This window comes from Podarcis erhardii (assembly GCF_964252035.2).
Source record: "Podarcis erhardii genome assembly, chromosome: 8".
NCBI classification, from domain to species: domain Eukaryota; kingdom Metazoa; phylum Chordata; class Lepidosauria; order Squamata; family Lacertidae; genus Podarcis; species Podarcis erhardii.
The window spans coordinates 46,917,525-46,978,472 of record NC_138499.1 but is presented as its reverse complement, the minus strand read 5'-3'; the positions used below and the strand labels follow the sequence as shown (position 1 = coordinate 46,978,472).

Below are 60,948 nucleotides of genomic sequence, written 5' to 3'. Positions count from 1 at the left end.
TGCCAAGAATGTGCTCTTGTCAAGGCAGGGGTCCGGAGCTGGTCAGCAATAACTCACATGGTGTCAGTAAAGTTAATTATTTACCCAAAAAAAGAAAACAGATCAGGCCTAAAGAGCACAGCAGCTCTTCCTAGTCGGTCTTGTCGCAATGAGGACTGAAGGTCCACTGCACTTTAAGGCTCCTCCTCCCCTGGGTCCCTGCTTAGCAACCTGAGGCACCTTCATTTTGTCCCTCTTTGTTCTGCCCTCTTCATTCCCCTTCATGTTCTGGGAAGGCAAGGGGTGACATAACTGGGCTCCTGAGCCCCACAGGGGTGTCGCAGAAAGAATGCAGTTGGTCACGGGAGCCATCAACCGCAAAAGCATGAAAAACCTTGAGGGAACAAAAAGCACAATGACTATGAGCCAAGAAAAAAAAAGGCAAGAAAATGGTAAAATCTATAAAAGTGTTTTGCTCTGATAAACAAATTTATTCATTTATAATAACAACATTTATATGCTATTACATAAACAGATTTCTCTGGGCAACATAATAAAAATGTTACAATCCAATACAGAGTGTGCTGTGTTTCATAGTAACTTACGCTTTTTTGTAAAAAGTAAAAGTAAAGGACCCCTGACAGTTAAGTGCCAATCAGAAGGTTGGTGGTTCGAATCCCCACAATGGGATGAGCTTCCGTTGCTCGGACCCTTCTTTGTAGCTCATTACAGTGGTACCTCAGGTTACATACGCTTCAGGTTACAGACTCTGCTAACCCAGAAATAGTGCTTCAGGTTAAGAACTTTGTTTCAGGATGAGAACAGAAATTGTGCTCCGGCGGCGTGGCAGCAGCAAGAGGCCCCATTAGCTAAAGTGGTGCTTCAGGTTAAGAACAGTTTCAGGTTAAATACGGACCTCCGGAACGAATTAAGTGCTTAACCTGAGGTACCACTGTATAAATGTTCAGTGTACATCTCGTCTTGCTGTACAACCCTGCTCCTGTCACATGATATCTCATCTTCAGCCATCCACCCCACCTACTCAGTGTCAGAAGCTAAGCCCCCAGTTGGTACATGGAATGCACCTGCAAAGCAAAAGAAAATTCCATCATGTATAGAATGACAAAGCAAATCAAAAGTTGAGACCAGCACATTTGAATAATGGCTAGCTGTAATAGGCTTGGGATGGAATGCTAGGAAGGCACCATGAAGCAATAAGGAAAAACAACAAAGGCACCATTAAAAGGAAATTGTTAGCTAGGTAATCAGAATGAAAATGGAAGCTGTACATGTGTTGCACGAAGGGTGCTGTTACGTATCAGGAAATGTATTGTATGCACACAGCTGGGAAAGCTACCATACACTGACGCAGCTTTGTATCCAGTTATTCTTTAAAGAGGCAGAAGGGGTATAACAATAGAGTTCCCTAATTAATACTCAGGACACATTGCATCGGGCTTCCTCAGGGAATCAGTGAAGCCCAAGACCTGAAAGAAAACAATGGGGGTTGCCACCTGCAGTTTTCTCACTCTAAAACAATCCCCCCCACCCCTGCTGCCCCAACTTTAGATGGCTAGTATCTGCCATCTATTGGGTGGAATTTGAATTGTACTTGTTTTTTGTTTTCAGTGGTAAGGGAAAAGTAATGAATTTGGTTTGACAGTTTCTAAGGCTGCCAGCTGGTGCGACACATACAATCAAAAGCTTGTGGACTTTAGTACAAAAAAGGCATATATGTCATAATAAAAGGTTGCTTTTTGCACCAACAGATTTCTCTGGGCAACATAATAAAAATGTTACAATCCAATCCGGAGTGTGCTGTGTTTCATAGTAACTTACCCTTTTTTGTAAAAAGTAAAAGTAAAGGACCCCTGACAGTTAAGTGCCGATCAGAAGGTCGGTGGTTCAAATCCCCACGACGGGATGAGCTGCCGTTGCTCGGACCCTTCTTTGTAGCTCATTACAGTGGTACCTCAGGTTACATACGCTTCAGGTTACATACGCTTCAGGTTACAGACTCCGCTAACCCGCTAGTCCTCTGGAAGTTATCACCAGGCTATTATTAGTAAGGATATCCGCAAGGATGACATCTTTCAATGCAATTCCAGTGGATGAAATAGTAAAATCTCCAAAGCTTTTTTTTTTTAAAAAAAAACACACACAAGTTAATGAACACATTATTATTTGTAAGGCATGCCTGTAATACCAGGTTTCTTGAGGTTATATATTTTTGTCTTAATAAAAACTTTGCTGGCACCAAGTACTTTGCCCATACAGTATCATTTTCCCGATACGTTCAGGCTGTAATCCTGGACAGAGTTTTGTGTACCAAGAACCCATAAATTTTATGGAACTAGCATCTGTCTCTATTAAGCACATAAGAGTGGTGTGTAATAGTCTTGTTTTAGAGCCATCATCTTTAAATGACTTTTACTACTATCAAGACATTTGGACATTTTTGCTACTATCAAAAAACAGTTGGACGCTTTGGATGAAAGATCTTGGTCGCGTTCGGTGTGATGAGATGATACCGGTTAAAAGGGGCAGCAGTGTTATGGGGATCCTGGCATCTATAGTCCTCATGGACAGCAGCTGAAAATCTATACGGGTGTACTTAACAATCCTAAACACTTTTCAATTCAGACAAGATCCCCGTTTACCTTTTTGGAAAGTTTTCAAGGGAAAGCGGAAACAGAAAACGCCTTTAGAAAACGCAGTACACGTCTCGGCTCCCTAGGTGGCGCTGAGAAGCCTCTCCTCTTTGTTCCGTGAGGGGCCATTCCCTCCCCCGGCAGCTAAAATGGCAGAACCGGGGCATGCGCAGGAGGGCACGTCGCCCTTCCTCCATTCGCCAGGCCGTGGTGGCGCTGCCGCCATGGTGCCCGGATGGATCAGCTGAAGCGCCGGGTTCGCCCCTGCATTTGGAACCTGTAGGGAGCGGCGCGAGCGCCTTCCGCGAGGGGAGAGACCATCGCGAGGAGGAAAAGGGGGGTGCCAGCCTGCCAGTAAAGCTGCAGGCGTCGCGCTCCGCTGGCGGAGGCCGCGTCCGACCCCACCCCTTTCCAGTGAGAGAGACCGGCCGGCCCGGCTCTGGCTCTGGCTCGCCGCCTTTGTTGCCCCCCGGCGTCGAAGTGGACGCCGCCTTCGGGCCCTCCTCCCACGTCCCTGTTTTCCGTTACTGGCCTCAACGGCCCGTGAGGCCGCGGTCGGGGGAAAGCGCTGAGGCAGGATGAGCAACTCGAGGAATAACCGCGTGATGGTGGAGGGCGTCGGGGCCCGGGTCGTGAGGGGGCCTGACTGGAAGTGGGGGAAGCAGGACGGCGGCGAGGGCCACGTGGGCACCGTGCGCAGCTTCGAGAGCCCCGAGGAGGTGGTCGTGGTGTGGGACAACGGCACGGCCGCCAACTACCGCTGCTCGGGAGCCTACGACCTGCGCATCCTCGACAGCGCGCCCACCGGTGAGGGGGAGGCAGGGGCCGAGCGGGGAGTGTGGGGCGGGGGTCGCTTCCCAGCGAGGCTCGAAGGAGAGAGAGAGGGGGCTTATTGTTCTTTGTGGAGGAATGTCGCTTCGCCCTGCCCGTGGCTGGCGTCGCGTCGTCGGGGCGCCGGCTTGGATAGTCGGTAGACATCCAGGCGGCCCTCTGGTGCCTGCGATGGGCTTGTCCGCCCTCGGGCTCCTCACTGTGATGGAAACTCTGTTTCCTACAACACCCCCCCCCAAAAAAGCTGTGACTCGGGGGAAAACGGACGGGTGGGGATGCCACGCAGCGCAGAAGGGGCGACAAGCGCGACCCTGGGCTCGTTCTGCTAGGAAGTCAGCTTCATTGACTGCAGGTGGGCTTGCTCACAGACCAGAATGCGTAGAACTATTGCTTCTGTTGAGCATAGGCCCTTGGTATAAGTTTTTATTTATTGAATGCACAAAAAAAAATTATATTTATAAAACTGCAATAAGCACAGTGGGGACGACTGTCTTCTTGAAAATGGGGACCTACAAATCTAACCTTGTCGTTCGTTGTTGAAAGGAAGTCATCATTTCCTTGCAACTTTTTCCCAGTTGGTGGTGTTAGGTCTGGGATTTTATAGGGCGATCCTTGGCTGCTTTCATCAAAAGAGCCACCCCTGGGTCTTTAGGGGTGCTTACTTCTTCTAAGTAAGCGTGCGCTGGATTGTAGCCTTTGACTGTGATAACTTTGAAAGGAGTTCTTTGAAAGTGAATGCAGCTGTGTTGAGCATCTTCCTTCTAGCAGTAAACTTGCAAATGAATGTTAATGGCAGATGTCCCTATTTTGACAGATACAAATTGGTTTTTAGTGCCTGTGGTATAATCGACATTTCAAAAATGCTAACAAACTACATTCCTCTCAGTAAATAGTAACATGCAAAACCAGGTGGTTTGTACATTTTCCTGCTCAATTTTTTTATTAAAATACTCTTAGCCTTTTTTCTCAGATTATGCATATTAACTAATAATGGAGCCCAATTCTATGTATATTTACTCTGAAGCCCCTATTGAACATAATGTGACTCCCAAGTAAATGTGCATAAGAGTGTAGTCTTTGTTATAGGGCATTCTACACTTGATGCATAACATGCAAAGTGTAAAGGGCATGCATATGTGTATATTCATATTGCTTTGGGGGATTTTCAGTGCTGATTACAAACATCACCTAACATTTTATCAGTACTGTCACACTTGCCCATTAGGCAAGAAGTTGGGCAGAAAATAAAGTTTGTGCCTTGTGAGGGACAGATACTTTTCCATTGCTATATTTTTCTGTGAAAAGGTTAGCTAAAAGTTTTTTAAATTAATTTAATTGGTAGTGTAATAAATGGATACTAAAATGGTATCAGACAAACTGGGCAGTTTCAGAATTGTAAATATACATGACAGTTGCTTTTTGGACATGCTAAAATGAGTATGTTTAGCATCCTTAGTAGTTTCATAAGTTTTTCTTAACACTTAAAGCAGTCCAAGGGAAGTCATTGCTGTTGAATTATATCTTTAAAATATGTGCAAGTATTTTAATAGAGTTTTGAATAGTTTGAAAATTACATTTACAGTGGAATGTATACTTAGAAGTAAGCTTGCTAAGTTTGGTGGGACTTACTCTTGGATACGTTTTGGGATTGCAGCTGAGGCCCAGGGATCCAAGATGGCCCCTGTATCTGACCAACACTCCCACACCTGTTGTCAGCCTTGATCTGCAACCTCCCTGGATGTTTTTGCCTGGCTGGAATGTACCTTTGGCCTGTGATAAATGTTTGGGGCTGCGATGTGTTCGGGGTATATAGAGAGAACTGATTTTTGTGTGGCTGGAATGTAACTTCTTGTACAAATGTAAGACATCAGTTGCTTTTGTCCACCTTTGTTTCTGGTCCTGCCCATCACAGGTGCATGTCCCCTAGAAGGTTTGCTATGAGGTAATATGATCCTTGAGCTGAAGACATTTTCCCACCCTTGCTATACATACTTATCTGAGAGTACTTAATGCAGGCTTCCTTAGACTCGGCCCTCCAGATGTTTTGAGACTACAGGTCCCATCATCCCTGACCACTGGTCCTGCTAGCTAGGGATCATGGGAGTTGTAGGCCAAAAACATCAGGAGGGCCGAGTTTGAGGAAGCCTGACTTAATGCATACTTACCTGATCTCAGTGAGGTTTACTTCTGAGTAGACATGCTTGGGACTGCATTGTTAAAATGCTTTGTCCCTTTCCTTTCAAATAAGTTCATTTCTAGTGATTAAAAACTTTCTGATATATTGAGATACCACATTTAGATAATATATTACTGTCTCCATTGTATTGTAGAGTAGCTAACGTGGTGAGTGGTTTAATGCTATCTACATCTGAGAACATCTGAGTATTGGAGCCTTCAGTGATCAGCTGTGATGCTTTTTCAGCGTTCTCAGTTACATGGAGCAGTGGTGGGGAAACCTTGGCTGTTTAGCAAGCTGTTTTGTGTATGCATATGCTGTTGATGCATGTGCTCTTGTATATTGCATATGCTTGCATGTATGCATTTCAAAATACTGTTCTAACTCTATTCCTTTCCACAGGAATTAAACATGATGGAACAATGTGTGATACGTGTCGCCAACAACCAATAATTGGTATTCGATGGAAATGTGCAGAATGCACCAATTATGACTTATGCACTGTGTGTTATCATGGGGATAAACATCACCTTAGACATCGCTTTTACAGAATAACCACACCAGGAAGTGAAAGGTATGTTTTAAATGCTCATTTTCATTAAAATGCCTAATTATGAGACTGTGTTGGATATAGAAGGGTCTTGTCACCACCTCAGATAATGAGATGTCCAATGTATTGAAATTTAAGACATGTTAAAATTTATTTTTATTTAATTTCTATCCCATACATTCTTGCAAAGGAGCTCCTGGTTTTAATCAAAACAGTTCCTTTTGATTCTTGAAAATTAAAGATTTGCTATTGAACAACTAGTTTTTAATCTGATATTTCTTGTAACTTACCATTTGATATTAAATTTTAGGGTGTTGCTGGAGTCTCGCCGTAAATCAAAGAAAATCACTGCAAGAGGAATCTTCACAGGTGCCAGGGTGGTACGAGGAGTTGATTGGCAATGGGAAGATCAGGATGGCGGCAATGGACGTCGAGGCAAAGTAAGAGTTCAGAATATGACAACTCCCTTGTCGTGCATAGTTCAATATCTGGTTAGGTTTTTAATACAGGCCACAAAATGATTCTTCAGAATTGGTGGACCTGTTGCATTGATGCACCTGTGGGCATTTACAGATTCAAATGTATTCTTGGTGTCTGGGGGATTTTTCTGCTGAGGTATTTGACAATCTTGCTGAGGCCCTCATCCCCCTCTGGAAGAGGGGCTGTCAATACATTTTACAGGTCAAGATGCTAGTATCTGTACCAACTTGGATCTCATCATAGTAGCAGAGCCAAATATGGATATAGTGAGTGTACCATCTAGTCATGTTATAGTGATTACTTTTCTACTGTTACATGTCTAGATGATACACTAGGTGCACTGAGGACATGGACAGTCTACGTATGTATTCTTGTATTCTTGATCCCGGTCCCTCATAGTTAAGTAGAGCCTGCCCATGGACTACCTGTACCACAGAAGTGACTTATGCTTCTCTAAGAGAAATGTGGTAAATGAAGACCTATTGAGACCCTTTGTGGGGGGGGAGGGAGGGAGGGACTGACTGACCCTTAACTACCATCCAGTTTCTAACTTGCCTTTAAACTTGCTATTGAAATGTTTGGTGGTTTCTCCAATTAGTACTGAATAATGCCAATTGCTTGAATCCATTGTAATATGTTTTTTGGCCTGGTGCCAAGAAAATATCTTTATTGTCCTTTGAGGGATAGATTTGGGTGTCTGGTATGTGTGTACCTACTGATTCTCCTGGATCAGCCTTGGTATTGTGTCTGGTTTGGCTTGCTGATTTGGAGCTGAGGACACTTGTGTTGCAGCCACTCCAGTCCTTTCTGGAAGGTTGATGCCAGAAGGCAGTGCTGGGGGAAGGCTGCTCTGCCCCATGGTTTTGGTGAGTAGAGTACTACAGGGTTCCTTTTTGTCCCTCAAGCTTTTTAACATCTCTAGGAAGCCATTGGGTAAGATCATCCAGAGGTTTGACCTGAAGTGCTGCTAATGCCAGTAGCAGCTCTGCTTATACATTTCTACCAGATAATTCCAGGGAGGTGGTAGACACCCCAAGCCATTGTTAGGCAATACTGGAATAGATGGGGGCAAACAAATGGAAGCATAATCAAGACAAGGTAGAGGTACTGTTAGTGGGGAATTCTATTGAACAGGATAGAATTATGCTCCCTCTGACAGACCCAAGTTTTCAGCTTTTGGATTCTGGATCTGATGCTAACCCTAGATGCTCAGGTCATGTTAGTAGTCAGGAGTGTCTGCTAGTGGTTTTGGATGACTCTCCAGTTGCAACCTTAAATGGAAAAACCAGCCTACATCAGCAGCGGTAACACTCAGATTGGATTAATGCAATATCCTTTAAATCAGGTTGCCATTAACGACAACCAGAAGCTTTATTTGGTTCAACATGTCGCTGCTAAGATGATGATAGGAGCAAGACCATTTAACACTATCTTACGCCAGTTACACTGGTTACCATTTTGTTTCAAGGTTCAATTTAAGGTGCTGGCTTTTACTTTTTTCCTAACTGTGAAATGGTCTGGGACCTAGTTATTTAAGGCCCATTTATGCTCATATGTACGGGACGTGGGTAGTGCTGTGGTCTAAACCACAGAGCCTGGGGCTTGCCAATCAGAAGGTCGGCAGTTCGAATCCCCGCAACGGGGTGAGCTCCCGTTGCTCGGTCCCTGCTCCTGCCAACCTAGCAGTTCGAAAGCACGTCAAAGTGCAAGTAGATAAATTGGTACTGCTCTGGCGGGAAGGTAAATGGCATTTCTGTGCACTGCTCTGGTTCGCCAGTAGCGGCTTAGTCATGCTGGCCACATAACCCGGAAGCTGTACGCCGGCCCCCTCGGCCAATAAAGTGAGATGAGCGCCGCAACCCCATAGTTGTCTGCGACTGGACCTAACGGTCAGGGGCCCCTTTACCTTTTATGCTTATATGAACCTCTCCAACTGGATTTGGGATCTTCATTCTAGACTCTGACCTTTCACTAAATCAGACCTATTTGAGTACAGAAACTGCCTTTTTTGTAGTGGCACCCAGATACATAATTTAGAACTGTACACTGGCTCACGCTGAATCCCAGACCAATTTGGATTGACCTGGCATTTAGCTAGAGTAGGTTGAAGCAGTCCCATGTTTGATTGTGCTTGCCCAGAGCATCCAGGGCCCATCCAAAGGGGGTGGGGGAGTCAAGGGGTTGAAGGAGATGCATACATCACCTACTCCCCATGATTGCATGTTTAATTAGTGTTTTAAACCCTGATTAAAGTCAGCAAGTCTCTTGATTTAGCTCTGGTCTAGATGTGTGCTGGATTGAGGCTGCTTTGAAGTGCCAGATTGGGCCCTGAATGGGATCCGGGTATGTGTGCATGGGGTGTACACATTCTTAATGAAATTCTCTTTGTGTTAAAGCCTTTCCTAAATAAAATCATGCTTATCTTGATATGCTAGGTTTTTAAGACAAATTAAGCTGTTTTATGTTTTGCTATGTTGTGAATTTATTGGTTGTCCAGTGTTTTTATATTTTGTGTAAACTTACTTCACTAATGTTTAAATTGAAGGAAAGCTCCACTTTTGTTACTTGGTTAAAAACATAAAATGGAGGTTTGTCTGTTTTCTTGTGTCTAAGGAAAGACATGGTACTTATAGCTGATTTTAGTTTGAAAATTAAGACTCTTCCTCTAAATGTGTGTAAATATTGAGGCATAACTTGGCTTGCTGCTTTGCTGATATGCAAGCATTCAGTCACCAACAGAGACCCTCCTGTGTGTTCCAAAATTTTCTAAGAGCAGAGAAGAGGGCTTTGGGGGGTCAGTGCCCAGGCTTTGGAACTCCTTTCCCAGAGAGAGAGCCGCCTTGGCCATTCCCTGATGCCGTGTGAAGAGCTTCCTTTTTGAAAACCTTTGGCTGTTAAGGGGTTTATCTTTCCATTTTTTGGTGCTGCCTTAATGTATTTTTAAATAATGATGTTGTAGTTTTTTTGGGGTTTTCATATTTTTATTTATATATTATAACTTTGTTTCTTGGCTGTCTTGAACTTTTTCAACAGGTAGCACATAAATGTCTTAAATTAGGACGCGGTAACCTTTGGCCTTCCATTCCTATCAGCCCTAGCAAGCACATCCTATGGTCAGAGATGGTGGGAGTTGTTGTTCAGCAACATCTGGGAAGTCAAACGTGCTGCACAACTGTTTTAAGCAAATGATTAATAAATGGAAGCATTCTTATCTATATGTTGTGGATAAAGATTATTTACTTTTTTGGCAACATACTCCCATTCCTCTTCTTTACTTTGCTAGGTCACTGAAATCCAAGACTGGAGTGCATCAAGTCCACACAGTGCAGCATATGTTTTATGGGACAATGGCGCTAAAAACCTTTACAGAGTTGGCTTTGAGGGCATGGTAAGGAGTAAAGCAATACAAAGAGTAAAATTGCTTCATGGGGGAACAGTAAAAATGCCTTGCACTGTGCTATTATCTTCTTTTGTTATATCCTTCTGTCAGTTTGCATGCTATTAGCCACTTCATTGTTCCTACAGCTGTAGGGACAACTCATGCATATGCATAAGTCTGGTCTCAGTTCATTAAACATGCAAACTACTTACAACTTATGAGCTAGCTTCTATTCCAATCAGAGGCATTTAGTTTTGTAAATAAGATACTTATTTACAACAAAATAAATGAGAAAATTGCTAAAAAGAGTTTAGTTCCCTAATATAATGTTAATTTATTTACATCCTAGGCTGTAGTAAACATTTGGATAGTTTCATAGTATTTTAGTGCTCTTTGAAGTTTGACTAATTTCAAGTTTTAGAAGTGAACTTCCCATGTGATTCCAATAATACTACAGAATCTTTGGCAAAACTGGGACAGTTTTTACTTTTCTCCAGTTTGACACAATGCTATGTAGCAAACTGAGAAATACTATGTTTCAGCAGAATAAAGTAATGTGTTAAATGGGACTCATTAAACATGACCATACCTGCTATAATAGTATTTCAAATGTATTTCTTCACATTAGTGAAGTCATTATTCCCTTTTTTAAAATCTCAGTTTACTGTTACTGCGCTTAGTAGTCTTAGTACTTTACACAAATATTGTCTAATCAAACTTCACCCCTCCTTTTCTATTTGGAAACAGTGATTTACTAATTTTCAGTTGTCCCTTACTTGCGATTTATTTTGTATGCAGGAAAAGTTTCCTTTATGCCAGTGCCAAAATTTTGTAACTAATGTGTAACTATGATTATACTTTTATTCCTTATGTGTTGGCTGTTGTATTTAAATTCACCTTTCTCCTAAATTCTGAAGGAAATAGTTTTATTTTGAAACAATTGTTTCTGAATAGAAAGTATCATTTGAGTCTAGAATCCTCTTTTGGAAGGTTTTTTTTTTTGCTTCCTTCCTATTTAAGCAAAGACATGTCTAGCTATTGGAAGCAGCTCAGTCATTTGTTTTTCATGTACATGCTTTGATTCTTTCTGATCACACTGAATTGGTGAGAGGAGTGAAAAAAAGAGCAGTGCATTTCAATGAATCCTTAGAAATATAGGGTCAGATTATAGCAAGCATATTTGTAACATCGCAGCGTGCTGTGAATAAATGCATATGTGTTTTGCCTTGCACTTGAGGTATTTTTTAAATAAATGTTCTGGTTCTGAGGTAATCTGTTAGCAGCCTTTCATTTTTTAGGATCATTCTGGTGTGCGTTCATATAACTTGGTGGATGACATATTCTTTTCATCATGCAATCTGCCAGTACCTCAAGTTTAGTACTTGGGACCTTTTTTTCTCAAGTAAGAAAGAGAAAGATTTTTGAACAGCACATGGCTGGCCTATACACCACCTGTTCCTTTGTTTACTCCTCTAGTTCCAGATGATACAGATTAGAAGACTCTTCCTGTTCGCTTCACACTTTAGTGTACATGTGTTGAATGACCTTTACCCAATGGGAATTGCTTCAGAGATAGCACCAGATGGCTGCTATTTGGATTAGGAATAGTGAAAGCAAGAGTTAGGGAAGAAGAAACATACTAGAATTTGCTGCTATCTATGGTATATTCAGTAGTGATTACTTTTTAAAATAAGTTGCTTATGTATCCTGTAAAGGATAAAATAGCACCCAGAATACTTCAGTGTGCTTGTTCAAAATTCTAGAAACCATAAATTTTGGTAAAACTATTTAACTACTGTGCATAGAGAGTTTATTTTCACTTTTAAAAATACAAGTTAAGCTTTTGCAGACTATTTTGGGAAACTTTAATACAACATGGTACTATTAGACTGGTGAAACAAAGGATGATAGTGTTGGACAAAGCCTTCTGTGAGTTGACTCTGATTGAGAGGGTGCATGACATGAACAGGATTATTGATGAAAGCATTAATTTATTTTCATATATTTTATTCATAAAATATATCAGTGGTTTACAACAATACTACATAAAACCAAACAAAAATGCCATATAAAATTTAAAATTACATCCAAATCAACAGGACTAGCATTTCCCTTTATAGTGCTCTTGAATTAGCACTTGAAACAGTATCTGTCACAAAGCACAGTCATCTATTTTTCAAATTTCCATAGGCCACAGAAGGAAGGATATAACGTAAGGAACATTAGGGGGAAGCATGTTGCAAAAATGGTCTAGATACTCTATTACTACTGTGATACAAATTCTGGCTCAGTATTTAAGTATTCAGATACTTAAAGCTAAAGATCTGTGTCTCTGTCTCTGCATTTGTTTTATTTTAGTCAGACCTTAAATGTGTTCAGGATGCGAAAGGAGGGTCCTTCTACAGAGACCACTGCCCTGTGCTTGGTGAGTTAAATGTAACATAATTTGAATTTTGCTCTGTGATTATTTTGACCTAAGTCTTTGTGTTGTATCCAATACTGGAGCTCCAGTGATGCAGTGGAATTCTGTGCGTGCAATGGAATGTCTCCTCTAGCTTCCCACAAATCATCAGAAACAGTTATAAAGGGTTGAGTGGACCCCCTTCCACAGATTTAGAGTTGGGATTGGGGTGAGGAGGAGAAACAGAAATCCCATTGTACCAGTGGAACCCTGCTGGTGCAGCATTCGATACAACCCTGTGTGTGTGCATAACCTAGTAGGGAATTGACTCAAGGTAAAAATACTTTTTTGTCTAGTATTTATCATAGTTAACAATTCCTAGCTGTATGCTACTTCTGTTAGCTGTACAGTGGTGCCTCGCAAGACGAAAATAATTCGTTCCGCGAGTCGCTTCGTCTTGCGATTTTTTCGTCTTGCGGAGCGCGGATTCCCCGGGTATTAACAGTTTTACGAAAAAGAAAGCAAACTTGCAAGACGTTTTCGTCTTGCGAAGCAAGCCCATAGGGAAATTCGTCTTGCGAAGCACCTCGAAAAACGGAAAACCCTTTTGTCTAGTGAGTTTTTTGTCTTGTGAGGCATATGTCTTGCAGGACACCACTGTAATGGTGATACTATTATCTATATTGCTTAGTGAGTTGATTTCTACATACATTTCACCGCTTGCTGGTTACACTACCTCTTCTCCTTGCCCTGCTCCTTCCCAAATCTCCTCTGCAGGGTTGTGAGGAAGCTCCCAGATTTACTGGGTGCACAAGAAAGAGAAGGGGAGGAAATTCTGCTCTGCCAAGGTTAAATCATTGCACTACCAGAATGAGAGCTTTAGCACTGCAACGGATCCAGTTGGTAGTTTTGTTATTTGTGAGAGTGAATGAGGATTCCTAAACATTACCTTGTCTTTTTAAAATTCTAACTTTAGGTGAACAAAACGGTAACCGAAATCCTGGTGGACTGCAGATCGGTGATCTAGTAAACATTGATCTGGACTTGGAGATTGTTCAGTCTTTACAGCATGGCCACGGAGGATGGACTGATGGAATGTTTGAAACTTTAACTACTACTGGCACAGTTTGTGGCATAGATGAAGATCATGACATTGTTGTTCAGTATCCAAGTGGCAATAGGTACATTCTGCCTTTATTTCTTGTCTGGGATACTTAATGGGAGTCAGCCTTGGGAGTCAGTTATCAAATTGAATTAGCATGTGGGGCCAGTAATTTATTACAGAAATGTGACTACATTAATCCTTTTCATTTTACTTTAAACATTTGAGGGATACTCTTAAACTACTAGATACAACCATGGAGACATATTGGATTCTTGCAAAATCAACCAGTTGTAGACTGGCAGATGTGGGTTAAGATTGGTTAGTAATGTAGCTATACAGTTAATATAAACACTAAACACTTCATCATAATGTTTCATGGCCATTGATACTTTTCAGGTGGACTTTTAACCCTGCTGTTCTCACCAAAGCCAACGTTGTCCGAAGTGGAGATGCTGCTCAAGGTGCTGAAGGCGGTACCTCACAATTTCAAGTGGGTGATCTTGTCCAAGTTTGTTATGACCTAGAAAGAATTAAGCTGCTTCAAAGAGGACATGGCGAATGGGCTGAAGCAATGCTTCCTGTAAGTTTAAGCTAAGTTTGGTTTCTTCTAAATGAGGAACTGTTCAATGCTGAAGGGAAACCTTTCATTTTTGTGCTAATAGTATGGTGCAAAAACCCTTATACATTCTTGCTGTGGCAGTTGGGCAGAAATCTGTGCACCAGTACAGATGTTGGCTCATGTATACAATTGGCTGGTGTCAATTGTGCCATTGTATTAGTGTCAGGATGCTGGTGTCCACTCATGTCTTGTGGTGCTGGTATGGGAATTCCTAGTATAATGCTATAATTCTGTCTCTTAATGCTTGGAAATAGAAGAATTTGATAGTGAAATGTTAGTTTTGATACCTCATTAAATCAACATGTGAAGAAGACGTGTCATTTCCCTCTTTCTGGACAATTGTTCTAGTTGTTCTTTTACAACCACAGCTTATCCCAGAACATAATTAATTTCTGTTAACAACACCTTCAATGAGATTTTACGGATATTTGTGATACCCTTTGAAATAAAAGTGTGGCAGGTCTTTTTCCTATGGAAATTGAGACCACCATCCCCATATAATTAGCCCAGTGGAAGGAGAATACAGTATGTGTCTTTTGCTGGATGTATTTTCAAGCTATTTACTTACATTTGCCATTGTGATGCCAGTAAGGGACAAGTTGGTGGAAAAGCATGTCCTTTTTTTAGAGGAGCACTGACAGTTGTCATTCTCATTCTCTGGCCTCTCCCCATTTATCAAGTTTATGCTAAGGATTAGATAACTATACAATGCTGTAACAATTGATTTTCTTAGAAATTATTAATTTTCTGGCTCTAAGGTATTTGAAACAAAAAATTCCAACAGTAGGCGCTTGAATAGCTATAATGGTCTGGAAGATGTAGGACTACATAAGTAACACCTGGAATTATTGGAAAATAACATGTCTTTCTGAACAACTTCATAACAGAAATTAACTAGATTTTAATTTAATGATTATTCTGCACATTTCTAGCTTTCATCTTTGCCTATTGTTACGATTCAAGCAATAGTGGTGCCTTTTCCCACATGGTACTATCAAAGTTTTGGACTATAACTCCCATCAGCCGCAAACAGCATGGCCAGTAGTCAGGGATGATGGGAATTGTAGGGGGGGGGTTGTTTTTGTTTTAAAAACTCAGTTTCAATTAATTTCATGAGTCTACTACCCTAAGTTAGTCATGTTCATTAATTTCAGTGCATCTACTCTGAGTTGGGCTTGCATTAGATACAACTCATAGTCCAAACCTTCTGGAAGACAGTAGACTGGGGGAGGCTAGGGTATATTCAGCTTGATTGAAAATATAGTGTGGGATGTGACAATCTGTACTTACAAAGCTGTAACATAATAAATGTGTTTGACTGTCTTGTCTTCAATGTAGACTTTAGGTAAAGTTGGAAGGGTCCAGCAGATCTATTCAGATAGTGACTTAAAAGTAGAGGTTTGTGGAACTTCTTGGACATACAATCCAGCTGCTGTGTCAAAGGTAGCATCAGCAGGCTCCGCTATAAGCAATGCATCTGGGGGTAAGTTAGAAAGTTAGTGTCTACCCGATGTGAAATTATGAAAGGTGTGTTATCTAAGAGAAAAATATTTAGTGAAAGTACTACATTAACTTTCAGGGAAATAAAATTTTCTTAATGTAAAACAGTATTCTGTTTCCAGAGGAGAGTGGAAGGATAATTGGGTGCTTTTACTTTATACATGAATTGATTTTAGAAGATACTTTTGTTGTATGGTGTTCTAAATTGCTTCAGAAGAATAAAAAAGCAGGTTGTGGATATAAATAACATGCCTCCTTAGAAAAAGCCCTATTGAAGTCAGTGGGGTTTACTTCCAGGTAATCATTTGTAGGACTGCAACCTTACTAGGTCAGATGCACCTAAAATGTTCCATCAGTAGTAAGCACTAGACAGTCCACAAGATGGTGCAAGAAAGCTTGTAGGCAGTTTCAGTGGAAGTAGTTCCTTGCATGTTCTCAGTCAGGCTAATTGAAGGCCAATAAACTGAAATTTAATCTTGGTAAGACAAATTCTGTGGGTGAACCACTGGCAGCTCAGACAAGTCAGGTGCCATTTCATGTCTCAGCTGCGCTCAGCTATACACCTATTTCTAAACTCTCACAGTCTGCTCAACTTTAGGTTCCTTTAGAACCTTCCTTTTCTTTTCTTTGGGGAGTAGAAGTGAATGCTGTCCATAGAAAAGAATAGAGAAATCCATAATTTTAGAGTTAAGTGGGAGGAAACATACTGTGCTGCTGTCCAGCCACACCTAAAGGTAGGAGCCAAAGACAGAATTCTCTGCCTTTGCCATTCATTCTGAACACTCAATGAAATGAGTGTTTTCTTATCTCTATTTCCTCAACATTCTGTAAGTCATGGAATTTCACAGGGCTATATGTGTTTTTAAATGTACAGTCCTATAGTTCTGTATGCCATATGAATACCCTCAATATATAGAAGTGCTGCTGTATTGTTTGCTGGCCATGTTTTACTTCCAAATGGATAGGCACTTGACCCACCCATGTTCACTACTAGAGGGAATGATTCTTAATATTTAAGTTATGTAGTGGTGGATCTGTTTTTGCCGCTATTTTTTCTGGAGCAATTTGCAACATTTTAAGTAGATAATTTGTTTGGTTTACGTGTTTTTGAGTTATAAATACACAGAAGCTCATTCAAGTGCAACACAACATTCAGATATTGTGATTTGTATTAAAATAAATTGTTACAATATTCACAGAGCGCTTGTCCCAGTTATTGAAGAAACTGTTTGAAACTCAAGAGTCTGGGGATCTTAATGAAGAGCTGGTTAAAGCAGCTGCTAATGGAGATGTAGCCAAAGTGGAAGATTTGCTTAAGAGACCAGATGTGGATGTGAGTACTTTTATGTTTTAACTGTTAATGCAAAAAGATACTTCCAATTCCTTTCTAGGTTTTTCTTTTTTAAATGGCACTTCTCAATGGTCAGAACAAAGATAGGCCTTTCTTTCATGATCTTTGCAGCTAGAGCTATAATGGCATTGAGTGAAAGGAAGAAGTTTAATTGTACAGTGCTTAAAAGGGAAAATCAGTCCAACTCTGGTGTTCTTCAGCTTGTTGCTTTCATTAGTTACCTGTACACTGTATTGTTGTCAAAAGCTTTTTTATATTGTTTCAACTCACCCAGAAGAGGAAGTTTTATCCTGAAATATTTGTTATAATTATCCCTTCAAGTAGCTAGGATTTGGGTGGAATGCCCTGGTTCATCCAAGAGAAGAAATAGGGAATTATGACATGTAGCCTTCACCTGATTGTATTGCTTTGGATTTCCCTGTATCTTGGGATCTACAGATACACATTTAAAATGTCTTGAAAAAGTAGTTGTATTGGTACTGTTTTAATAGATAATAATTTGTCAGAATTTGATTCGAGCTAGCCAAATGACTTTAAGGATGATCATTGACACCCAATTCCATAATCCTTTGGAATTTTTAAAATTTTAATTTAAATCTTAAATTCTTTAGTAGATTTAAAGGTCTTTATAGTGCATTACTTTAGCTAAGCTGGTAAGTGAAAGAGATACTGGAATTTGAAGAGACAATTCATCAAATGACAGGTATTAAAATGTGTTCAATACATTTTTTGTAAAGTATGCTAGATTATTTACCTGTCATTCAATATTGAATTTGTTCTCTAGATAGTTTGGTGCAGTTCTTGAGCATATGTACATATAATAAATGTATGCTGTATTTGTAAGCTGCCTTGACTTGATTTGTCATGTATTTCCAGGTGAATGGGCAGTGTGCAGGACACACAGCTATGCAAGCTGCTAGTCAGAATGGGCATGTTGATATTTTGAAATTGCTTCTGAAGCAGAATGTGGATGTAGAAGCTGAGGTATTTAAATCTTTAATTTGTCAACTAAATGCTACTAATAGAAGTCACTTAGTGTTACATAATGATTTTAAACTTTCAGATCAGTCATTTATAAATGTTTCTGGCTAAGGAATATTTTTACTTTTTATGACTCCTTCTTTTATTGCAATCTGTTTAATTTGATTGTTTCCAGTCTTTTTAAGCAAAAACACCATAGCCTTGAGGCATCTTAAAAGACTAACAGACATATTAATTAAACTTTTGTGGACTACTATCCACTTCATCTGATGTATTCAGTATTATCCTGAGTTGCAGGTATGTACATATATGTCTGTACCTTGAGGAGAGGATTGTAAACAGTGAGGTCAGAAGGAAATGAAATGCAGAAAAATACAAATTGTGATAATTACATAGTTTAACAGTGGCCATTCAAGAGATGAGACGTCCATATTGTGATAGGGACTGCACTTTCAAGTGAAGAGGCACGAAACCTGTGTTCTGCAGCTTGTGCTGCCCTACTAAACCATAGAATTCTGCCCTAGTCTTTGCATTGTAGCTTCACTAGACTATTACATGGAATAGTTGTACATTTTAACAGCAAAATAAGTGGTGTGATGCATAAGTAGTGCAATTTGTGTTGTTTACATCTTGCCAAAATGTCACATGGACTGTACTTTATACAGTATTCTCATTTATTCTTTCTCTAACTGTTAGGATAATTGTGATGTTTTATGACATTGCAGCATTTTCCTTTGTGGCTATTTATTTATTTAATGAAATATTTATAAACCTCTCTTTCAAAAGAAATATATAGGCAGCATACAACCTGTACAATATAATAAAAACAGTAAAGGTATCCATAAAATATAAATAAAACATCAGTAGATATTGGTTGGTTCAATAACGAAATTCCTGTTGTGAAGACCTGTATAAGACAGTTTTGCTATTGGTATAGAAAGTGCTTAATCATGAGCCAGAGTTATTGTCCAGTGCAAGAGTAATATGACTAATTCCACTGAATGTTGATCATTTAGGACAAAGATGGAGACAGGGCTGTTCACCATGCAGCTTTTGGTGATGAAGGAGCTGTAATAGAAGTTTTGCACAGAGGCAGTGCAGATCTCAATGCTCGCAATAAACGTAGACAGACACCACTTCATATTGCTGTTAATAAAGGTCATCTCCAAGTAGTAAAGACATTACTGGATTTTGGTTGCCACCCCAGCCTCCAGGTAATTTAAGCTCCTGTTTATTATTTGTTTGATACAATAAAATGTAAAAAAATGTGGGGTTTTTGAATGTACACAAGTAACATTAAAGTTATAAAATGGGATCTGCCTCTAAATTTCCATATAATTGTTAGATTTGAGCAGTTTTTCTTACTGTATACATTGATATGTATATGGAAATACATGCAATTATGACCTTAAACATGCATTATAACATTGATCTATGCAATCATAACCTTGATTTGTTGCCATTATTTCTTGGATTTGACTTGAACATGTTACTATCAGTTCAGTTGTTGATCTTCTGTGGTGTTTAATAGTTTAGATCATAGACAGACAACTTTTGTAATCTCGGGGATCTTCTGCTATTGATTGAAACAGTATGTCTCAGATTTTCAATGAAGTTGGTTTCATCTGACAGTAAGGGCTTCATCGTTAATAGAGTGCATGTATGTTCAGGGATAGCATGGTGTGTTGATGTATTACATTGCAAGATGTTATCTAGAGATCTGGAGTGCAATTATATCGGTATACTGATGGCACCCAATGCTCTCCCATCGGATGTCAGGAAGGCAGTAGAAACTCTTAGTCAATGTTGAGAGGCTGTAATGAACTGGATGAGGGTGAACAAGCTGATCTGGAAATGTGTGTTCAACCTCTTCTGGATGGGATAATGTATCACCTTATCAGGTTTACAGTCTGGGGACACTTCCATTCACAGCTGTGCTCCTGCAGGCCAGTTTATGGCTGTAGTGAAGCATGCTTTGGTATATGCTTTGATTATGTCGACATTGGACTATTTCAACACACTATACAAGAAGTGTCCTTTAAATAGTGTGTGGAAACTACACTTAGTATTTACAGATACTACAGATACAATTTCCAAACAAATGACAAAATAACTATTGGAATTCCTCAAACATAGATGGAAATGTATTAGACATTTTCATCATACCTGGTGTTCTCTGAATATATGGTTGGTCTCTACTTACATTTTTTATGTACAGTGCAACCTTGGTTCTTGAACTGCTAGTTGACAAACAAATTGGCTCCCAAACACTGCAAACCTGGAAGTAAGTGCTCTGGTTTGCAAACGTTTTTCAGAAGCCAAATGTCTGACGTAGCTTCCACTTGAGTGGAGCCAATCAAAAGCCACGCCTTGGTTTTCGAATGGTTTCAAGAGTCGAATGGGCTCCTGGGACAGATTAAGTTTGAGAACCAAGGTTCCACTGTAATATATGCTGCTATTCAGATGAACCTTACAAAGCGGTTTACATAGAAACAGTAAGCATAAATTAAAATTGTAGAATGAAGCAGCAAAAAGAAGCTACAAAGGGGAAAAGTTATATTGAAAGTTGTATTTCTCCTCCCCTCAGGGCAAGATAGGTATTGAGTAGCCTACTGGAATAGTTTAGGAGAAGGCAGGACCACTTCAGCTGAAATATAGGGAGCTAGATGCTAGATGATGGACAGCTCTCCAGTCTTTTCTATCTTTTCCTCCTCCCCTCAGGGCATGATAGTCCTTAGATAGCCCAGTGGTGGTTATTGGAGTAGGGAAAGCAACCTCAGCTGAAACATAGGGAGCCCTCTTAAAAGATCATAGTATTTTGTCAAAAGTCACATTTTGCATTGATCAAGTTAACATTCGTGTTTTTATATTCTGCATAGGTGTAATCTTTATATAACACAAATTACTAAATGTAACTTTTGCATCAGATGTTTTCTCTGCAAATATGCAGTATAAGCCAGAATTAACTAATGCCTATTTTTTAGGATTCTGAGGGTGACACGCCCCTTCATGATGCAATAAGTAAAAAACGTGATGACATCTTGGCTGTACTTTTAGAAGCTGGAGCAGATGTTACCATTACAAATAACAATGGATTTAATGCTCTCCATCATGCTGCACTAAGAGGAAATCCAAGGTACAGTAAACATTTGTTAGTTCCTAAAGTTCATCAAGAAAAAAAAATAGATTTCATTGTGGGAAAGACTATACATTTGTTCAGATGCAAGCTTCATTTGTATATTATTGCTTTTCTGTTGCTAAGTGGTTTAAATGTTCCCAGCAGCCCAAGTGAGCATTGCAGAACTGGTTTCAAGAGTTGAATGGACTCCCGGAACAAATTAAGTTCAAGAACCAAGGGTTCACTATAATATATGCTGCTATTCAGACACAATGCAGGGCCTGTGTAGACATGTGCAGTTTATATTTATGACATGTTTCATGCGTAACTGCATTTGTATTTCCATCCCACCTCAATCCTTTATTTTTATCCTGTGTTGTTAACTGCTGCCCATGTTTATCTGATTGCCACCATAATTCCTTCTTTTTGGTCTCTGATAATAGCCACCATGTGGGGCTGTTTAGGCTACCAGTACATGGCTATAACATATTATTGTGTTGAGATTGAAATTGTATTCTCATTGCTTAAAAATTCAGGTACCTGAATAGGTCAAGAAGTGATATATTTGAGGTATGCTGATAGAAACCATGAAGAGGATTGATATAGAAGAGCCTTGGAATGAAATAGATAGTAACTGATGTATCAAAACCATGACACTGGTCCTCATAGTTAGAAATAAAGGCACATTTCCCAAGTATTAATTACACTAGCAAGATCCTTATATCGTCAGTTATGTATGCACTGAGTTTTATGCACATAGACCCTGTAAAAATGTCATACTTACATAATGGGCCCAGAGTTGGGATAGTTGGACCCAGTGGGCAAGAAATAATTCAGGACATTTTGCTTGGCATAGACAATCTCTGCATCTGTGTGGTGCTGCCCTCATTTTTTATTTAAAAAATATTAACCATTTGTGTATGACTTGTGTGTGTTTGTGTGTGTGTGCGCTACTGTTCAGAGGAAATGAAAGCAATATTTTAACTATGTTGTAAATGTATTGTTTCTTTGCTGCACAAACTCACAACAATGTATTTCAATAGAAACAATTAGTTCATCTCTCCCATTCTAATTTGGGTCCTATAACTGTATCCTAGAAGGTGATGTTTAAATAAATCCCAGGGTCCTAGCATTTAATATTTTTCTATAAATCTTAGCATTTCTTAGAAGTATAGCTTCACTTTGCATGCTGGTTCCTGGAGAAGAGATTGTAGCTGCTTTGTTGTTCCTCCGGTTTTCTTCCTACTGTGAATTTAGGCATGGTTTGGCTTAGTTCCAGACAAGTCATGAGCTGTAACAAAGTTTATTGAAGGTTTGAAGCTTGTGATTTGTCAAGAAAGAGTAACTATGAGCCTGGTTTCAGATGACATGTTAAACCAAACCACATTTTAGTTCACAGCACCAGCATGACTGGATAGAGCAGCAAAGCAGCTGCAGTCTTCGCTTCATGTGCTAAGTCATAGTCTGTCTTAGTATTATGTGCAAACCAGGTCATAGTTAATTTAAAAGTGAATGCTCTTCATGTCTGCTCAGAACTTAAACTCATTAAGCTCAATGGGATTTATTTCCAGAAAGATGTACTTAAGTTTACAGTGTACTTAAGTTTGCTTAATTTGTTCCCGTTACTTACACAATTACTTTTTATCTGGACACCGATTGCTTTCCCAAAGCTTTAGTAAAAGCTATTCTACTTACCTTGTACTTCTAGTCATGTGATAACTATAAAATTAGACTGCTTGCAATGCTTTCCCCTACTCTTCTTTGAATTTATTAACAAACTTATCAACTCAGTCTTAGATCCTACTGCTTCAGCCCTGGAATAATGCCATTACAGTGCTACCTCAGGTTACATATGCTTCAGGTTACATATGCTTCAGGTTACAGACTCGGCTAACCCAGAAATATTACCTCAGGTTAAAAACTTTGCTTCAGGATGAGAACAGAAATCGTGCAGTGGCCGTGCAGCGGCAGCAGGAGTCCCCATTAGCTAAAGTAGTGCTTTCAGGTTAAGAACAGTTTCAGGTTAAGAACGGACCTCCGGAACGAATTAAGTACTTAACCCGAGGTACCTTTGTAGTTACTTTCTCCAAACTATGACTTGATATATAATAGTTGCATGTTAACCGTATCAATTTGATCTGATTTAATAGGATAGTTTTTGATCCCATAATGCCCTTGTGGAAGAGTACTACTATCATAGATTCATCTCATTTTAAGCTTTTATAGTGGTGCTTGATATCTGTATTGGCCCTTTGGTGTTGAAAAAACACTGTAGTTTCATTTTCATCTTCGTTAATTTTTGTAGAACACAATAGAAAAGAGGTCTTAGTGAATGCTTGCTACTCTTTAAACTTAATTTGAGTTGTACAAAGATAGTATTAAAATAGAGGAATTGTAGCACAAATATATTTACATGTATTTTGCATTTATTTTATAAGAACTGACATACATTTACTCTTTTTTTAAAAAAACAGTGACATAAAGCAAGAGGAACTATTAATTTCAAATTCATATTGATATACAATAAGAATGTGCGGATGAGACACAATTTCCAATATTGTGGATTTTGGTTTGGAAGTGAGGTTCCTACTATAAGTTTGCCAGGAATAGATGCTGGTGGTCAGTTTTTGATAGTTTGTTTGCATTCATGTGCTTGACTGCTTTTAAAAAGCCTTCTTTTTCTTGAATATTATTTCCATTATTAACATATCTTGTTGATGAAAGCATTTGTCCTGTAGTGATCAATACATAGCTACAGCTGGTTGAAGGGGACCAAATCCATTAAACAAGTGATTTGGTTCCATTTTACCAGCTTTAGCAAAGCATTGAAGTTTAAGAGGCATACAATTGTTTCCATGTTGTGTTCATTAAAGTGTTATTGTGTGAATACAAGAGCTGTATGCAGTATATATTCCTTTTTAAATTTACAATTTTCCAAAGTTTCCCTAAATGGCTCATCTTTCTATAATAAAAAGTTCAAAAAAGTGAAACTCCAAATGTTAAACAATAGGAGAAAACACTTTCGTGGCTTGCAATAGTTGGTTTTGTTCTCTTTGTATGCTTTTTGTGATCGTAACTTCTAATCATAATAGAAGATTCATAAAAGAAGATTTTAAGTCATGGCCTTAAAATTGAATGTTGTCGTGAATGTTGAACTATTTAATACTAGTAATGTGTTTCTCTTGGCTATCGGGTATCATTTATCTCCCAAGGGGATTACTTCAGTTAAAGAGAATACTATTTTTATATTAGTTTGCTACTGCCACATTTAATTACAGCAGCTGTTGACAGTGAACTGATTACGGGAAGGTGAAGAAGGAGCAATGTTAGCTTGCTAGTGGTGTTCGACAAATGCTTCTATAGTTGTACTTTGGAACAATCTTGGTTCATATTTCCGTGTTCTATAAGGCCTTTTCTGTAGTAATGTTCATTCAATATAGAACATCTGTGTGTGTGTGTGTGTGTGTGTGTGTGTGTGTGTGTGTGTGTTTACATAAACAGTTCTTACCTCTCTTTGTTGTTTCTATTATCATAATACATAACCCTTGATATCAGAGTTAAAAGTGCATACACTTTTGATTTTGAAGAAATGTCAGTACATGCAGTAAATCAATATATTTAAAGGCTTACATTGAGCCAATCAAAAGGAAGGGTAATGTTCAACTTATATATTAATAATGCATACATTAAATGTATCCTGCCAGCTTTGTTGCAAAGTGCCCTGGTGGTGATGAGATTTCTGTAAATATGCACTCATTCCTTGCTATTAAATATAGAAACGGCACATATTTGGCTTAAACCTTGAGCAGCAATAAAACTGGTATCTATTTTTATCAGTTATATGGAAACTGTTGTACAGGTCCAGCTACTCGAGTGTTCTTTTGGATGGCAATAGTTTCATGTACTGGCTATATCAGGATAAAAAGTGACCATGGAAAGAAGCATGGTAGCATTTGATAATGTCAGCATCTGTTATCCTTGTCAGTCAAATGGTTGAGATGTTTGAGTTACAACTGTGTCAGCAGATGTCCAGAGTTCATCTTGTGCTTAGCTAGAATTCAACAGCTGACCTAAGTGATGGGGATGACATTATTAGTGTGGCTATGTTCTAAGAGAAACAAGACTTTACTGAGTTCGATGTGATTTTTATCTAAGGTTTGTTTTGCTGCTTGTTTACAATACTGGTGCAGGAAAAGGTGCAAAGTCTGACTCATGTTAATGCTCAATTTTAAGAATGTGAGCCTTCAGAAGTTAATCTTTAATTTGTTGCTCAGGTGCCCTATTTCTAGAAATGAGCAGAGCTTCATAGAAATAAGCAAGGTTTGATTCCTTTGCTGCTAGTGAATTCTGCTCTTAGATTATAAATTGGTTGATTATAGTGTTAGTTATAATACCAGTGTTGCTTTTCAAACTAACTTTAAATATTGGTTGCTGGCTAAAACAAAATGTGCTTCCAACATACACAAAAACCATAACTTTCAATTTCAAATCTACATAATGAGAAACATTCACATCTTTAATATAATCCGAATTTGAAAACTTTTGATATTTTTAACATTACTCCATTTAGTAACAGCTAGAATTTGGTTTTGAGAATCTGTACTACTTATGAATTGTTTGATATATGAAATGTTAGTATGAGCTGAATTAATATATGTATTATAACTGTTTCTTTAAGGCTTCAGCTCTTGTTTTTTCAGTTTTTATCTGGTTCTTGCAAGTAATAGTTTAGGGGTAGAGCAAGCATTTCATTTCTTAACTCTTAATCAAAAAACCTGTTTAACAAATAACGAGGTAATTTCATATTTTGTGGTTCAAATTTTGCCTCATGATATTCAGATTTAATCTACCATCTTTAAATTTCTCAAAACTTTAATTAGCATTCTTCTGATTTTTGAAAACAAGCCTTTGGGAACTAAAGACATCTGGTTGCTGACATATGAAAGCTTTACACATGAATTGAATGAGAATTTAGAGATGGCTACTTGCAACATAAGCAAGTATATGGTGCCTTATGGCTTAGATGTCATTGTGCCATAATATCAAATCCACTTACCCTGAGTTTTCAGCTAAAAATTTTTTTTTTAAAGGTTATGACCCTTAATTGATTAGTAGTGATATTCTCACATCTACATGCTTACACAAGTGTCATGTTTTTATTGTTTATTCTAGTGATGTTGATTTTATTTTCTTAGGATAGATTTAGGATAGAAAATAAAATGTCTGCTTCTACAACCAATATTACTCTGGCAATGAAGATATATGCAACACTTAGACAAATGTTAATGTTTCACAAATTGTACTACTATTCACCTGATCCTTTCACCCAAATATGACTAAAGTGGATTCCTCATTCTTTGATCAGCTTAGTTCAGTTTTCTTTTAGTTGTAGTTCATACCTGCCAAAAATACATACTTCTTTACATTCCATAATATTGTATCTGCATATGGGTACATAAAGAAGTATGTGCTCTGGACAGGTTTTTTAACAGCTGCTAATTGCCAGTTGAAACTGAAAACATTTTTTCTTTATCCTAAAGTGCAAAATAATTGTTCCCAATTAATTTCAGGAACTGGTTTTTGTTTTAATCTGCTGGTGAAGCTAAAATTCACAGTGTAGTTTACCTGTGCAGTAGTTTGAAGCATATTAAAAGTCATTGTTTGTCTATGAGGATTTCAAGTACTTGTCTGGACTTCTGTTTCTTCTTCCTGTCAATTAAACTTGCATATGAAGAATAATCTGCCTTCATCAAAAGTTGGTTGTACCAATTATATCCATGAAATGGGATGTTGTACTCCACTTTGAGCTTGGTTTGCTGGTTGTCTGCATCCATATTTAATTCTGTTCATTCTAGAAGCTGACGGCAATTATCCAAATAAAATGGAAATGATTTTCTTTGTAAAAATCCCAATGCTAGTAGTTTGTTGTAGCTCCCACAATTTTTTTTATCGAGTTATTGAAGATGATGCTGAGTACAAAATTCAAAGCGGGTGACGGGAAATCTTCTAAATGTTAGGATTTGGCCTATAGTTGGCTCTAGTTCACGGATTGTGAGCTGGTACTTACTGAACATTTATGAAATAGTTAAGTTCATGCAATAGTTCCTATATTTGCAATACAGAGTCATTTGCCAGCTTACTACATTTACTATATCAGATATATTGCAATATTTAGCTATCTAATTAATTCCATCTCTTTCTATTGAATCTGTTAGTGTGGCATCGAAATTACAAGATCAGGTGGCAAAAACCTATAAAATTTGTTTGTGGTGGTCAGCTATTTCTTAAGAGGTGCAATGTACAAATAACAGTTTTGAAAGATGCTTAATTGCATTTGTGACATTGATTCGTGATCTGAACAAGGAAATAGGTTCTCATAAGTATTAATTTAGAGAAAAGCTTGAGTAAAACATCTAAATGGTAGTCAGGCAAGAGAAAAACCATGTATGTTCAATTTCTGCAGCCCATGACAAAAAGCTAGTGCAGCTGATAGAGAGCAAATCAGAGCCTAGCAGTAGCTAACACAGTACTACAAGGAGGAACAGCAATGCAGCATAAGAATTATAACTTGCTTGTTTTCAGATTTGAACTGGATTGTAATCATGCTTAAGAATAAAATACCTTTAATGTTCTCTCTTAGTAAAAGTGTTGTGCAGTTAATGCATTGCCATCCTTTTTCCTTCCTTTAATAAAATGGTCACAAAATGCTAGCTAGATGTGGTTTGAAAGGGAGAACGAAGTGATGCATTTCTCTAAAATTAATACTTTTAGAAATTGCTTAGATAGCAATGGATGCAATGTTCTAAAATACAGCTAAGACAAGATTTCTTGTCAAACAGGTACCTGTCTATGGTTTTTAGGTTAAATAGGATTTTTCCAAATTTACTCTTTACAGATGCTTGATACTTAAACACACTGGCAATAAGTGTTACCTACAATAGAGATTAACAAAAACAATCTATTAAATGATACATGCAGACAGGAATCCTTTAAACATGTGGAATAATTTAGGACTTCTAATGCTCTGTTACCTGTAAGCTTATCATGCAGCATTTGCAGTTGGAAGAGAGGTAGTGACCTAGAGAGAGACATCAGCAGCAGCCATCTCATCTTGAGTGTTCACTCTATTCGCTGATTCAGCTCTTCGTTATGTGGGAGGGGGAGCAGTGAGAAGGTGAAAGTGAATACATATTTCAGTTTCTAAAATAGTTATATCTAAAACGTAAACAGGAATTTTAATAGGTATCTGCTATGTGGATGCGTGGAAACAAGTTCCTTGTGGCTGGAAGACTGAAAGTAAAATATCCAGGGTAAAGCTGCTAGGAAACCCAAAGCAGGACAAAGTCTTCTTGTTTGTCAGTTGAAAACAACGAAAAAAATGTTCATGAAATCTTAAAAATTAAGCATGCACCTGCATCACCCCCACCCCTTCCCAGTAAAGTATTTCCCCCTTCCTTCACTTCAGATGTTGCGCTTCGTCTCTCTTCTTCCTTGGGTTTAGTTTCCAGCCAGATTTGTTGTAGCTATTTTCTGTCTTCAGATGTCGAAGAGATGTTGTTAAGGTCAGGGCTCCCACATACATGCTATTTCGACTGGATCTATTTGCCTCTCAGAGTCAGCGAGCAAAACTGTTTCAGCTTTATAGGCAGCTAAGCATTCAAAACATCCACTCCCAGGCAAACAGACTCTCTTCTGCCTCTCTCTTCCCTGACCATATTTAGTCAACCATTGCAAAAAATAGTATCTCGGCTGTTGGTTGCAGTTCCAGGGGCAGAGCGTGGCTCTATCTTTCTTTCTCTATTGATTGTTCATCCTGCAGTCCCAACAGTGCTCAGTCATTTGTGCTGATATGTTTTTAGCAATGTCAAATAAAGCGAGGTATTCTGTTTCTACTTAGGTTTTTCTGGATTTTTTAAATCTTGAATTCACAAGCCTCGAGCATCTGTGACTCTGTTTTGAGGCATTAGACATCAAAACGAGGGGAAAGATACCGAGAAAAAAACTAAGGAATAAGCAGCATTTAAATGTAATGCCATTTTAGAAATACTTCTGTGTGTGAAAACAAATTAAAATTTGAAGAATTGAACCTAAATCTGTTAATAAGCAAGATGGAAAAACTATGCATAGTTTTATTTTAAAGTCTTTCATAGCACAAGGGCAGTTGAGCTTAGGAAATACTGCAGTATATCTTATGAATAGTGAAAACAGCAGACAAAACAATATATTAAACATGGCTATAAAGATGGTATTTCCTATTCATCTCTTGATAAAATACCTTATTGCAAGCAATTAGGGGTGGACTCCAATCAGATGGACCTCAAACAAGTAATTTCTATGTAGCATTCCTGTAATCACAGCTCTCCATTTATGGGAGGACTGCTGAAGGGAAGGATGGTTATTGCTGTTGCAGGAAACTCCAACATGCAGCATTTAGAAAAGGGGGTAGAGAGGATGTGGGGGACAGCATCCCTTAGTAAATGTTTTAAAATATTTGAAAGGAATAATGTGTTGGAAATACAATATGTAAGTGCAATATAAAATAATTGACAAATAAGAATTATTTAACCTTAGCTATATCACAAGGACTCCCTGGTATTACCTGTACATGCCTTTTTCCATGTTGCAACCTGCAAATGTCAGATGGATGATTATTAGATAGATAATGGTCATTTTCTCTGGTGGCACCCCATGTTTGGATTCTCCTGCCTAGGTCCCTCCATTGTTTAAATATATTAATTAAATATATGTAAGGTATAACACACATGCATTTCCTTTCTGTACTCCCCTAGCAGCATCTTCTGTTCTAACCAAAGTACTAGGTTCCATGTATGTTCTTGGGAAATTATCATAGTTTAAAGGCCGGGAAAATTTTCTAAAGAAAAAAGCAGTGGAGCACTGTTGCTGCCATAGAATCTTGTATCTGAATTCCATTCATATAAGTTAATAGGAAGAAAATATGTAGTGTCAGTCTAGCAGATTGAAGCACACCAGGTGGTGCATGAGCTGCATGAACATCATTCCTGAATGTGAAGTAACTTAATCACAGGGAAGAAGCGGAGATTGAGGGCAGGGTTGGAAGTAGACATTCTACATATGTACTTCTCTAAAAAAAGAAAGTCAGTATTTTCTTTCTTCAGGCCAACCCCATATCACTGCATAATTAGGACATTGGTACAACATCACCTTCATTATAAACGTTGGGAAGCTGTTTATAATTTATTACTTCTGGAATGTAATAAGGTCCTTTTTGCATAGTTCTCATTGAGCTTGAAAGTTAGGATGAAAATTTAGTAAAATTCAAAGAATCTCGCTAAAGTGATTAAAAATAACTTACTTAGAAAAGAATCCCAACAGATTTTGAGAGTATGCGGATACTAGAGTAGGCACAAAGAAAAACAGGAGTCCTATTGCACGAATGGATTTCCATTATGGAAACAGGTGGAATGTTGCCCAATATCTGCAACTTGACCATTGGACCATTACAGGATAACAATACAGTACTTTATATTTTATTTCAGTGCAATGAGGGTGTTACTGTCTAAGCTCCCAAGACCATGGATTGTAGATGAGAAAAAAGATGATGGCTATACTGCCTTGCATTTGGCAGCACTTAATAATCATGTGGAAGTGGCAGAACTCTTGGTGCATCAGGTAAGGGTTGTTTTTTTTAAAATATACTTTGGCAATATTTTTTTTTAAAAGATATCTCCAAAACTTTTTTTCTATGCCAGTTTGCCTTTTAATGAGTTAGATCATTTGTACATGAGTATTTGTACAATGAGTATTGTCTACTCTGTCACTGACTTTCCATGGTGTCTGGAAAAGTTCTTTTATCATTGCCTGCTACTTGAGGCGACTGTGGAAATACCAGAAGTTGAATCTAGGATCTTTTGCACGCAAAGCACCTATTCTTCTAGTGAGCTGTGGCCCTGTCCATAAGCCATGCAATACTGGTTTGTTTGTAGAAGTAGATCAATGGAATACACACATATTCTGAGGGATCTGTTTTGCCAATTCAGATATGACAAAGTTATATTTTCTACGTTATATTAGTGTATTTTACGATGACCCTGATTTTTTTAGTGATTAACATTTTTGTAAGAACATAAGAAGAGCCTGCCGGACCAGACCAATAACTCATCCAGTCCAGCATCCTGTTCTCATAGTGGCTGGCCAGATAGATGCCTATGGGAAACCTGCAATCAGGATTCATACACAAGAGCCCTCTCCCTTCCTGTGGCTTCTAGTAACTGCCATTGAGAAGCATTGCTGCCTCCAACTGTGGAGGCAGAGTATAGCCATCATGGCTTGTAGCCCTTGATAGCCCTCTCATGTTTTCGTTTAGGATTTTTTGAATCCTCTTTTAAAGCCATCCAGGCTGGTAGCCATCACTGCCTCCTGAGGAAGCGAGTTCCAGAGTTTAACTGTGTGCTGCATGAAGAAGTACTTTCTTTTATCCGTCTTGAGTCTTCCACTTTGAGCTTCATTGGATGTCCCTGAGCTCTATAATTATAAGAGAGGGGGAAAACTTTTATCTACCCACTTTCCCCAGGCCACTTTCTCCACTTTCTCTAAACTAAGAAGTCCCAATCACTGCAGCCTTTCTTCACAAGGAAGTTGCTCAATCCCCTTGATCATTTTGGTTACCTTTTTCTGAACCTTTTCTAACCCCTACAAATATCCTTTTTGAGGTGAGGTGACAAGAACAGTATTCAAATGTGGTTACATCATAAATTTGTATAACTGCATAATAATGCTGGCAGTTTTAATTCCTTTCCTAATTATCCGTACCATGGAATTTGCACTTTTCACAGCCGCCGCACACTAGTTAACCTTGCAGGAAGAAAGGCTCCCCCACTCCATTTTACCAGCTAGTCCTAGTGTAGCTTAAGTTGCGCATTTGGTAAGGTGCTCATTCAGAAGCAGCTGTCCTTATTGTAAGCAAGTGGGAAAGTTACCAACTGAATGTCTAATCTAGTAAGACATTTTGAGGGTTGTTGCTTACATTAATTCCATTTGCAAGTAGTGTTATGCTCTTATGTATAAATTGGGTTTTAAAGATGACTAATGGAAAGATCTAATGCGGTTTTCATGTCACATGATCAATATTTAATGTATGCTATTATAAATAGTTAGATATTCATTTGGTTTTAGCCTCATGAACTAATATGTAGATGAAATATTTTTTGGCTTTTGGGAACATGGCAAGGTGGCTTCATCTGTCCACCCCACTGCTTGCCCATGCACGTCCCAAGAAAAGGTCTAGTTCAGGATTTCTTGTTGGTTTTAATGTTAATAAGTAACAATTGAAACATCTCTTTCAGGGCAATGCTAACCTGGATATCCAGAATGTAAATCAACAAACTGCACTGCACCTTGCTGTAGAACGACAGCACACCCAAATAGTGCGGGTAAGGTACCAATAGTAGACCATAAGGCAGTTTCTCAGACTGTAGGTTACAGTTGCACAATTTGGTGCTTTTTTCTTTTACCAGGCCACAAGCACACAATTCCTGTTGTGTGGACCCTGCAATATATATGCTTGCTCATTCTCTCTAGTATATATCATGCTTAAATTCTGTTCAAACACATACTGTCTGTTGCTATCTTAACATTAAAAAAATGAAATATACACTTGCTTTCGATATTCTCGCTAGTTCTATTGTAGATTGAAAAGTAGGGTACATTGATTGATTTGCACAACAACACTTCTGAATTATGCCTTGTGGCTGTCCCAGAGGAGAATTCGGGATGAAATATTCCTAAGGCTTGTTGTAGCTTGTTCCTATCATGCTAAGCTATGGTGTAGTGCAGTGTCTGAGCTGAGCTTGTACTCCTTACATTTTCACAACAAACTTGTATTTTGCCTCCATTTTATCCCAACTATATTAATATTCCTGAATTTGGAAATAGGGAGGCATCAGAGGTGGTGTTGGTCAAATGAAATAAATATATATTTACAATATCACTGAATTGAAGCAGCTGCTGATAGAACACTCTTTTTGTTGTGTCCCAATGGTTGCATGAATGGAAGACAGCTTGTGCCACCTATCTCTTTGCCTCTTCCTTCTCTGTAGCCCTTGTATTTCCTGCTAAGCCTCACTAAATAGACTCCTGAATAGTGGGAGGTGGGGAAAATAATCTGAAATCAGATGGGGGAACCCTGCACAGTGCAGTCTCACTCTTCCTGTACATTGTGGCCTGCATTGTTCTGGAACCCTGTCCCCAACCCCATGGAGAGACTTTGGAGGGGGTGTTAGGGCTTCAGCGAAAGAGGAAGAGCAGGTTTGGTTGTCTGAGCTGCCTTCTGGTCATGCAACTATAATAATAATATTATAATAATTTATTATTTATACCCTGCCCATCTGGCTGCATTCCCCCAGCCATTCAACTATTAGATGCAGCCCATTCTTATCAGCTTGTTACTTAACTCTGACATATCAAATTGTATGCTAGTTATATTTCTTGAGATTAAAATTAGATTTGATAAAAACGGAGTTTAAAGTATACAGTGGTACCTTGGGTTACAAACACCTTGGTTACAGACTTCACTAAGCCGAAAGTAGTACCTCGGGTTAAAAACTTTGCCCCAGGATGAGAACAGAAATCGTGTGGCGGCGGCATGGTGGCAGTGGGAGGCCCCATTAGCTAAAGTGGTACCTCGGGTTAAGAATGGTTTCAGGTTAAGAACAGACCCCCGGAACGAATTAAGTTCATAACCAGAGGTACCACTGTATAGCATAAAAGAAACAAATAAGTCTGAACATACCGTATTTTTCGCCCCATAGGACGCACCGGCCCAAAGGACGCACCAAGTTTTTTGGGGGGGAAATAAAGAAAAAAAAATGTTTCCCCCCCCAGGCGCTTGTGGGGCCGGCAGCGGGGAGAAGCGCTCTTCTCCCCGCTGCCCGCCTTCAGACCAGGTCCGGGGACAGCGGGAAGACGCGCTGCGCCTCCCAGCTGCCCCCGGAGCTTGCGTTTTTTTGGGGGGGGGGGAATGAATAAAAAAAAAAATTCCCCCCCCCAGCCGCGGCTGCCGCCCCAAGCCTTGCACACACCTGCCCGAAGCACGGGGCACCCTCCGGAGGGCTCCACAGGCTGCAGGCTGCCGCCCCAAGCCTCGCGCGCCCGGCAGGACCTCCCGCCAGGCGGGCAAGGCTTGCAGGCACTCGCCCGAAGCACAGGGAGCGCTCTGGAGGGCTCCGCGTGCTTCGGGCGGCAGGCTGCCGCCCCAAGCCTCGCGCGCCCGGCAGGACCTCCTGCCGGGCGCGCAAGGCTTGCGGACACTCGCCCGAAGCACGGGCAGTCCTCCGGAGGGCTCCGCGTGCTTTGGGCGGCAGGCTGCCACCCCAAGCCTCGCGCGCCCGGCAGGACCTCCCACCGGGCGTGCAAGGCTTGCGGACACTCGCCCGAAGCACGGGGAGCCCTCCGGAGGGCTTCGCGTGCTTCAGGCTGCAGGCTGCCGCCCCAAGCCTCGCGCGCCCGGCAGGACTTCTCCCCGGGCGCGCAAGGCTTGCAGATGAGGGGAACTCCTGCCGGGCTCACAAGGCTTGCGGATAGCTTCCTGAAGCCTGGAGAGCGAGAGGGGTTGGTGCGCACCGATGCCTCTCGCTCTCCAGGCTTCAGCGAAAGCCTGCATTCGCCCCATAGGACGCACACACATTTCCCCTTCATTTTTGGAGGGGAAAAAGTGCGTCCTATGGGGCGAAAAATACGGTAATTAAAGTGACTTTGCATGGCAAATTTATTTGCTATTGTGCACTTCAGAGTTTCTAATGTGTCTATGACTCATTATGTGAGAAAATAAATGTTCAAAAGGTTGAATTGTTTCTCCTCAGCTTCTAGTTCGTGCAGGTGCTAAACTGGATATTCAGGATAAAGATGGGGATACACCCCTCCATGAAGCCCTGAGGCATCATACTCTGTCACAGCTTCGTCAGCTCCAAGACATGCAAGATGTGGGCAAGGTAGATACTGCTTGGGAGCCATCGAAGAACACAGTAAATAATTTGAATTTATTTATTTCTTCTCTACTATACTTTCTCTCTGCAGTATGTTGCAAGATCCTGTTTTGTTTTGGACTGCTTTCCGTTTTCTGAAAAGCAATTATTTAAAGATAATATTCCATTAAATATAAATGCCAATTGAGAATTAGTTTGGCATATTATCATGGACAACTTTGGTAGAAAAACATTTTTTTTAAATCCCCAAATATTTCTGATTTTGGTAATCAGCTTGTATTTCTTTTCAAAAGTTCATAAAATGTCATTTGAATTAACAAGCAGTAATCCAGAACAAAAACGAGCTAAATAATTATAGTATGCATGGCTTCTAACTTTTCAGTTGTATGCTTTGTACTAAACGATAGAAACTGACAATAGATTTTATATTGATGTTTTAGATAGTGTTTTGAGCATATTTGTCTGTGTGGTTGTATATACAAGGAAAGTGAGTTAATTTTTATTATTCAAGTTGTTTCATTGAGGCAGAACAATAGGAAAAAATAACTGCAGAGAAATTAGGTGATTTTTATGGCAGTAGTGTTAACAGCAGATGAGGGTTAAATTTTAACTTAAAAATATGGCAAATGCCAGAATTGTGCTGAGTTGCACATGAAGGGTTGGTATGTGGGATGAATGGCTTGGTACAAAAGAACTGTCAACATCATGCATCATATCCAACACCAGTGCTCCACTAGTGCAGTGGACTTTCCCAATGGGATTTCCTCCTCTTCTCATGTTCTCTGCAGCAACCCATGCATACTCAAAATCAGCTCCATGGGGTAGGAGGACTCTAAGGAGCAGATTTAGATGGTATGTGGGGAGAGGGAGAGGAAGGGCAACACTTCCTGATCAGAAAGCATTGAGAGAGCTTTAAAACCTTGATGCCGCTAGACTGTTAGATGCCCAAATTTATCCTTTGGGCTCTCTTAGGGGGTACACATTACCTCTGTGCTTCCCCCCAGCTCTCACAGCAAGTGAGCTGCTCAACCGGAGCAAAACCCGCCATCCGCCATCTTCTGGGGCACCCTGGTAGTCCCACTCACTATGCCACTGGAACTCTGCACGTGCAGTGTTTGATACTACCAGACGATACAGTCTTTCACTCTGTTCAAGGAACTTTGAAAAGAACTAACTGCATGAAGTTACACTTCAGGGCTAGTATTTGCTCAGATCTATTAATGATACAGTTTTGTCTTGTTGGTTTTGTTTTCTCATAAGATATTATTTTTCAGGTACATCATTAGTTGCGAATTTACTTTCTTTCAGTTGATAATGGGACTGGGTACTCAGGGAGCAGAAAAGAAGAGTGCAGCATCTATTGCCTGCTTCCTGGCAGCTAACGGAGCTGACCTTGGTATTCGTAATAAGAAGGGTCAGTCGCCCCTTGACTTGTGTCCTGATCCTAGCCTCTGTAAAGCATTGGCTAAATGTCACAAAGAAAAAGTCAGGTTTGTATTGTAGCAGCGCAATAGGATTAACCCACATTTCCTTTCCAATTTTCTGTTTGCTATAGAACAGCTGATAAAGTACACACACACACATATGTTGTAACCTGCCCTGGGACGTTATGGGGTGAAGGGTGGGTAATAAACCTTGTAAATAAATAAGTACGTTTATCCCAATTCTAAGAGAAGCAAATAAAATTAAGGTAGATTTGCATTCTCACAATATTTAGTTTCATGTGAGCTAAATTGAATAGTGGTGTTCTCATTTAAGTTTCTTAATGTTTTAATGTATACAATCCTTGGTTTAGCTGACAAGCAAGGGATTAAGTCCAGCTCAGTTTGGCTGCAAAGACAGTCAGCCCTGGTATTTTGCAGGCATTGACTGAGAGAGGGATTTCTCCTGTATACAGTCAATACTTGAAAAATTCAGGCTTCTTTCTCTGCTCCTGATCACTTGATCAGAAGGGGAGAATGAAGCCTTTGCTAGCCCTATGTCAAACACTTGGAGAAGCGCCAAGCATAGGGCTGACCGAGAGGGGAGAAAGGTTCCTTTTGCAAGCATTGACAATGAGAAGTTCCACTTGTTGTCAGTGCCTGCAAAGTGCAGACTACTTTCTCCTTTTCATTCCCATGGTGCAACACATGGGGCAGCAATGCCCCTTAAGATATGTACCTTGAGCTATGGTTCTCAAATGCTTGGGGTACACCATATGCAGGGGATTTGAATGGGCAGGCAGGACAACCATATGACATCATAATGACAATGTGATACACAGGTGAGTTATTCTGCCCACAAGTTGTCCTGCGGGATGGGGCCTGAAAAAAATCAGCCCCTGGAGCCAAAATGTTTTCTCCACCCCAGGGCTAGTGGAAGCCTTTTCTTCAATCATTTATTTTATTTTGCCATTTACTTTTAATTAACATTTCATACAATGTTTTCATTTTTGAATTTTGAATTCACTGTCCACTGTGGCTATTCTGTGCCCTCAGCAACATTTTGAAATTGGTCAGAACTTTGAGATAGAAAATTATTTAATGCATGCTCCCTGTTCCAGATCACACAGGAAGTCAGGAATTTTGGAATATGAGCCATGATCAAAATCGGCTCTTCCATCCACATACACACTGTTGCAAATATTCTCCCAGGGGCAGCACCTTGTGTGTCATGGGATATTGGTGTAGAAAGCCCCTGACCATGCATTGGATTTTTGAGCTGCCTAGGAAACTTGCCAATTGAAGGAATGAGGTAAAGGTTCCTGTGCCCAATCTGAACTCTGTCTGCAGCACTTTAGATCCCAGCTGTTGCCTCTTTATTCTTCAGTGAGCCTCACAGGTTTTTGAAATATTTAAATAATAATCCAAGGTTTTGCCAGTTTTCCAACATAAATTTAACTAAATGTCAGTCGAAAGTGCATATAGCCATGTTTTCCTGTTAAGGGAGGGGAACCTCAGAGAAGAAACTGTTCTGTAATATATTTATTAAGACCATTTGTCAGGGGTTTTTTTGAATAATACCTAGCCTGATTGAGTTTTGATGAATTCAGCTTTACATGCACACTTTGTGACGTTTTAAGAAGTATTAAAGAAATTCTTCTGTTATTTGTTTTCCATTTTTACTAAATGTCAGTGCCACTCTAAGTGTTAAAACAGTCCAGGAGGAATGTAAAAAAATAAAAAATTAATATACTTACCAAGCTTAAGGTTTTTTGCCCTTGACATGATTTTAAGCTATACAGAATAGCCACCTTTTTCTACCTAGTTCTTTCTGCCTTAATGGCAGGGTGCATTGTTTACTATTCCCCTGAATTTCCAATGCAGATGAGTAAATATTAATCTTGAAGCAATACAACAAAGTATGATATAACGCAAAATGATTACATATACAGTCATACCTTGGGTTACAGATGTTTCAGGTTGCGCACCGCGCCAAACCCGGAAGTTCCGGAATGGGTTACTTCCAGGTTTCAGCGCAGAAGCGCCGAATCATGACCCATGCGTGCGCAGACACGGTGCTGCGTGTTGCGAATGTCCCTCCCGCACGGATCACGTTCACAACCAGAGCGTCCACTGTATAGGGTGGAATTGAACACCCATCTTTTTCCAATCATTCAACCTGCAAAAGCATTGCAACTTACCAAATGGAATGATGCCCCCTCTCCCCTCCCATGTACTCTCTTCTAGGGGTTCTCATCCCAAGCTAATTTTGGGGGATGCAAGAGGTGGAGAGGAGGGGAAAGCCCTGTTACGCATGTGGAAGTCATTGTACACGGCTTCCACTAACAAGGCTGGTTAGGTGAACTATGCAATTTATGTTGAATATTTATATAATATCTCAATGAATATTTGTGTTTAGTGGTCAGGTTGGTTCCCGGAGCCCTTCTATGATCAGCAATGATTCAGAAACCTTAGAAGAATGCATGGTATGTTCTGATATGAAGAGAGATACTCTATTTGGTCCATGTGGGCATATTGCTACCTGTTCTCTCTGTTCACCAAGAGTCAAGAAATGCCTTATCTGCAAAGAACAAGTTCAATCCAGGACAAAGGTGCGTGCTTTTATTTCCAGCTCATTTTAGTATGACATACCTTAAAATAAAAGTGTTTATGCGCCATTTTAAACTTCGAGCATTTTAAATGATGCTCTTAGAATCAAACAGCAGAAACACTTAAGCAAATGACAGTCTGGGTCATAGTCCTAAGCAGCAGACTGTTATATTCTTATGAATTACTTTTGACTGTTCTAAATCCTCTGCCAATTGTTTTCATTAGATGATCCCAAGTTCTGGTGATATGAGTAAAAGAAAAGAAATCTCTCTCCACTTTCTGCATGCTTTGCAGAATTTTATAAACCTTTTCCAACTCTCACTGGTTGGCTTTTGAAGCTAAAGCCCGTCCCCAGCTTTTCACCTTCCTTTGTACAGAATGTGCTCCACCCTCATGACTATGTTGATCGACTTTCTCTGCACCTTTACTAGGTCTACAGTTTTGGGAGACATCTTTTGCATCTCTGCAGTTTCCTTTGGTTTTCACCACCCTGAAGAATTTGGTGTTTGCAGACTTGCCCATCTTGCTGCTCCTATTTAAGTCCAAATCATTTATGAAAAAATTAAAAACCACTGGTTGCTTAGGGGACCCTGTCTCACCTCACTCCACTGTGAGGACTGTCCATTTATTCATTCTTTTTTTTTTACCAGTTTCCAATCTGTTGCTAAGCTAACTCAGGAGTATTTGTGAGGGATTTGTGAAAAGCTTTTTTAAAAAAAATACAAGTGTATTGTGTCTATCAGATCATCCTTTCCTAAGTGCTGACACACTCAAAGAATGTTCAAATGTTGTGAGACTGGAGCCATTGTGTCTTCCTAGCAAGACGTGTTATTCTATATACTTTATAGTGTTATTTTTAATCATATTTTGAACTAATGTGCCCAGAACAGACATTAAGCTGATTAAGCTACAATTGAGAAACTAAAAGCTTCTTTATGAAAAGTTGAAGAGCTATGTAATTTTTCTTTGTAGATTGAAGAATGTGTAGTATGTTCAGACAAAAAAGCAGCTGTGCTCTTTCAGCCGTGTGGACACATGTGTGCTTGTGAAAGTAAGTTCTTTTGGTGGCTAACAATTGTACTGTGGAATAAGATGATTAAATTCACTTACTGAAGTAGATCGAGTTTATTGGAAGATGGATGTATTAAAATATAAAAGTCAGTTTCTGAGTTTGTCTCACTCAAATGTATAAGGGGTGTTCTGCCCACCCCCTTACCAGAGAAGAGGAAAAGCTTAGTCCCAGATTAGTGTGACATTTATCCCTTTGCTTATAAAAGTGAATAACTGATTGTAGATGCGATGCTGGTGGGAGTAGTATACCTTTTTAAAACTATCTTGTGCTAGATGATAAACTGTCTCCAGTCCCTAACATGGATGAATCAATATTCACTGGTGAGGACTATGCAAAACGGGTGTGCTATGTGTTCTAGGCTCCCTACGATATTTTCTTGTTAATCTGTTCATTACATTCCACTTTTACATTAAATAAGTAAAAAAACCTGCATCAATCTGAATAATTCCCCCCCTCCAGATTGTGCCAGTCTGATGAAAAAATGTGTACAGTGTCGGGCAGTGGTAGAGCGAAGAGTGCCTTTCATTATGTGTTGTGGTGGGAAAGGTACAGAAGACTCCACAGATGACATTGGTGAGTTTGTTTATTTTTCTTCTTTTAGCAGTGGTTTCAATTTGCAAACTCCTTCCTGATTCAGGAAATGGATTGCATTGGAACCGTTGTTCTGATGCAATTAATGGGCTAGTAGTAATTTTTAAATTGGTTCAGCTCTTTTGTAAGTATTTCGTGTCACCATTGTCTTTTCTCTGCATTGTGTAGCAAGTGGAAACATTCCTGTTCTGCAGAAAGACAAGGACAATACCAATGTCAACGCTGATGTACAGAAATTGCAGCAGCAGTTGCAGGACATAAAAGAACAGGTAAAAAAAAATAGATAACTTTTATGATCAATATTAAAAGAAAGCTTTGTTTTTTTAAGGCATTATATGCAAGTTATCAATATAAAGGTTTATGTTATGAATATTATTATTGTTATTTTAATTTATCACCAATCCTTCATCTTAACATCATGGGGCAAGTTACACTAATTAAAACAACAATTAAAGGAATATAAATAGTAGGCATACTGTACACTGCAGTTATTGTCATCAACTCTAGAATATCTCCCTAAGCATCTTTTAGGTTCAGTAATAAATTTTATAAAAAAATGGAAAAAGATTCAGGACGTATTCTTTCTTCTGTTTTCACATAAAATGTCCACAGACACAAACTGGATTTTTAAAAAATGATGCATGGATGTATGTTGCGCAAAGGCAACTCATTTCACGTATGTTTAACAATTGGAATGTAGGACAAAAGCCACATCATTTGAAAGAATTACATTTCTTTTCTTCAGACTTTATGGCAGATTGAATATGGGTTTTAAACCTCTGCAAATAGTGAAACCCTGCCATGTAGAAGGGGTTTTTTTTAATAAAAAAAAATCCTTATTAGAAATGACATTTCTCTTTGGACTTTATCAACCTTTATCTATTAGTCCACTATTTTGTTACCCAGCCCTTATCCACAAAGCTGATGGTAAAAATAAATAACAGTGATAAAAGTAAGACAGTAGTTCCAGGCAGTAGTGTTGAGTTCAGCTCCCTCTGAATCAGGGCAGCAAGAAAGTGCCAGTAGGGTGCTACTGCTAAGACAATCACTGCAAAGGCACTCCCTCATCTATTCATGTCTTATTCTTTCTCCTCTCCTCTGCCCACTTTCTATCACAAACACTGCAGAAAGTATAAACACCAATGGTTCTTATGTAAACTGCAGAGCAGATCATGGGGGTGTGTGGGGAGAGAAGAGGAAGGGGAAATCCCAATGCATGAGTGGAACTGTTTGTACAGTGCTGGATATAATCCATAGTCTCTTCTCCCCTGCCACCAGAGAACAGAACAAGAGCCAAAGAGAACAAATCCACAGGAAACTACTACTAGTCCTGATTTCAAAAGCATTCCTAATTTTTATGCTTTTATTAAAAAGGAGGGGAGAAAGATGAATGCGCAGATAAAAAGCCAAAAGCCACCTTTAGTTTGTTCCCCTCCCCGCCCCCAAACTTATATTTAAACTTATTTTCAGGACAGCAGTGATCCTCCAACTGAGCAGTGAGTTTCCTGAATGGTCTATCCTTCCAAGGACAAATCAGCTAAGTCATCCAAACTAGACTCTGCCTTCCTTTCTGTCCTGTAGGCAGGGCCAACAGTCTTCTTTCTGGCCTCCTTTGGTACAGACAGCACTTGGGCGTTCTAATAAAGTCATGGCCTCCATTTTTATTTAATATCACATCAGACAGAGTTCTACAGACTCAAAGGGGTCATAATATCTGGAAATATACGGAGATTTCATTTTTAGTTGCCATTAGAAATTCCGAAAGGGTTTGTGTGTTTCCAAAATTTCAGAAGTGTTTAAATGAGCTTCACAGTCTGTTTCTGTGTGACAGATTTATTTCATGTTTCACTATACCTTTTAATTGTATAAAATAGATGTCATTTACAAAGACAGTTATGTCCTTAGCAATGATGGTCATAATAATAAAAATATGAAGAATGTAGCATTGCTTCAAAACTTTGAATGTATTTAGCAAATGTGAAGTTGGCCTAAGCCCATATACAACACAAAATGATTCTGGTGTATCTTTCTGTGAGGAACGCTAAAGATGTATGTTAAGTGCTTTGAGAATTTTTAATCGCTGAGTTAAATTTTAGCAACACTACTTTAAGGCAGGTGGTTGATGAGTATCCTTCAGAGTTTTTTATGGTATTTATTTCACCAGCCTCACTTTCTGAAAATGGTATTTACATTAGGCGTAGTAAGCTGATAAGGTATAATACTTGGTTATTATTTGTCTGCAGACAGTTCTTTAGTTTCATTTTTGTCTCCTACAGACCATGTGTCCCGTGTGTTTGGACCGTCTAAAGAATATGATCTTTCTCTGTGGTCATGGAACATGTCAGCTTTGTGGCGATCGAATGAGTGAATGTCCTATTTGCCGAAAGGCTATTGAACGAAGAATCCTTTTGTATTAAAATATAAAGTGTCTTACAGTAGCTTGTCATATTATTACTACATTTTGCTCATTGAATCTTCATAAGCTTTAGTGGCAGCTAAAGTTTGTCCTGAAAACATTTCTAATGCTATGGAGTTGTTGCATTGTAAGTGCTTAGACTGACAATACAAATCAGTATTTGAGTGGTCAACCTCTCCTATCAAGAAAGCTAAACCAAGTTTAGGTTAATTAACAATGCAGTCTTTTTTATATCTTTTGCCTTTCTTTTTCTCCCCAACCCCTTTATGTTAAAGGGACAATTTCCTGTTGGTATTTTTATTTTATATGTATGAACTCTAATTTCACTGTTGATTTTTATACAGTCAGCTGCTTTCATGTATAAATATTTTTAATTCTCTAAATTGTATTTGTTTTAAATACGTTTTCATAGTAGTGTCAGTAATAAATTGCAAAAGCAAGCTAAGCCTCGGAGCTAGGTACAGGAATTTTTAAAAATCAGCACAATAAATGAATAGTGTTTCAGTATTACAAAATGCCTCTAAAATCTGAAAGCCTATAATTTTGTATGGTTTTCTTATTGTCCCACATTAGTTTAAAGGAGAATGAGGATTATTACAAAAGTTGCTGATTTTAAAGGGCTGCTTGTAGCCTCCACATACATAGCAGGGGTGCCTTCTAGAATTGGCCTCCTGAAAAGCCGCCTCCACAAATGGGGAAAACTCCCAATGTGATGGTGCTGAAGATAGTACAGGCTGTTGCTAGTAATGAAAAGAAAACGCACTGCGTAATATAGCAAGCCCTTCTTTCGGCCTGAGAGGCTTTCAGGATCTCGGCCATAATCCCTTCAACTGAGAGAACAGTTTTTAGAATGGTGACAGACATTATTATTTGTATACTTGCAAAAGAAAACCATTCTATCTGTAGGCTAGAATTTAACATTTTAAGTCTAGTAATTGGACTTAAATGCCACCTTGCAAAAAGGGAATATACAGCAGAGAGTTTTAAGATAAATAGGAACAATAGCTTCTGTAATATGAATATTACTCATTTTGGTGCAGACTTCGCAGTATGCATGAACTTTTCTTTTCTGAAACTTCATTGGGACCATTCAGTTAATAACCAGGACAGTGCTTGATATGTCTGTGAGATTTCTATAAATTGGGGGGCTGTTTAGGGAGGATAAGGCAATGATGGGTTAATATAAATGCTATCCAAGGATATGGAAAAGCATCTTGCTCTGAATGTTCTGCAGTAGGCTGTAGATAGTCTCCCAAAGATTAAATCACATATTTTAGATGGTGCATGATTGCAGAAAATAAGTTAATTTTTGGATTTATAATTAACAGATACACCATTTATTTGTATTTAACTCCAATTCAGACAAATTCTTATAAGCATGTGGTGAAGCATTAGATTAGAAAGAAAATTGCCTTTAACAATTTGATTCCTGTTAAATGTACTCAAAGGGAATTACTTGCAGGAATAGACTATATTTGGTAAATATAATCTGTGTCATATAAATTTGAGTTGAGATTTTTATTTTATTTTATGCAGAAGTTTGCAAATTGCCTGGAACAAAGTTAATCATGTCTTAGGAATGGTTTGTGATGAAAGAAGGTACAGAAACATTGCATACATAAAAATATCCATGGTATATAGGATTGTGCTGCAATTCCTAAGCACAGCCATCTGGAAGTTCCACAAAAGCAAACGGGTCTTGGATCCCTTATGTTTATCTTTCAAAAAAAGATGCATATGATTGTGTATTAGAATGAAGTATAAATTTGTTAAATAAGTGTGAGCTGCTTGACTTCTTAGACAAGCATGCTTACATTTATAAAATACTTGTTTCTGTTCTGATTTTGAAATTTCTGGCTATTTAATTGTATAGTTGCTGCAGTATTTCAAAAGTGAAATATCTAATTCCAAGAACAATTTGGATAACTATTTCCACAAACGGTCTTCTGAAATTGTGCATGCATATGCACAGAAAAAAGATCTTAGAGAGTTTATTAATAGTAACATAATTAATAAAATAATGTGGCACATGAGGTAGTTTTTTTTTTCAGGAGTTTGCCATCAAAGAACTTTTCATTGATTTTGAACACCCAGTTTATATAAGGAACTAAAACAAATGAGGCATTTTATGCCAAAAAGTAAAGGAAGAATGTTGTATGTCATAGGTAGGGCAAATGTCAATGCTTTGGTGACAAAGGAGTTTCTGGTATACAATGGTGTAATTCTGTGTTCTATTATTTTAGCACAGCTGGAAAAGTTGAATGATAAAGTTATTAAATCATTTTGTATCCTCTGTCCCTTTTCTCCGTTCTACAAAACACGTTCATAGCATGACTAGTCTTATAAGCAGGTCAATTAAGTTATTCATTGTCTAAGAGAATGGACGCGAGGTGCTGCATTGACCTCAAATCTAGTAGAAGGAAGTAGGGCACTTGTATTAGCAAATCTTACTTTTTGTTGCTTTGATGCTATTTTATGTCATTCTGTTCACAATGTAGAGAACAAAATTATTTTAACGTCCCTTAGCCAACAGAAAACTACATTTGTTTAAACCTTTCTTAATTTATTTAATAAGTAGTTTGTTAAACCTTTATAGTATAGAAGACAGATGTTGAGACTTGAATTTATACTTTTATTAAACTGTAAATATAAACCTGAAGTGTATGACTGTGTCAAACTATATTCTAATCTGCACTATATTAGAAACAGTACTTGCAGTCCTGATCAGAGAACTACGCATAGGGCCCAACACCTATGGTAAAAGGGTTCCTATGGATAGTGTTCCAGTAATAAGCTGCCTAAACTAGCCGTGTGCTCCCTTCTCCCTGACTCCAATGTTCTGCACTGTGCCTGTGCTGTATAGCAGCTGGGGGTGAGGAGGGTTGCCAAGGGCCACCGGAAGTAGGACACTACAGTGGTACCTCGGGTTAAATACTTAATTCGTTCCGGAGGTCCGTTCTTAACCTGAAACTGTTCTTAACCTGAAGCACCACTTTCGCTAATGGGGCCTCCTGCTGCCGCCACGCCGCCACTGCACGATTTCTGTTCTCATCCTGAAGCAAAGTTCTTAACCCGAGGTACTATTTCTGGGTTAGAGGAGTCTGTAACCTGAAGCGTATGTAACCCGAGGTACCACTGTACTTCACAGCCAATAGGTGAAAAGAGCAAGCTGTGCAATACAGCAGCAGGAAACTACCGTATTTTTTGCTCTATAAGACGCACCTAGTTTTTAGAGGTGGAAAACAAGAAACAAGAATGCAACGCAAAGCCTCTTGAGCGAAGAGGGAGGAGTGCTCCCGCTGCGCTCAATAGGCTTCTCGTGGCTATCGCTGAAGCCAGGAGAGCAAAAGGGATCGCTGCGCACCAATCCCTCTTGCTCTTCTGGCTTCAGCGATAGCTGCGCAGCCTGCATTCGCTCCATAAGAGCACACACATTTCCTCTTACTTTTTAGGAGGGGAAAAGTGTGTCTTATAGAGCGAAAAATACGGTACATTTCTCACATGGGCCCTAAAACTACCAAGTCAGCTGTAGTCATCCTGTTGCTTGAAGATAGGAAAATGTCATCACTGCCAACAGAATCTTTGACACACTCCTTCCTTAGAGTCAGTTTGGCTTCTAACCAGATGTAGAAGAATACCTAATACTCAAGGAATTACAATGTAACATCCATAAAAGCACAATAACACAAATACATATGTGCACTGGCTGCACTCTAGACATTTGGGTCTTCAATTATTGCATGTATGTTGGTCAGCAGTGGGATGGGGGTGGAGTCCTGGTTTTGTCCTAGTGCTCCCTCAGAAACACCCTTCAAGTGAGGAGAGTGGTCCCTTCTTGAGTGGGCACTAGGACAACAGCAGTGTTCTTAAGCTGCTCCTATTGACTTAAGTGAGTACCAGCTAAATTAAGTACGTATTTGAAATAACCTGCTGGAGGAGACACCTCTGAAGCACAACCTCTGAAAAAGAGTACAAATCTATTTTGCAATATTTTGTGAATATACTGTACTTGGGTTCAGCCAAGTAGCTACCTGACACACATGTTGCAATGGTGCATTTGTTGAAAATGCCTGCACTTGTGGCCACTTGAGTAGACTGAGTTGTGTCATTAGGAGGCACCAAATTCAGAGAACTGTAAACTCAACAAATGCAAGCACTGAGCAACCTAGCAAGAGAAGACCCAGACATTATTCTGCCCAACAAAAGTGAACGAAATGACCCAAGGATTCTGTTTTGCAGAAGGATTTAGTATGATGCATATAAACAATGTCCTATGAACATCTAGAGATGCATTCTAAGATGGGTTAATTGGAGATGGTCACAAAGTGGATAACATCAATTATTTCAGCTTGTGGAAAACTGAATTTATCTCTTGCAGAGTTCAGCAGAATGTGCTGGTTTCTCACGCCTCTGATCTTAAACTTTCTGTAGCATGGATTCCAAGTGTCTAGATGTGGGGATTCCAGAATCCAGAGGTTGGCAATCACACTTCAGTGGTCAAATTGTGAAACTACTAAGAATGAAAGGGTAGGGGAAAGCAGGCAAGAGGTCAAAACAGATTACAAAATAAACTAATGTGGCTCTAAAACTGGACTAATTCCAGCTTACCAACTAACAGTATAGTATTTCTAGACTATAGAACAGTATAGTATAGTATTTCTAGACTCAGTGTTACTATGAGTACTGAGGGTGGTCAGCTTCTAGTGGTATGGAAGATGCAGTAGTGGGGCATATTGAATTTTTCAACTTTCAAATTCCAAAAATGAGTGCTCAAAAGTTGTAACATGTTTTGGGAATTCAAAAGATATTTTGGTTAGATTAAAATAATTCAGTTTTTTAAATGGGTGTGATGACAACTTTTGTTGGCTTCAATATTTCTAGGTCGGTACACGTCCTCTTCCGAACTGCAAAGTGTCAGGGACTGGCAGGGCTCCAAAGAATGTGTGACTGAGACGGGACCAGGGGAGTGACCCAGAAGAGGTGACCACTGATTTATGGGGTCTGACTGCCCGCAAGGCAGGAGCCAGGAGAGAAGGGCAGCCTGAGACAGGAAGGCATGTCAGATGTGGAGGAAGAAGAGGAGGCTGTTCAGCTGACCTTCCCCTGTCCCTCTTGTCTCCTCGAACCAGGAGGATCTTGAGGTGGGAAGAAAAGTGGCGCCTTACATGGAGGAAAAGTCTCAGGTTGTGGGCATGCAACCTGACTGGGGAGGATTTATAAGCCAGCAGCAGAGTAGGGTCTCCCTGTTGCTCCAACTGCTCCATAGGGCCCAGATCTGTGGACAGATGCCTGGAGACTAGAAGTGTGTGTGTGTCCAGAGCACTGTGGTAGCTGCTTGTAAGTGTTTCTCTTGCAAATAAAGAGTTCAGTATTAGATGTGTGCCTTTTTTTATATATCTAGGACAGCCCTATGACAGAAAGGAAGGCTTGAAAATGAAAGCAGAGCTAGGTGTTCTGTCACAGCAAGAAAGCGTTTTCTGACTGATGCTTTATCTGAGCATTTCTAAAAAGTGCACATTTTTAAAACAATAAAATTTGAATAAAGATGAATCTCTAATAAAGGTTATGCACCCCATCTCCGAAGTCCAAAAGCACTTAAGGATTAGGTGACATTTTAAACAAGGAAAGAAATAACAGTACAGTAGTTGAAATGAAACCTGGATCACTTTGATAGCTCTCTCTCTCTCTCTCTCTCTCTGTGGGGAGAGAGAGAGTCCACTAGGGGGCAGTAATGTACTTTACTGCTAAGAAGATCATATCAGAATGCAAAGTTATTAGTTAAATCTTATCTGTGCATAAATGAGAATGAGCTAGAAGACTTCCGTTCTTTCTCTCCAAGTCTGCTTTAAGGTGGATTGATCTTGCAACTAATTGATCTTGCAACATAAACTGAGAGCAGAGCTGCAATGGACTTTCCATACAATTGGAAATACTGCACCAAGGATCTTTAAAAAAGAAGATAATTTTGCAATAAGCATTTATTCATTTAAGCATGATGTCCATAATTACCCATGGAATGTGAGAAGAAGAAGAGGAAGAAACACGAGTCCTTAATGTTTTGGATCAAAAGTGCAAGACTGAAAGTATTTACCGTATTTGGGGGGGGACGGACACAATTAGCTAAAATGGTGGTGGGAATGGTGGAGCTAGGATATTCATAGCACTATGAACGAAGACTACAGAGCCTGCCAAAATCTACAGTATTAACATTTTTGTAGCCTGGCAATCCAGGAATGATAACCCACAATACAAAGGTTTCCAAAAGTTTAGAAGAGCCAGAACATTTCTATACTGTGGTTGGACTTCTATTATTTTTACCAACGGGTTATTTTACTAGTGGTGCAATTGACTTCCGACAAGCACACACAGTGTGAACAAGACTGGGGGGGGGGGGCTCGTTTAATTTCACTGCACACAGGTGGTGTAGTGACAATAAAGGTTTATTATTATTTCTTATTCAGTACCAGAACTCTTTGGTGCTGCAAGCACAGAAAATGCAGAGCTCTTAATGGTTTCATTAACTGGTGTCTCCTCATATCTTCAGATTTTGTTGACCAATTACAATAATTAATTCGTGGCTCCCTTAGTTATTTCTGATATTTTTGTATTATTACGTTTGTTGTTTTGTTTCTGTTTCTGTTTCTGTTTTATGTATGATGAAAGAAAATTAATTTATAATAATAAAATGGTGGTGACCATTCGGATTGTTTTAATTTACCATATAGGACCATAGAAATATAATACTGTTTCATTTAAGCAGTTTTTCACTAATATTTTAAAAGGGTTATCACTCCAAAAGGTTTTAAGCGCTAAATGCAGATAAAATGTATATGTAACTGAGCTATAAAATAGTGTCCCATGTAAAGCTTATGTAATGAAAGTGTGTTGAATTGCAATATCTTCACATGTCCAATACATCACTGTCCACATCAAAACCAAGCCTCCACTGCAAAAGGAAATTGCTTATGTGTTACCCTTACATTCAGATGCTGTTCCTGTCTATTCCAATATTCTCCATTTGAAAAAGATTTGGAATTTATTATGGTATCTGTTGACTGGGGCTTTGCCTTCTTAGTACCATTGGGTGTCACTGTTGCCACTGGTTTTGGGAAACTGGGAACATTTAAATATTCCCAGGGCACAGATGACAAGAATGAGATTATAAAAAAGAAAAAAAAAAGACAACAATTTACTGGAGTTGGAATTAGTACGACTAGTTGCATTTTTAAAAGAAAATTAAAAGTGTCAAGGCTCTTCATTCCACAAAATTTTTCTGTCACTTCCTTCCATTCACGGGACTTGAAATAGTCTGCCATGCATATTAGGTTATTTTCATAGGCTGTGTGTTAGCATTGATGATGATAATGATGGTGATTAAAACGAGAGGCCTTTCTCCTTCAGAAAGCCCTGTGAAATTGTCTCTATTTGCAGATCTAAGTGCTGAAGGTCATTCTGGCTCAAAGGACCCAGCCCTCTCAGGCTATTCACCTTTTACCAAAGCCAGACTTCTTCGGAAGAAAATAGCCTTTAAAGCTGGTGCCACAAAAATGTATATACACACTTGACAACCCCCACCTTTTAGCCACCCATAATCGCACACACAGAACAGCCACAGAAGCTTTGAACTGTTTATATGATATACATTGCACAACGGGGCCTGCACTTTCCAGAGGGCCTCTTTTACACAGGTCATTGCTAAGGCTCAAGTTGGCTCTGTGTGTGTTATTGTGAAGATGACATTTTAAACAGACCTTATCACTGTGTGTTCAATCAAGGTTTATGAGGACCGATAAAGTTGCTTTTGTATGTTTATTAAAACACTCGTCCATGGTAGGGAAAATAATATCATTAATACACGCTACTTTCTACCCATCTCTTGCTGTTCAGGAGGAAATAAAAATGAGATGTTTTGTTTATCTAATTAACTGCTTCAGCTCAATTGACAAGCATAATTATCTTTAATATCACAGCCTATCATAACTGCTTACTTAACAACGTAGTGACAGGTTTCATATGGCAGTAAAATTATGTTTGTTTTCTCCAAACGATGAAGGGTAATAACACTGATATTAGTTGGAAGGGTTTCACAAATGTTTTTCTGTGCTGGTTCTGTGTGCTGCAATTCACCCAACTGATTGGAAGTTCCCTCCTTTCCGTAAAAAAAACTCCCCAACAACCAAGTATCTTTCCAATCTATTATTTTAATAGTTTACTTATGCAAAGCCAGACCATTGGTCTAACTCTATCAGATTCTATCTGGTATTTTCTACACTGACTCGCAGCTTCAGATAAGGAGGTTTTCCCTGCTTCATGTGGAGGCTCCTGTGCTATTGCTTCCATCCAATCTTCGTGGAGGGCTGTCGCTCACTGGCAGAGCACATGTGTTGTATGCAAAATGTCCTGGATTCAATCCTTGGCTTCTTCAGGTAGGGCTGGGGGAAAATTCTGTATTGAGAGTCACTGCCAGATGGAGGCCAATAGTCCACTTTTTGCATATGACAGCTTTTTGCATTCCATATTACTCTTGTCTTGCATTGCATTGCTGTTGTTTGAGGGATTACTCAAACACTGATTTTAACCTTGAAAGCCTTTGGGGTACAGGTCACATCTGAGGCTCTGATCATGGTCCTGCCCATACATGAAATCTGATGGGCAGGTACCCATGACAACTTTTCGGTGGTGGCAGTATGATTTTCAAATTCCTTTCTCTCAGCGGATACACCAAACTCCTCTTCTTTTGATATCTAGACATTTTGGTTCTTGAGTTTTTAGTGCTTGCTATGTCTGGCTTTTTAATCTGGTGTTTCTGATTTTGTTTTATCTGCTGCTGTTTTATAGCTTATTTTGTTACTTTTAATGTCATGTTTTTATTTTGTGTAACTTACACAAGGTTAAAAACAGTCACTCAATATTTGTGTGCTATGCACTATTTTTTAATATATAGACTTGCACCATTGCAAATTTGAATCAGCTCTAAAATTGACTGATATATTATTTATTTTAATATGTTTTTATACCCAGTGCTTTTTTCTGGGGGTACGCAGGGGTATGCATACCCTTAAACATTTTGTGACTCTAACAGGAGAAGAAACTAATTTTTAAAAGAAATTCTAGCACGCTGAATCATCAGTTCCGTTGTTACCCCGATGTCCATTTACTATATTATTTTCCCCAATTTGAACTATAAAATGGTGATTTTCTTGAGTCAAAATGAGAATACCCCTAAACATTTTTTATTTAAAAAAGCACTATTTATACCACTTTGTATATAACAATCACAATGTGGTATACATCACAATGTAAAAATCACAATAAGTATACAATCCTTATCATTTATGGAGAATAATTTTCCATGCTTGCTCTTTGTAAGGGTACATGCATGCTATCTGAACTTAAGCGCACTGTTGGTATAATTACCTCCCAGGTAATTAATTTACCTATTGTAAAAATTTGTGCGATGAAGTAGATAGTTGGTGTGCAGTATTGAGGCTGCAATATTAAGCACACTTACCAGGGAGTAAGTTCCACAGAAGTCAGTGAGACTAACTACTGAATAAAAATTAATAAGATTGCACTGTTAAACCTAGAGAAGCTTGGTGTAAGTTCTGATGCAGATAAAATTAGAAACTTTCATGTATCTATCTCTGTCTATGACTAGAATAAGCCCATTTCAAAAGTTGTAAATATAAAAGTATAATTGTGAGATGTGATGTTTGTTTGCCACATATACATAACACACAGAGACTGGATTTCACCAGGTATTGCCTTTTATATGTCAAGCATGCCATGGAATGTCCTGTCCTGGGAGAAGCATATGGTTTCCTCCTTGACAGTCTTAAGACACTTGCTGAAAATTCCCTATTAGCCCTTGGCTTTTAGCTTGAAGTTTTTGCTGGGTTTTTTTAAAAAAAGTATTTTAATGATTGACGTGGTATTGTATAATGTAAGCTGCACTGGGCATTTTAGATATGAAATGGAAAAGTGGGACAGAAATAACACACAAAGCCACCATCTACAAAGCACACTGAGAGAATCAAACTTCTTCCTTGCACAGAATTAATGTGCGCTATGGAAAAAACCACAGAGCCTAGGACTTGCCGATCAGAAGGTCGGCGGTTCGAATCCCTGCGGGGTGAGCTCCCGTTGCTCGGTCCCTGCCAACCTAGCAGTTCGAAAGCACATCAAAGTGCAAGTAGATAAATAGATACCACTCCAGCGGGAAGGTAAATGGTGTTTCCATGCGCTGCTCTGGTTCGCCAGAAGCGGCTTAGTCATGCTGGCCACATGACCGGCTCCCTCGGCCAATAAAGTGAGATGAGTGCCGCAAGTCACAACTGGACCTAATGGTCAGGGGTCCCTTTACCTTTTTATGGAAAAAACATGGAAATTAAATAGTGCCAATTTAAATATGATGCTGCCGTTTCCCTAATTTATGCACAATAGTTGTATCTAAGCAAGCATAAACAGTTGTTCCCTGACAAATGGCTACACAGCTCCTCAGGAAGTGTTAGTTAGCCATATTTGAATTTGGTTTGTATGAAGTCTGACCTTGAATCTGATAGTTAAGGGAGGGTTTCTGCAGTGTGCAAGTTTAGAAATTAGACCTGTACTATATGTAATCAAAGGGCTTCTAATATGACATTAATGGGCTTTTGTCATATGATATGAGCTATAATAAGTCCAGGGGACGCGGGTGGTGCTGTGGGTTAAACCACAGAGCCTAGGGCTGCCAACCTAGCAGTTTGAAAGCACATCAACGGGCAAGTAGATAAATAGGTACCGCTCCGGCGGGAAGGTAAACGGTGTTTCCGTGCGCTGCTCTGGTTCGCCAGAGCTTAGTCATGCTGGCCTCATGACCTGGAAGCTCCCTTGGCCAGTAAAGCGAGATGAGCGCCAGCAACCCCAGAGTTGGCCACAACTGCACCTAATGGTCAGGGGACCCTTTACCTTTACAATAACTCCAGATTTGATCCAAGAAGCCTTAGTCCAGAATTTCAAATCAGCAACAAGATATTATTCCTGCTTTTGAAACAATTCATCTGGGTGAGTCAATTAATGTCTGTTTTGCACATGTTTGGAGAGTAATGCAACTGTTTTGACGAAAAGTGTGAATTCTTAATCTGTAGGAAATGGTTTTCAGTTGTTTGACTTGCATGTGACTATATAGTTTGAGTATAATACTGTATATGTTATCAGTGCTTGCACACTAATGGTGCTTATTATCTTGTATTACATTATGATTACATTACAGAAAGCTGTGTATTGCTTCCAGTGTCTCTCTCCGTGTTTACAAAAGTAAACATTTATATAAGTAGACTTTGTTATTAATTCTGCTATATCTATCTAGGGGAGCGTTATTGTATGGTTCTTCAGAGGCCAAGGAAAGCCAGATAAAATGGTTTTATTAAAATTATTTTAGTAGCAGCACGTATATGGTATGAGGTCTACCAGGAATTATTCACAGCAAGTTAGCTTTTAGAGGGAGTGTGAGTCCTGACTGAAACAAGAGTTTGGATCTGTTCCAGATTATGCAGTGTTAGAACTACTAGAAAAATATGGAGTGGACTTCTAAACATTGCAGCTGCCAGAATCAAAATTGCAGAACGCTACATCTCCGAATGTTGCAGGAGGTAAGATAGCAATGTCTACTGCCTGCCTTCTTTCTCACTGGCTCTCTGTGTGGCATACTCGGAGCCCTGATCAATTCCAGTACGCTGGAGAAAGGGGGAACAGAACCAAAGAGGAAATGGGCAGGAGAAGTCACAGTTGCTTTATTTTTGGTTGCTGGAAGAGATTATGTTTTCCAACTTGGATCCTGGCAGTCCAAATGGCAGTTTCTCGTGCTTGGGTAGAATAGTCCATAACTTGGGAAGACAGAAAATATCCTGGCAGGGAGGTGGATATAAATCCACTGGATTATGAACTGGATATAAATCAAAAGCTGGATAAAATAAATACAATAAGTAATAAATAATCAAAACAAAATTAAAAAAATCCTTCCAGTAGCACCTTAAAGACCAACTGAGTTAGTTCTAGGTATGAGCTTTCGTGTGCATGCACACTTCTCATACCTAGAACTAACTCAGTTGGTCTTTAAGGTGCTACTGGAAGGATTTTTTTTATTTTGTTTTGACCATGGCAGACCAACACGGCTACCTATCTGTAATAAATAATCAATAGTCCTGCTCTTGTACTCAAGAAGAAATAAATAGGAAGAACATTTAATAAACTGAGCAGCACCAATTGCATGCCTAGAAGTCAAGCAGATGAATAAACATCAAGACAATTTGTTTTGCAATTTCCCTTTTTATCATAACCTAAGGAGGCAGCTATAATGACTGCTTTTGGTTAACAATAGGTGCATTATCCATTATGTTTTACTTGTAAAGTGGCATATTAAGGAGTGCAATGGGCTTAGGTCACCTGCCTCTACAGGGGATTAAAAAGGGGAAAAAATCTGTCTTTAATCCTTTCGTTCTCCTAGATGCTCACTTGGCAAAAGATGCATTTCATCAGATGCTGAAAGCCATTCCAAGGTGTCTTGCCAAATATTGGCCATGGTAGAGTTACTAAAAGATGTGTAGTAACAATAAAGCCAGTGTGTCTCCAGTGAGGGCAGTGTGGATGTGTCACTCCCAGGGCTGAGTTCACTCCAGTATTTTAACCAGATTATCTGCTGGAAAAACTAGGGCGGGGGGAGCCTCTGTACTGGGGTGTTGTTAGGGGGTTTTTTTTGGGGGGGTTGTTGTAGCTGTTATTGGCTTTTTTGTATTTTTATTTTTAGATCTTGTGATCTATGTGGAAATGGTTCAGCTTGGTTGTGTGTCTTTCAATGTTTTATTTACGACTACTTTTGTTATATTGTGGTCATGTGTTTTTCATGTTGTAAGCTGCCTGGAGCATGGTTTGAACCACAGAAAGTTGGTGTAGAAATAAAATGAGGTGTGCATGTATGTATGTACCACTTGGCAGTGGAGTTTGTCCTTATAGGAGTTCAGTGTTAAAACTTTCTTGGGTGGAAGTCCATTAAAAGTGTGTGTTTCAGGTACCAGAGGAAGGAAATGTCACTAGCCAGGTGATCATGGTTAACATTAGTTCCATGTACTTCTAGTAAACATGAAGGTAGACCCTCCTAGAAAACCATAAAACTGTTCTGCCAAGATGGTACCAGGAAGCCCACCTCTCTTGTCTCTCTCCGTTTAAAAGGTCCATCTGGTCCCAATTAATTGCTGAACAGGTAGCAGTTTCATTGTTATAGCTTAGAAGGGTGTTAAGAGATCTGGAAGTGGGTGCTCATAAATTATTACCCCAGACTAGGCTTTACCTCAACAATCCTCATACAGGTAATGACTGGTGGCGGCTAATTAATTGATCTGTCTCTCACTGCTGCAGACTTTGTTAGCTCAGCAGCCAAATTGCTCTGCATGGAGTGTTTATCAGGGAATCTGTGTCTGCAACCTCTCTCCCTGTTTTAAAATAACAGCTAGCAATGGCCTTCCATTCACTTGCAAATTCCTCATTAGGTCTTTAGTAAGAGGTGTGGAGTAAAAACCCCTCCCCCAATCCCCATCCCTCCCACTCTGAGAACAGTGAATTAATTACAATAATATTAATTACATTATCTATCCTGGCATAGCAAGCAGTGTTTTAAAACACAATCTGTTGCACATGGATTGGGACCAGATGGCTACAAAGAGCGCTGCAAAAAAAAAAAAAAGGCTCAAAATGCCCCATTTGCGGCAAAGATATGGTATACCCAAATGTGTCAATTTTTAAAATAAACTTCAGGAGCCATCCCTGCCCCTGCCCCCAGCTCTATTTGCTTGTAATGGCATTTGCTCTCTGATGCTTCTTGTTACTTGTGGACCACTCCAGTTTTCCATGAAGACAGTGGAGCATCCTATAATTACTTGGGAAGGAGGCATCTCTATCTTGTGATTTTGTTGATGGCTGTACTTGACTGGTGTTTTGATGAACACAAGGAACAGATTGTTTTCACTAAGCTGTGATTGGGGGGGGGGGTTCACTGCTAAAGAACAAAACCAAAACAAAAGTGAGAGACTTAAGACAGAACTACATAAGTTTTCTTTACCAGAGTAGTTATTCCTCATAAAATATCAGTAGCAGTAGCATGCTTTAGCAACCAAAAGAGCATTGGACCAGCCTTATGGTTCTGCATGTGAGGAAGAGTACATGTGGCCCTTGGAAAGGTACACACAGAAATAATAATATGGAGGAGTATTGTTTTTGTTTGTAATTATGGTATGCAACAACAACTGCCAAATTATATCCAGTGTGTAACCAGTATGGAGCTCTGCAGTTTATTGTACTGGTAGGAACAGCTATCCTTTGCAATAATAATGTGATTTTTCTATGAGCTGAGCTTGGTGTGTTCCTTCCATATCATCTTCCAAAATAAGATTTGCCTATTCTAGTTTGAAAATGAGACCCTTCCCCCCTCACCTCCCTTTTGGGGAAGGGCCGGAGCTAAGTGGTAGAGCAAGGTCTTTGCATGCAGAGGGTCCTTGGCTCAATCCTCAATTGTTGTTGTTGTTGTTTAGTTGTTTAGTCATGTCCGACTCTTCGTGACCCCATGGACCAGAGCATGCCAGGCACTCCTGTCTTCCACTGCCTCCCGCAGTTTGGTCAAACTCATGCTGGTAGCTCTGAGAACACTGTCCAACCATCTCGTCCTTTGTCGTCCCCTTCTCCTTGTGCCCTCCATCTTTCCCAACATCAGGATCTTTTCCTGGGAGTCTTCTCTTCTCATGAGGTGGCCAAAGTATTGGAGCCTCAGCTTCATGATCTGTCCTTCCAGTGAGCACTCAGGGCTGATTTCCTTAAGGATGGATAGGTTTGATCTTCTTGCAGTCCACAGGACTCTCAGGAGTCTCCTTCAGCACCACAATTCAAAAGCATCAATTCTTCGACGATCAGCCTTCTTTATGGTCCAGCTCTCACTTCCATACATCACTACTGGGAAAACCATGGCTTTAACTATACGGTGTAAAGGTAAGAGACTCTTGCCTGAAACCCTGGAAAGTCACTGCTAGTCACTGCAGAAGGAGCTAGACTGACCAAAGGTCAGACTTAATATAAAGCAGCAGCTTCCTATGTTCCTTTCATATACTGTGCAATTGATGAGTTTGAAAGAGACAGAAAGGTAGCTTTAAAAAACAGGTGGTTAGATGTAAGCATGTAGAATGCTAGTGAAGAGAGGTGTGCAAAACCCCTGAAATATCTAAAGCTGTGAGGAACAGTGCAATCTTTCTATGACAGCATGCAAAGCCAAAAGCACTAGATGCAAATACAGCATAAGCAATGCTAAGCAACCCTCACTAAGAGAGAAGCAGATTACTCTGTCTTAGTTATATTTCTTGCAAGGGCAGTGAGCAAAAATGCACATCCTTGGAAGCCTAAGGCGGTATGTTTGGGATTTCCTCCCTCTTCCACTGGGGTAGGAAACAGTACTTTACATGAGAGCAGAACAGTCATTTAGACTCTACATAAAATCATGGCTAGGTGCTCTTCCAAGTAACTGATTGGCACAGTTCCCCATCTGTCTATTATTTACAAAATCTAAGGAACCCCTTTTGCATAAAAGAGATGACTTTGGAAGGAGGAGGGAGGGAGGGTAACAGCCAAACCCAGTGAAGCTGAAATCAACCATGAGGTTCTAACCCAGGGAACGCCCAGGACTGAAGAGGAAGGAAGAGGGTTTCCTGGGAAAGAAAGAACTTTATTGACCTTTAAAAACTAACCTAAACAGCCAGAGTTGGCTCTATTGTCTGAGGGAGGCTTAATCCAATGGAAGCTGAGAGGGGGAAATGAAATAAATATCAGAGACCTATAATACAAACAACAAACACCACCCTCACCCAGTGTTGTCGTTTGTCCCCTGCTGAGAACAGACCCCCTATTGTGGAAGGCACATCAGAGACACAGCTTGTACCCAAAAGCTTAAAGCTGGAATACAGTTGATCCCAATAAATTCACATTCTACCTGTAGCAATGCACCCCTATTTGTTGGCTCCCTGGATAATTACTAGTAACTTCCTTAAATAATTATGTTCCTTTCACTTTAAAAAAAAAATCAGCTGTGATGTTCATTAGTATGTGTGTGTTGTGTGCATGCATTTTTTAAAAATTACCCCTTTGAGGTATAAAATGAGGGAACAATTTGAAACTCAATGCGAGAGATCTCAAAGGAACAAAGCAACACAAATAGTGGGTTATTCATGCATGGTGGGCTATTGATTTTTGTAAATGTTACATGCCTATACAGTGTGCCAAGGAACATTTGTTTTAAGTATCTTAATTATTCAGGTTTGCACAAGCATTTATCCTCTTCCCTCCTTCTCTTCTGATTTGATATAACTGGGACAATATAGGACATGAACACGCCTGGTTCCTAAGCCTGAGCAGTTCTTCACTCAAGAAGCCAATACATACCTTTTTCAATATCATCTTCGATGGACTGGTCATGTTGTTTGGATTCCTGATTATTGTCTTCTAAAGCAACTACTCTATTCCCAATTTAAGAATGGAAAGTGAAATGCCAGTGGACAACAAAAGAAGCTTAAATACGCTCTCAAGGCAAATCTAAAAAATTGCACTATAAGCATGAACAATTGGGAAACACTGGTCTGTGAGTGCTCCAATTGGAGAATAGCCTCTACCAAAAGGTGTCATGGACTTTAAGAAGCACAAACTCAGGATGAAAGGGAGAAACATGCTAAAAGGAAGGGACATTTGGCAAATCCTCACCGTGATCACCTCCTGCCCAGAAACCTACGTCCCCCACTGTGGAAGAATGTGTGGATCCAGAACTGGCTTCCACAGTCACAGACACACTGTTAATGCTGTATTCATGGAAGACAATCTTATTTGGCTATGAGTGACCGCCAAAGAAGACATACCTTTTCGTCTGCTTCAGAACTTGCATTGGCTTGACAACTTTGTTACAGCCCTTTTAGTTTTAGTTTTTGTCTGCTGGCTGTAGAACCTCACTTCTGGCCCATGCTGCTTGCCTCTGGCTCTTCGGCTTCTTAGTTGCTACTTTCAGATGACCTGTGCCAGCCTTGGACCACAGCATTTTCTTCTGACCCTGCTGGGCTCTGATACTGTCCACTAGAAAATGTGTATTTGTTTGCACATCTGCACTACACACATAAAACCTGTGCACACGTAGGCTGTTACACATGGTTAGATGTTTTGCAGGGTCCCTGACTGTGCCTGGAGCCCAATTCATAGTTTGCGCACATGTAGGCAAGCTGCAGATGTGTAAATTTTCACTCCTGAGATGGGATGTGTGGCTTGGTGCTGTGATTCTACTCCCCACTCCCTGCAGACATGAAGACCCAGCCTTATACAGTGGTACCTCAGGTTAAGAACTTAATTCGTTCTGGAGGTCTGTTCTTAACCTGAAGCACCACTTTAGCTAATGGGGCCTCCTGCTGCTGCGCCGCTGGAGCACGATTTCTGTCCTCATCCTGAAGCAAAGTTCTTAACCTGAGGTAATATTTCTGGGTTAGTGGAGTCTGTAACCTGAAGCGTATGTAACCCAAGGCGCCACTGTATCTGACTTTTGCACATAGCTGTCAACGTTTCCCTTTTTTAAAAGGAAATTCCCTTATTCCGAATAGGATTCCTCGCAAGAAAAGGGAAAAGTTGACAGCTATGCTTTTGCATAATTTTACATCTCTTACATTACTTGATTAGGAAATCTGTATTAAGTCATCCTGAGAACTCCTATC

At 39.5% G+C, this 60,948-nt stretch overlaps 1 protein-coding gene and 1 long non-coding RNA gene across 3 annotated transcripts; one reads left to right on the top strand and one right to left on the bottom strand.

Annotated features, from left to right (window-relative positions):
* Positions 1-524: 524 nt before the first annotated feature.
* Positions 525-2,721, bottom strand: LOC309349207. Its single transcript, XR_014159818.1, has 3 exons — positions 2,640-2,721; positions 930-1,064; positions 525-701 (listed from the first exon to the last, which is right to left on the bottom strand). It is a non-coding gene; the product is annotated as an uncharacterized lncRNA (long non-coding RNA).
* A 265-nt stretch (positions 2,722-2,986) lies between these two features.
* On the top strand, positions 2,987-45,485 carry MIB1 (MIB E3 ubiquitin protein ligase 1). Of its 2 annotated transcripts, XM_081874938.1 has the most exons (22): positions 2,987-3,437; positions 6,040-6,211; positions 6,498-6,627; positions 9,951-10,055; positions 12,405-12,471; positions 13,424-13,628; positions 13,949-14,132; positions 15,510-15,654; positions 16,871-17,004; positions 17,899-18,006; positions 19,020-19,217; positions 20,988-21,139; positions 30,640-30,772; positions 32,446-32,532; positions 34,960-35,121; positions 36,391-36,572; positions 38,923-39,115; positions 40,086-40,164; positions 40,645-40,758; positions 40,945-41,045; positions 42,247-42,272; positions 43,053-45,485. In XM_081874938.1, the coding sequence occupies exons 1-22, from the start codon at positions 3,209-3,211 to the stop codon at positions 43,081-43,083; spliced, it is 2,937 nt and encodes a 978-aa protein (XP_081731064.1). In that variant the 5' UTR covers positions 2,987-3,208; the 3' UTR covers positions 43,084-45,485. The 2 variants fall into 2 exon arrangements, with proteins under 2 accessions (XP_081731064.1, XP_081731063.1); XM_081874937.1 differs by lacking the exon at positions 42,247-42,272 and having other exon boundaries at positions 2,989-3,437.
* Positions 45,486-60,948: the final 15,463 nt, after the last annotated feature.

Coding starts and splice junctions, on each gene's coding strand:
- MIB1 (XM_081874937.1), top strand. CDS start 3,209: ATGAGCAACTCGAGGAATAACCGCGTGATGGTGGAGGGCGTCGGGGCC. Junction 12,472..13,423: donor AGACCACTGCCCTGTGCTTG/GTGAGTTAAATG, acceptor TTCTAACTTTAG/GTGAACAAAACGGTAACCGA. Junction 15,655..16,870: donor TATAAGCAATGCATCTGGGG/GTAAGTTAGAAA, acceptor CAATATTCACAG/AGCGCTTGTCCCAGTTATTG.